We start from the raw sequence: 71,237 nt of genomic DNA, 5'->3' as shown, positions 1-71,237 counted from the left end.
AACCAGAGAAAAAGCAGACACCCAGGAGACCAAAAAAATGGGGCTCTGCATAAAGTCAGAGAGAAGTTTAAGAGAGAGGCAGTGCAGAGGTGGGGGTACATAGCTGATCTCCATGATGGTAAACCTGGAGAATAAATCTTAAAAAAAAATCTTAAATGAAACCTAAACATGTACGTGTGTCTCTTATTTGAAAGCCTAAGTGGCCTTGTGCTGGGGCAGTGAAGTGGGTAGAGGCAAAGGGAAAGCTGCGTGGAGGACACTTTTCATTATCGAACTCTCAGCCAGAAAGAATTTGGAGTTATTATATTTCTACAATTAAACAGACACCCAGCAAAGAGTAAATGGTTCCTCTTTCATCATAAAGTAGACTGGGAACAGCTCTAATCAACAGTATGGCCTCTGAGGAGAGGGAAGAGTCTTTCCAGATCGCAACTGTGTGAGTGTGAGAGAGCCCAAGTGTACACTTGTATACATACACGTGAGCATGCACACACACACACACACACACACACACACATGCATGCACGCACACACACATGGACACCACCTCTTCTTTTCCTTCAAACCCCAATCTCCAGCAGTTACCTGACTCAAGGTCCACTAGTTCCAAGGATAGAACAAATGGTCTGGCTATGGCAACTGCTGATGCATTTTTCCTATGACCATGACCTTGGATCTGAGCCAAGCTTCACAACCCAAGAGGAGAAGAAAGAAGAGAATGAGTTTCTGGGAAGCTTTCCTTTCACCTCCAAGCCTACCCAAGCTTTGACGAGAAACTGCCTTACCAAACTTTTTAAACTTGCAAGGTTTTAGAAATAAAGCATGAAGAAATACATGTGTATGGCTCTGGAACTGCCAGGAACTTGAAGGTAGAGCAGCAGGATCTCCTCCAACCCTACTATGATGACTTCTACCAGCATTTAGTGATTTAACAAGAAAAAAAAATTGCTGGGAAGGGATGTGAAGGGCAAACAAAGGAGGAGGCTGCAATGCTTGGTAAGAAATGTATGCATTATCCTGCCCACGTAATTGTAACTCCTCTGTACAGTATGTTCACAAATAAAATAAAATTAAATTTAAAAAAAAAGAAAAAAGAAAAAAAAATTTACAGCCAGGAGCTAATGGCTCATGCCTGTTTACAGCCATTCAGAATCTGAGGATCACAGTTCAAAGCCAGCCTGGGCAAAAAAATCCATGAGATTTTTTATCTCCAATAAACTACCAATAAGCCAGAAATGGAGTTGTAGCTCAGTGGTAGAGCTATCAGAGCTGTCCTTGAAAATAAAGAAAAAGCTCATGGACAGGACCCAGACCCTGAGTTCAAGCCCCAGGACTGACACACATAGAAAATATTTTCCCCTCAATGGGAATGGAAGTTATGGTGCCAACTTTTACCATTTAAAGCTATCTAGACTAACTATAAGTTAATTAAGGTCAGACCCTGAGGCTATTTAATCTCAGGGCTCCCATTTTAACCATGGGTACTCTTGTCCAAACTCTATAGTTTCTGGAGCTTGTTTCATTTGTAAAGACAGATAATAAGAGCTATGCTCTCCAAATGTTATTAGGAAGACTACAGAAGATAACATATGTAAAGAAGTACTTGGGAAACCAGGTGCCAGTAGCTCACACCTGTAATCCCAGCTACTGAGGAGGCTGGGATCTGAGGATCATGGTTAAAAGCCAGCCCTGGCAGGAAAATCCAAGAGACTCTTATCTTCAATAAGCTACTCAAAAAAGCTGGAAGTGGCATTGTGGCTCAAGTGGTAGAACATTTGCTTTAAGTAAAAAGATGCTCAGAGATAGCACCCAAGCCCAGAGTTCAAGCCCCAGGCCCAGAAAAAAAAATACATAAGTAGTTAAGTGCTAGGTAATGCTGGTAATTAGTAAGAAAACAATCATAATTATTAAAGCTATTTGTCCAAGCAGGTACTTGTGGCTCACACCTGTAATTCTAACTACTCAGGAGGTAGAGACTAGAGGATCATGATTCAAAGCCAGGTCCAAGAGAAATGTCTGTAAGACTCTCCTCTCCAATTAATCAGCCAACAAAAAGTCTCAAAGGTCTCAAAGGATTTCATCCTTCCCACTGTCAAAGCACCTTAGCCACCTGAACAGAGTGGAAGGCCATATGACTGGTATCACTCACATGCACACACATCCTCAGAACACAGATCAGGGCAGTAGAACAATGAGGCCCAAGGTCCAAACAGAGCAGTGATAGAAACTTGACAATGAAAGGAAAATAAAAAATCAAGATTATAGAGGAGTAAAATGGTTGAGATGGAAGATAAAAGGTAGCATTTGCCAGGTCCTGGTGGCTCATGCCTGTAATACTACCTATTCAGGAGCTGATATCTGAGGACCAAGGTTCAAAGCCAGCCCAGGCAGAAAAATCCATGAGACTCTTATCTCCAATAAACTACTCAGAAAAAGGCAGAAGTAGCACTGTAGCTCAAGTGGTAGAGAGCACAAAGAGGCTCAGGGATGGCACCCAGACCCTCAGTTTAAGCCCCAGGACCAACAAAAAATAAAAATAAAAAAATAGAAAGGCAGTATTTAAGTCTAGAAACATCTTCTGCTAGAGGCAAATATAACCTCTATGAAAGCAATGGAAATTTAAAAAAAAAAAAAAACCTTCCTAAATGATATTATTGCAGACAACATTGACATTCAGGAGAAAATGAACCTTAGGAAAGCTCTGTGGTCCCATAATAATTCTCTCCAACTGCCCACCACTTCCCAAGCCTAGTCCTGCCCACTGCAGCCCAACAGTGCTCTTCCTCCCAAATATGATCATACTGGTTCCTATGTTTCCACAGTCCAAGGGATCATGCCAGAAAGTGCCAGAACTAAAAAAGGATCAGGTTTTACTACTGAGACCCTGAATATTACCTGTCAAGTTATTGTCCACTTTGCATTTTGATGGTAGCTGCAAACCCCAGCATGGCCAATGATATTATTGAACACACACACACACACAAAGATTTTAACAGTATTGTTTAGCTTAGGACCATTCAAGATTTATCCATGCTATAGAATTATGATGACAATTCACAAACAGTTCATCTTTGCAAATTCTATCTTTGCCACCTATACCTCTTCCTCTCAAAGATTATTGATGGGAGCTCTATTATCTCCTCCACCCAGTGTTGCTCTGTCCCACAGATGACTAGGACATTTAGCATGTGGAAATCAGTACAGACAAGACACATGGCTGCAAAGATGCTATTTAATGACTCACAACCAACAGAATATGACCTATTCTCTTGACAATCTGGGTAGGAAATTCTGTGTCTTGTTCTACCTGAGTGAAATATAAAACAGTGGATATTCTTGGCTGGCAGAGATTCAGAATACAAAATACAGGGACAGTTGGAAAACTTAATGTATTTGTATTCATTAGGCTGGGCTAGGTTATGCTGAATTAACAAATAATACCAATGTTTTACAACATAGATTTCTCACTCAAACTCTGTGTCCAAAATAGGTCAGCAGTAGGTTCTGCTCAATTACAGTTAAAAATCCAAGACTGATGCTGATGATAATGGAAGAGGAAGTAGCAAACTACTGCCCAGTGGTTATCCCAAATGATACAGAGATATACAAACAAAACATGTGCTAAAGAAGAGGAGATTTACCAGAGAGCAAAGTGGGTCAAGCCTGGACTCTGAGCCTTGCTTACACCATGTTCTAAGTATTGAGAATAGACATACCTATTGAAGACCTTTTGTATCCCAGGAAGGTTAGTGGGCAAAATACATACAGCACTTACCATTTCAGCAATTATACCAAGGCCAGTAAAATACTCAGCAAGATTTCAAGCCTTGGTTCTTTCTTTACACTACACATTTTCCCAACCGATGTGCAATTTACCAGGTTCAATTACACCAAGCCGTTCACAACATGAACAAAGAAAGTATGATGTGTCTGTCCTTGAAGAAGGTGACATCAGTATGCCAGGTGACCTCTGGCAGCTGTGAGGAGAGGCTGTTAAATGCACAAACTCTTCAGTTCTATCTCTGTATCCTGGCCAAAGCCAGGAAAACCACAAACAAGCTCCCACCTAGAGAAATTTTCTTCTAAGCAATTCCTCATCCAGTGCATTTATCAAAGTGAAACTAAATAAGATGAGACTGCAAATAATTTAATTTTTAAAATGTAAGCTTTCTGTTGCCATAGATCAATTAAACTCTCTTGCTTTTATTGCCAGATTGACATAGGCATATTTATCACTGTTTGCCACAGGAGTTCTGTGCTGCCCACTGTATTCAACAAGCTAAGTAGGCAATCCACTCAAAACCATTCAGAGCCCTGAGTAAAGGGAATCGGGCCAGGGAGGACAGGGCCCTGCCCTAGTCAGAGATGGGGTATCAATGCTGGAATAATTCATTAAAAAGCTTTCTCTGTCTTGAGCACAGAAACCAACACTGGCTAAGGCACAAGATTCTCTTTACTAATCTGCAAGGTAAAATATGAAGAAGTTTGAAGAAGAATTTGGGCCAATGGACATCTGTGCACTCTTGGTAGCAGAAATAGGTATAACCTTTCTAGAGGGCTAATGCCCTCCCACCCCACCCCCCATTTTGTCTCTATGTGTTTGTTCAAAGCAAGTAGAGACATACTCATTAGTAATTATTACAAGGATATTTATATTAAGAGTTCTTTATAAGAGTAAAAAATCTGAAAAAAACCTAAATGTTCAACACCAAGACATTTCTTCTTAAATATTGAAGATTGTGATATAAGCCTGCCACCAATGCCTCACTCCTGTAATCCCAGCTATTCACAAGATCTGAGGCTCCTTGTCTGAAGTGGAGACTTCCCTGTACCGGCAGGAAAGTCAATGAAACTCTTATTTCCAATTAACTTCCAAAAGCCAAAAGTGGAGCAGTGGCTCAAGTAATATTCCCAACACAGTATGAACAACAGCATTTTTAAATAGCACTAAAAGGAGGCAAGAAGGAGGTGTAGAAATGGAGGAAGAGTGAATAAATACAGTCATGATATGCAGTATATGCTATGAAGAAAATGAACTATGCAACTTGTAAGCAGGGACAGGAGGAAGAAAGTGGTAGAAAGCAAAGGAAGGAGTGACATTGTCCAAAAAGAATTATACTCATTACCTTACTTATGAAATAACCTCTATGTAAAACATCTTAACTATAAAAGTACATTTTTAAAAAGAAGCCTGTAAAAAATAAATAAAAAATAAAAATAGCACAAAAAGAGTAGGAAGACCAAATGTTTACAAACAAGACCACACTAAAGCTACCAGCACAACTATGTTTATTGCAGCATTATTTACCATAGCTAAGATATGGAACCAACCCAGATGCCCCTCAGTAGATGAATGGATCAAGAAAATGTGGTATATATACACAATGGAATTCTATGCCTCCATCAGAAAGAATGACATTGCCCCATTTGTTAGGAAATGGAAAAACTTGGAAAAAATTATATTAAGTGAAGTAAGCCAGGCCCAAAGAAACATAGGTCCCATGGTTTCCCTTATTTGTAATATCTAGTATATGTATGAGTCAAGTGGAAAAGGTCAGATAATGTGAGGTCAGGAAAATGAACCCTTAGATATGTATTTTAATGTTTTGTTCTTTCATGCATGTGTTTCTAACACATTTATAAGATTATCTCTTTGTTGCTTTGTATGTCCCTCCCCCACAGTATAACCCCGCTTTCACTATATTTGATGTCAGTATAACTTGTGGAGGAGATGGGGAAAAACCAGTTGTTTAAGGATACAGGTGGACCTGTTGCAACAATGAGATGTACAAGTTGTTATGTCAAAAACGAACTTTACAACATCGGTGCGGGGGGGGGGTGGGGGAAGGGGGTGGAAGGAGAAGGATTGGGATTGGGGGGGGAGGGGGGAGGCTGGGAAGGGATGTGAAGGGTAAACAAAGGAGGAGGCTGCAATGCTTGGTAAGAAATGTACGCATTATCCTGCCCATGTAATTGTAACTCCTCTGTACAGTAGGTTCACAAATAAAATTAAATTAAATTAAAAAAAAAAAGAGTAGGAAGACAATATGCTTTTGTTTTTGTTTTTTTATTGTGAAAATACTGTAAAGAAGGGTTACAATTACATGGGCAAGATAATGAGTACATTTCTTTTCAAGCATTGTAGCCTCCTCCTTTATTTCCTCTTCCCATCCCATCCTCCTCGCCCCCCCAACCAATTCTCCCTTCCCCCCCACGCCCCCCCCCCCCGCACCGAAGTTGTAAAGTTCGTTTTTGACATAACAACTTGTACATCTCATTGTTGCAATGGGTCCACCTGTATCCCTATTTAAACTATTTGTTTTTCCCCTTCCCTTCCACAAAACAATATAATGTTAACAATGGTGATTTGTAGTTGGCAAGACTACCCATGATTTGAGAGGAAGAACATTTCCTTCATATTTTTCTGAGTGCTCCAATATTTCAACATTGTTGATTTTATTGTTAAAAAATGATCCTCAAAAAGAAAGATATTAAGTATAATTTTGCACCAATATGGATCATTAATGAATACAAATGCAAGGAGCAAAATGTCAATCTTCCTGATTATTACATGATTAACTTCCTAAATCCTCTATCCTCATTCCAATGTGTATGGCAGGAACCTGACCCTGGAAAAGTCACTCAAAAAGCTGGCTCCACTTCAGTCACTATAGCTGACCTGGTTCCCAGCCCCAGACTCAGACCCAAGGCTGAAAGGGCAAAAAAGAGGGCCATTTGGACCTTTTAAGGGAGACAGAATTTCATTTGAGCTTGTTTTCTTGTTTGGCTTTGTAACTTCCATCCTGACAGGGCACACACTAGCTCCTATGACTTTAATTTCTGCCAAGGCAAAGTCATTGAAACAATACAGCCTGAAATCCATGACCTTCTGTGTGAAGAGGTGAGCAGTTTATTACTGGACAACCCACTGAACAGAGATAGAATCACTATACTGGACATTCATACAGAAAACCCTGAGGTATAATAGGAAGGAAAAAAACACATAGAATTACTTCAAGCAAAAGTTCAAAGCTAATAAATCCATAAGCCCTCTTCCCACCCACATAAACAGGTGGCCAAAGGGGAATAAATAGAGCCCTTTTATGAACAAGATTAACAGGGATGATGGTAGATGGCTACATATGGTTGGTAAGACAGCAAAGAAGGATGTTCCTGGTGTGATTGGTAGAAACCTAGTGCCTTTTACTTCCTCAACAAGAAGTAAACACAAATCTGGTCACATAAGAAATTCACCAGAACAGATCCATCCATAATAAGCAGAGAAATTAAATAAGTCATCAAGGAAGCTATAATGCTTGATAAGAAATGTACTCATTATCTTGCCCATGTAATTGTAACCCCTCTGTACAGTATTTTCACAATATAAATAAATAAATAAATCATTAAAATTTTCCCAACATGCTGAGTGCCAGTGGCTTATGCTTGTAATCCTAGCTACTCAGGTGGCTGAGATCTGAGGATTACAGTTCAAAGCCAGCCCATGCAGGAAAGTCCATGAGATTCATTATGGCTTAAATGGTAGAGCACTAGCTTTGTGCAGAAAAGCTCAGGGACAGCACACACACACACACACACACACACACACACACACACACACACACACACACACACACACACACACACACACACACACACACACACACACACACACACACACACACACACACACACACACACACACACACACACACACACACACACACACACACACACACACACACACTCCCCCCCCACTCAAAAACCCAAGATCAAATGACTTCCCTAGTAAACATTCCCTAGTAAACTTCCCTGCCAAACATTTAAAGAATTAATGTCAGTCCTTGTTGGATCTTCTCAAACAAAAGAAAAGAAGGCATCACTTACATGCACATTTTATAATGCCAGAATTACCTCTGATACCAAAACTAGATAAGGACATCACAAGGAAGAATACAGCAGGCCAATATTCCTGCTAAACATAGGTGTAAAAGTCCTCAACAATTCTAACAAACTGAATTCAGCAGCACATTAAGGCTCAAATAAATAAATCAATAAATAATGTACCACATTAACAGAATAAGAGATTAAAGTTACATACTCATCTCCATAGAGGAAAAGCATTCAACAAAATTCAACATCCTTTCATGATAACTGTCCAACAATTTAGATACAGAAGAAATATAGTTCAATGTAATAAAGACCACAGATGACAAGCCCACAAAAAACATCACACTGACTTATAACAAACCAAAGGTGTTTCCTTTAATGTCAGGAGTAGAACAAAGGTTCCCACTCTCAATACTTCTGTTTAGTATAGTACTTAAGGCCCAACCAGAACAATCAGGCAAGAAAAAAAAAAGAAAGAAAGAAATCAAAAGCATCCAAATTGAAAAGAAGTGAAACTGTCAGTTTGTAGATGACATGATATGATAGAAAAACATGAAGATTCTACAGAAAAAAATGAGAATAAATTCAGAACCACTGCAGAGCATAAAAATCAACATAAAAATCAGTTGCATTCCTGCACACTAATAAACAACTACCCAAAAAGAAACTGAAAAAACAATCCCATTTAAAATAAAATCTAAAACAAAAGCTACTTGGGAATAAATTTAATCAAGGATGTGAAACATTTATGTACTGATATATAAATATAAAATATATTTATATAAAAATATAAAACTGAAATACAAATATAAAACACTGATATAAGAAATTAAGGAAAATACAAATAAATGGACAACCTGTATTTGTGACTCCAAACAATACTGCCAAAAGAGCCTTACTACCTAAGTGATCAACATACTTGATGCAACTCCTATCAAAATTCCATTAGCATCTGAATTAGGGAAGGGAAGGGGAACAACAAATTGGTGAGACAAAGGACAAGGGAGGAACCAATGCAACAGCGATACTCACAAGACAGTATGTTAGAAATGATCTGTACAACTTGCAGGGGACAAAGGGAGAGAAAAAGTAGGAGAAAAATGAGGGGTAACAAGTTAGACAAGAAATGTACTTATTACCTTACTTATGTAAATGTAACCCCTCTGTACATCACCTTGACAATTAAAAAAGAAAGAAAACAGAAACAATCAACAACAACAAAAAAAAATACCATTGGCATTTTTCACACAATTCATGTGACTACTTAAGACCTCAAATAGTCAAATCCATCTTGAGCTAAAAGAACAAAGTTGGAGACAGCATATAACCTAATTTCAAAATGTACTAAAAAGCTATAGTTTTATTTTTAAAAAAACACATAGTACTGGCATAGAACAGTCACATAGACCAATGAAACATAACAGAGGACCCAGGTATAAATCTACGCATTTACAATCAACTGGTCTGACCAAAAACAAGACAAAAGGAAAAGTCTCTTCAATAAATGGTCTTAGGAAAACTGGATATCCACATGTAGATAAATGAAATTAGACTATTATATACAAAAATTAAATCAAAATTGATTAAAGCTGAAATATAAGCTCTGAAGCTATGAAAGTACTAGGAAAACATACAAGGAAATAGTTTCTTGACACTGGGTTAGGCAATGATATTTTGGATATGACTTTAAAGTACAAGCAATTAAAGCAAAAATACACAAATAAGGTTTAATCAAACTAAAAAGCTTTTTTGTTTAGCAAGGACACATCATTAGAATGAAAGGCAATCTATATAGTGGGGGAAAATATTTGCAACCAAATGTGTTAGTCAGGATTGCATTGTTGTAATGAAATACATAAGACAACCAACTTATAAAGAAGAAATGTTCATTCTGGCTCACACTTTTGGGGCTTTCACTCCATTGGCAGTTGGCCTGGCTGCACTGGATCTTATGGCAAGGCAGCACATCTTGTAGTAGTGTGTGACAAAAGAGGCCCATTCACCTCATGGCCAATGAGAGAAAAAGAGGGAAGAGAAGAAAGGGAGGGAGAGAAATAAGTTGGAATGGAACACACTAGAGGGCACACCCCTAATGACCAAAGAACTCTCATTGAGTCCCTCCTCTTAAATGTCCTACCACTTACAAACACCATCACAGGGCTGGGAACATAGTATCTGGCTGGGAATGTGGCTTAGTGGTAGAGTGCTTGCCTAGCATGCATAAAGCCCTGGGTTCAATTTCTCAGTACCACATAAACAGAAAAAGCCAGAGGTGGCACTGTGGCTCAAGTGGCAGAGTGCAAACCTTGAGCAAAAAAATAAAAGACAGTGACCCAGGACTGCCAAAAACAACAAACAAACCTAGCACCATCCATTCTACTAAGGTTAATACCCAAAATGCAAAAGAAACTCAATAGCAAAAAAGCAAGTAACTTATTTTAAAATGGGCAAAAGACCTAAACAAGCACTTCTCTGAAGAAGTCAAACAAGTAGCTTGCAGATTTATGAAAAAACTGCTTAATATCACAACTATCAGGGAAACAACAACCTAAGCCACAGTGAGATACCATCTCTCACCTATGAGAATGGCTATTGTCAAAAAGATAAAGACTAACCAATGGTGACAAGGGTTTGAAGACAAAGGAATCTGCACACTATTGATGTGAATGTAAGTTGATATAGCCCTGGTAGAAAATAGTATGGAAGTTCCAAAAAAAAAAAAAAAAAGCATCACCATATAACGGCATTTACAGTTCTGGGTGCGCATCCAAAGGAAATGAAGTCAATATGAGAAACATTTGCATTCCTGTGTTCATTGCACTATTCACAATAGCCAAGATATGGTCTCAACCTAAGTCTCCACTGAAAGATTTATGTATTAACAACAAAAGTGATACTTATACTTACACACACTGGAATACTATTCACCTGAAAAGGAAACCTTGACGTTATGACAATATGGATGATCCTGGAAGACACTATGCTAAGCGAAATAAGACAGGCCCAGGAAGACAAATACTACTCCATACACACATGGGATTGAAGAAGTCCAATTACAGAGGCTAGGAATGGAAAAATGATTACAGAGGTTGGAGATGGATAGATGTGGTCAGTTATTGGAGATGAGTAAGTTCTGAATAACTTACTTACAAAACAACTCAAGAGAGAGTAAAGACTTAAACTTAATGCACCAAATTGTATCTTTGCTACTTCAAAAAAGGTTAACCATATGAGGTGAGAGGTATGTAAATTAGCTTGAGCATATTGGCCTTTTCACAATATATATGGAATCATCACATTGTACAACACAAATATAGAAAATTCTTAGTTGTTAATTATAATCAGTAATGCTGGGAAAAGGCATGAAATTCATGTGCTTGTAGTTGCATGGGACTTCTTTGGAAAACTCCACCAAAACTGAGTGACAGTAATTAAGAGTTCAGAGCAGAAGTAGAGGGGGATAAAGGGTACAGGTATAAGGGAGAATCTTGTCTCACTGTTTGCAACTTCGATCCTTCTAAAAGTATGCTGTTTGCACTGTTTAATGATTCCAAGATGAATATGTTGAACCTCTTGTGCAGGCTGGCCACAACTTACCTTGCCAGTAAGAGGAGCAAAAAATGTTTATTGCTCTGTTTAAGGCAGTATCTTTTTTGCAGTTTTTCTTTTATCTTTATTAGCATCCATTAGTTGTACAACAGAGGTTCATTTTGACATGTCCATATATGCACATAATGTACCATGATCAGTCACCCACTCCTCCATTACTCTCCCTCATCCCTTTTCTTCCCCCACCTCTCCTCCTTCACAAACCAATCCCCACAACCTTCACTGTTCAATTTTCACACATGTTCTGAAAGATTTTGACCATATTCACCTCCTTCACCCTTTTCCATTCTACCTCCTGGCTCCTACAGTACCCACAGAAGGAATCTCTTTTATAGTTCTGTCCTTCATTTTTATAGGGTATGCTAATTGTTCAAAGGGGTTTCACCATGTTATTTCACATGCATACATAGTACTTTAATCAGATTGGCTGATTAACGTACTTTCTCTAGCCTCATTTTTCTAGCCCCTTTTTCTAGCCCTTTCTTTAGCCCCATTTTCCTCTATTATTCAACAGCTCTTAGTGAGTTACTTTTTTGCTATCATCATTCACAAATGTCATGTCTTCAGTATTGTTCACCCTCTAGTAATATCTTCATAATGGCTTTGGATGTGAAAAGGAAGGCTGCAGAGGAAAGGAGGGTAGAGGGTTAATGTTTCCCTATACAATAAAGTGAGAACTTTGTGTTTCTGACGATAATTATGGAAGCAGAGAAAGGAACTAAGAGAGTGAGGGGAAAATATACAAAAGGTCTGGCCCTACATAATGAGGCCTGTCAAGAAGAAATTATGGCACCAAAATATTTCCAGAAAAAGAGAGGTTCTAAACATGCCTCCTGCTGTGTGCTATCTCTGTGTCTCTCTCTGTCTCTGTCTCTGTCTCTCTCTCTCACACACACACACACACCTGAACTAAGGTCAATCTATGCCACACAATGACACATAGAGCTTCAAAGAAAATGGGGTGTGCCAAGTGGGGTCACATCAATTGCCAGGAAGAGAACCACAGATGAGAGGTAAGTGTCAGAGCAGAGAGCTGTGATGAATTGGGGTACAGTGCAGATTTGCCTGGGAAATATACTCTCTGCAATCCTATGAAATTGTGGGTGGAGACACTTCTACAGAATACTGGACAGAGACTCAATATTTCACTTGGATATCTTGATCTCTGAAGCCTAGCAAACTTGGATCATGTATCACACACCCAAAGTAAGTTACTGACTCCTATCTCTTTCCTTCTCCATGTTTTCTCTCCTTCAATAGTAGCTAAACATCTAAACCATCTCAAGATTTTGATCTGGCTGATCTTCTGATACCCAAGAGAAACAGTGCTGCCTGCCCTGGCTCCACAATTAGGCAAATAAAGAAAGTCAAAGATGATTCAACCCAATGTACCCTTGTCAGGTGAGACATGCTTTCCTCCACTCTGCTCTTTTAATACCCTTCAGCTTAATCTTAAACTTCTTCATGTATCCCTGCCCCAATGTAGCTACAGACCAACATGAGATCAGTCACATGGTGACCACATCACAGACAGAAACAGATTCAGGAGCAAATGCCTCCAACCCAACACTACCAAAACTTCTCTCCTCTCAAAAATAAAAAATGTCATACTTTCTTGCTCTCCCTCTGAATCCATATAACACAGATCCCTCTCACTGAATTGTCCTGCATTCAGGGCTCATCTTTTCCTGGAGTAAGTCTTTCCGACATCCAGCCCCTCAGAGTCAAGAGCCCCTTTTCTTCCAGGATGTGACAAAGAAAGGTCTGTTTCCTCAGTCCTGACAGCCCTATCCCAAGACTTATACCCACTGACACATTTCCATACAGCGCCCAGCCTCACCAAACCCACATCCTGGCTTCCATCAGCCATTTATAAAGCAGCCACATCCCTAAGCCACAACACCCTGAGCCCTTGAAGGCTAATTCTGTGGCAGAAACTCTTGCCCCAGCAAAAGAGCCTTTTGCCTGAGCCCAGAGAGGGGAGCTATCACAGTGTACTCTGTCCTCAGGCACTGAGAACACAAACCATCCTTCATCTCCTTAGAGGCAGAACCCTTTTCTGCTTCCTCTTATCCTTGTGTATTGACCTTCCATTTCCACATCTTTCCAAAGATACACAAAGCCTTTGGGAGTCAAGCAGAAAACAGACAGTAGCTGTACTGTTCCCATTTCCCTCAGGATGGACCCCACAAAGCTGGGGGAGGGGAGCAGCCATTCATATCTAGACATTAGCCATTAGGCAGAGACACTCTGCCGATTTACCTTAAATTTACATTCTCCTCTTCTAACCAGTGCCTTATATTGCCCTGAGTGGTGGTGTCCATTCTCCTTAAATATTTTTGAGGGGAGGGTGTGTGTGTGTGTATGTGTGTGTGTGTTGTTCCTGGGGCTTTAACCCAGACCCTGGGCACTGTCCATGAGCTTTTGTTCTCAAGACTAGTGCTCTACCACTTGAACCACAGCTCCACTTCTGGCTTTTTTAGTGATTAATTGGAGATAAGAGTCTCAGACTTCCCTGCCCAGGCTGGTTCTGAACCACTTTAGGATTACAGGTGTCAGCCACTGGCATTTTCTTCTTAAATTCTTAATTCCCAAGTATCCTAACTCAAGAGTTTGGAAAAGACTCCAAGGTCTGGAAACAACAAAGTGTCTGATCACTGGAGGAGGATTTAGGCTACTCATCTCTCCAGGAGAGTCTATCACAAGCAGATCATGCAGATATCCAGGAGGGCACTTAGTGGAAAACAGGTTCTGAGTGGAACCACTTTCAGCACCCTGGCCCTCCTTATTTAGTCCACTGATAGCTGCTTTCCAACTGCCTCCTTCTACCCCAGCTCCCAAAGCAGCAAAATTCACAAGGTCTTTAAGAAGAACTGAAACAACTGTGTTCTCTCCACTAGAATAATAGACAAGACCACACTTTCCTTTTGCCAAGATGAGAACCATTGTTAGAGTTTCCTTCCCTCCCACCTATCTGCCCACCTCACCCCACAGTGCACCATCAACAGTGTTTGATTCCTCTAAAATGCCATCTGGGAGAGATTGTCTTCACAAATATTTAAGGCTCTGATTCATTAAAAAGCACACCCTACTTGTGATTTAGAAAATGCTTTGAAAGACAGTTATTCTCCAAAAATGCATTCCTAAACATACTCAGACCACTCTTGCTGGCTCTAGCTAATTCCTTCCCCCAATAAGATCCTAACCCATCTGCACAAGCACCCTGAGAAAGGAAAGGAAGAAAGCAACAGCATAGTGGCCTTATCATGCAAGCCAGCTGATGCTCAAATGCCAGCCATTTCTTCAGCAGTACAAAAAGGCAACCCAAGAAGTTATCAAGTAAAGCTAAACTTTGGGTGGTGATTCCACATGTCTGGGTATGTGTGTTGAATAACAGGACACTCAGTGCAGAGATGGAACCTTTGACTTTTCTCTGCAGGCCCTTATGGCCCCAGGGGAACTGGGGCTCCCAGGCCTGGACTGCATCTTGTGAAGGTTACATACCTCAGAAGGTTGAAGCTCAGATCCAGCCTCTTTGCAAAATGTCCACAGTCCTTGCCAAGGTGTTCTGGAATTTCTCTGCAGTCTTGGCCTATGTAGGACACCTGGAAATTAGATGAAACAGAAACAATGTGGCAAACAGAAATTACCCAGCCACTTACAACCTTAGTCATTGATCTGATGATTGCTTCCGCAAGTTTCCATGCAAGCTTCTAGGCACAAAAAGCTACAAGAGTGATTGTTTCATGATCCCATCCGGTTTAGGAACTCTGCCAACAGCTGCCCCTTCTTGGCACAGATAGCATGATGGGAGACCAATCCTGGCACAATGGAAATTAAGACTGAAATTGGTCAGATTCAGTTGTCCAAAAGAACCTCAGTGTTAGAGCTTGTGGAAGTCATTTCACCAATCAGCCTCTCTGGCTTGCACTGGGGCCTTTCCAACAGCTGCTTCTCTGTGATCCCTCTCCCAACTATCCAATAAGACATAGGTCCCCACAGACACAGCACAGAAATGTATTAAGGAGGGCTTGGCAAGAAAATATCCCCAGACCACTACTCCTGTCACCATTGTGTATAAAATGTCCTCCACACTCACAGTAGAGTTGATTCAAAGGCAACAGGACAATACTATGTGACCACAATTTCTTCTGTGGCTGGATGACATCATTGTCTCCTTAGGCATTCTTTTGATTTTTTATTTTATTTTACCTGTTTATTTAAGTACTTCCCAGGTCCTCTGACTGCAAGATGATTCCTTGGGTTTCTCATTTCTCAACTATCCAGTTTTTTTCTTTTTTTTTTTTTCTTTTTTTTTTTTTTTGTCTGTCATGGGGCTTGAACTCTGGGCCTGCGCGCTGTCCCTCAGCTCTTCAGCTCAAGGCGAGCACTCTACTGCTTGAGCCACAGTACCACTTCCGGTTTTCTAGTGGTTTATTGGAGATAAGAGTCTCATGGACTTTCCTGCCCAGGCTGGCTTTGAACCATGATCCTCAGATCTCAGCCTCCTGAGTAGCTAGGATTACAGGCGTGAGCCACCAGTGCCCAGCAACTATCCAGTTTTTGCAATTCATTTTTTTTAGTCCAATGCTGGGGCTTGAACTTGGGGCTTCATGCTCTCACTTCATTTTTGCTCAAGACTGGTACTCTACTACTTGAGCTATGCCTCCATTTCTGGAGTTTTTTGGTAATTAATTGGTGATAAAGAGTTTCACAGCTGGGAGCCAGTGGCTCATTACCTATAATCCTAGCTACTCAGGAGGCTAAGATCTGAGGATCACAGTTCATTTGTTGTTGGTTTGTTTTTTTTTTTGGGTCCAGTCGTGGGGCCTGAACTCTGGGCCTGGGCGCTGTCCCTCAGCTCTTCAGCTCAAGGCTAGCACTCTACCACTTGAGCCACAGTGCCACTTCCGGCTTTTTTCTTTTTGCTTATGTGGTGCTGAGGAATCGAACCCAGGGCCTCAGGCATGCAAGGCAAGAACTCTACCACTGAGCCACCTTCCCAGCCCCTGAGGATCACAGTTCAAAGCCAGCCTGGTCTGGCTGATAAGAGTCTATAAGACTCTTATTTCTAATTAACCACCAGAAAACCAGAAGTGGCACTATGTTTCTAAGTGGTAAAGCACTGACTTTGAGTAGAACTCAGGGACAATGCCCAGGTTCAGAGTTCAAGCCCCACAACCAATCAAAAAATAAAGTTTCACTGGTTTGTCTGCCTCTGCTGGCTTTGAACGAGGATCCTCTTCCAAAATTGGAAAAAACAAACCCATGTGTCAGAGAGAACCAATGCACCACAATCCATGATATATTCCTAAAGTATGCTACCTTTAACCCCCAGGTGAAAATTCAGAGCTGGTTACCTTTGTGCAGCCTTGATCCTGTCTCCTACAAATCTGCATTCTTCTCCACAGATAAATGACATGAGAATGAGCAAGAGCTGCTCCAGGGCGTTATGTTTCCAAATAAGGAACAAAAATATAGCAACCATTTCATGCTTGGGTATCAGACAGAACCACAACGATTCAATTGAACCATGACTCTGACCAATACTCAACCATTGTAGAACTACAAAACATAACATCATGTGGTTCAACCTAATATAAGCCATAGTGCACCCCAACACCCTTCATTTAATGATTACCTACCTTTCTCCCATGCAATGGGGAAAAACTGTATTCACTGTCTTTCCATTCATACACAAAGTGCACAAAGTATGGTACTAAACACCTGCAACTCCAGCACTCAGAAGTCTAAGACAGGAGAATAATGACTTTAGGGCCAATCTAGGCTACATAACAAGTTGAAGGCTAGCCTGGATTATAGAAAGGCCCCAGAAAAGGGGAGGGGAAAAAATGAGGGAGAAAATGGGTAGAAGAGGGCAGAGAGGAAGAAAGAAAATGGGAATTTTTTTATTTTTATTTATTTATTTTTGGGTCCGGTTGTGGGACCTGAACTCTGGGCCTTGGTTCTGTCCCTCAGCTCTTCAGCTCAAGGCTAGCGCTCTACCACTTGAGCCACAGCACCACTTCCGCCTTTTTTCTTTTTGCTTATGTGGTGCTGAGGAATCAAACCCAGGGCCTCATGCATGCAAGGCAAGCACTCTACCACTGAGCCACCTTCCTAGCTCCGAAAACAGGAATTTTTTTAAAAGCTGAGTTTAATAAAAAAATAATAATAATTTCTGCTTGGGAAAATGAAGTCTAAAAAGGGCTCTACATTCAATCTATCCGTCTCTCCCCTTTAAACATGGGTCATTTAGTGGACTGTGGCTCTAGCCTTGAGTGAAAAAGTTCAGGGACTGAACTTTTATAGGTCCTGAATCAAGCCCTATGACCAACAAAAAAAAAAACAACACAAAAAAGCATGGGTTCCGTCTTTCTTTAGAGTTGTTTAGGTAGTACATTAAGTTCTATGTCTAAGATGAGCTAGAAAAACCAAAAACCGCTAGGCACCGGTGGCTCACACCTGCAATCCTAGCTACTCAGGAGGCTGAGCTCTAAGAATCACAGTTCAAAACCATCCTGGGCAAGAAAGTCCATGAGACTTTTATCTCCAGTTAACCTCCAGAAAACAAAGTGGCGCTGTGGCTCAAGTGGTAGAGCTCTTGCCTTGAGTTGAAGTGCTCAGGAACAGCACCCAGGCCCAGAGTTCAAGCCCTATGACCAACATAAAAAGAAAAACCAAACACCATGAGAAGATGGTAGCTTTAAAGCTCCAATCAATCTCTGAGGAGATTTTCTCAATCAGCAGCTTTATCTAAGTTCACACTGACCCAGGACCTATGGGGCTCACTGGAAAACCCATCCATTCATCCCAACATGTACCCCTATTTTATACGTATTATTGTTTCTCAAGAGCTCTGTGATAGCATAGCAGAAAAGGAAGAAAGAGTCTTGGACAGAATGGTCAATGACTAAATCTATTAGGAATCTGGGTTGTCAAAACTTTTATCTTTTATAAAAGAAAATTAAGACTCCAGAGCCCAGCTCTATGTAACGTAATTTCTTAGTGATAGAACTCAGTCCAAGTTCTGTACCAGGAACAAGGGCTTCTTATTTGGGACCACAAATTCAGGAGAATATGATTGGATCAACAAAAGTCAACAATGCATATATTATGATGCTTTGGCTTCAAAAGGTATCTTTCTGGCTGAGATGAAACTGCCTCTCAGCCCCACACAGAAGGCCCAAGAAGGATGCCAAAGCCAAGGAAAGACAAGAATATTTTCTCCCTTTTTTCTTCTGAGGTTTTCCAAATTTTCTCCCTTTTTTTCCTCTGTGGTTTCCCAAATTTTCTCCTTTTTCTTCTGTGGCTTCTCAAACAGCACTACTGAGGATAGCATTCAAATAGATTATTTCTGACAAAAGTTTCATCAGCTTTATTATGTGATCTTAGCATAATATCCTAAAAACATAACCTGCTCCCATTCCAGACATGAAGACTCACCTCCAAAATTCTGCATGAGAAAGAACTTGGGAAGCCATGCTTGGACAACTCTATAGCAAGCCGCAGATTTTAGATGTCAGTTAAGTCCACCAAACTAAGGGCTCAAATCAACTGGAAAGGCTTAAAATCAGAAAGCCTCCACTGCTAGGCATTGAGGAAGAACTAGAAGACAAACTTGCATAAGATGTACTTCTGAAATATGAAGAGGAAGGGTAGATGAATACAGTCATTATATTCAATGTACATATGTGAAAATGAAACTACATAACTTGAAAGGATGGGTGGAGTTGAGAAAGATAGAGAAAAATGATGGAAGGGATAACATTGATCAAGATGCAGTTGATCAAGATCAGTTTATAAACTGATTTGTTGAATTGAAACCTCTTTGTACATCTACTTAAGGAGGAATTTTTTTAATGTTAAAGAGCTGAGCATTAGTGGCTCATACCTGTAATCCTACTCAGATGGCTGAGATCTAAGAATCATGGTTCAAAGCTAGCCTTGACCAAAAAGTCCATGAAACTCTTATCTCCAATAAACTACTCAAAGAAGGCAGAAGTTGATCTATGGCTTGAATGGTATAGTGCTAGCAAAAAGTAGCTCAGGGATAGCATACAAGCTCTGAATTCAAGCCCCAGGATAAGCAAAACAAGAGTTAAAGAAAAAATGTGCTTCCTCAGCCAGTCACCAGTGGCTCATGCCTGTAATCCTAGCTACTTAGGAGGCTGAGATCTGAGGATCACAGCTTGAAGCCAGCCTGGGCAGAAAACTCCATGAGACTCTTATCTCGAATAAACCACCAGAAAACCAGAAGTGGCACTATGGCTCAGCTGATAGAGTGCTTGCCTTGAGCAAAAGAAACTTAGGGACAATGCCCAGGCCCAGAGCTCAAGCCTCAGGACCAGTAAAAAAAAGAAAGAACCAAAAGACAGATCTTTCAGGACATCAGGAAGCTTCTTGGCACAAAGACCAACTGATGCAAGAGAAAAATCAGACCAAAAGTATTTTTTTTTTAGCAAAAAGAACAAGGAAGACAGAGATAACAGATCTTAAATGGCATAGAAACAAAGGCATATCCAAGTCAAGAAGTCACTGCCTTTAGTCAATCCTAGATTGAGACTGAATTAAAAATCAAACGTTTCATATAATTTGTACCCCAAGATTTTTCACCTTGAGTGGAAAAATGGGAAGGAGCAACCATATCAGACAAATGAAAATCTATCAAGTTAAAAAGATCCCTAAAGAGGGCTGGGAAGGTAGCTCAGTGGTAGAGCACTTGCCTTGCATGCCTGAGGCCCTGGGTTCGATTCCTCAGCACCACATAAGCAAAAAGAAAAAAAAAGCCGGAAGTAGCACTGTGGCTCAAATGGTAGAGCACTAGCCTTGAGATGAAGAGCTGAGGGACAGCGCCCAGGCCCAGAGTTCAGGCCCCACAACCAGACCCCCCCTACCCCCCCCCAAAAAAAAAGATCCCTAAAGAAAGGAACACCAGACAGGGAAATAAGAATGTCTATCTGTAAAGATCACACCTAGCCCCTTAGAGCAGAAACTAGAAGAATCAGACTGCAAATGATTGCAAGTTTCTCCTTGCTATTAGGACAGTCACTTTGCAGGGCGACTACAGACATGACAGGGTTTTCAGTAGTAAGCGATTATGTTACATTGCTCACTTTTTGCCAGGGTGGGAAGTACCTCAAGCTCAGTCATAGCAAGAAATAAATAAATAAAACAGCCAAAGGCCTACACCTTTGAGTTCCTGTGCTGTTTCTTACTAGCTGTGTTATCTCAGATGAGTCAGAACCTCCTGAAGTCTGTTTCCTCTTTTGTTAACTAACACTAACTGCTCCCTGACTTAAGTATAATGTGATTAAGTATAATGTGCTAACATTAAATATCCACCATGTGCCCTTCATCTATTCAATCCCCATGAAACAACCTTGTGAGTCACATATCTCCATTTTACTAGAAAAGTGATGACTTCTTAGAAGCATATAACATTTTTCCTTGTGAGTATCAGTTACTAGATAGTTGAGTCAGGCCAATATGGGAGATATTGGTTGTTAACCATGTCTCTTAAGCACAAGGCTTCAGGTCCCAACTTTCAAGTTTGCATGTGTGTCTACAATTGTAGAGACCACAACTGTAATTGTCTTATGTTCATGGGAAAGTAGACAGAGGATGTTATGATTGAATATAAATTATATATTCCAGTACTAGTGGTTCACTAGTTACAGAGGAGGCTGAGATCTGACAATCATAGTTCAAATCAAGCCCAGGCAGAAAGGTCCATGAGACTCTTTAACCTCCAATTAACCACAAATTAGCTAGAAGTGGCAGTGTGGCTCAAGTGGTAAAAGTCCCAGTCTTGAGTGACAAAGTCGAGTGAGTTCAAGCCCCAATACCAGCATTAAAAAAAAATCAATAAAACAAAATATGTATTCCAATCAAGAGAATCCAAATGAAATCAGATGCATGATAAAAAGATTTTACAGAGAAAATGGGAGAAATGTGACATCCCAAGCATGCAACACTGCCAGCCTGTGAGCTCTGAAAAGCCAGCTCAGTGGCAATTGCCCACAGTAGCATGGAAAGTTGTGATGTAGCTTCAGCCAAACATCACCATCCATCTCATTAAACTGTTTTGTTTATATTTATAGCATTTCTTTTCTTTGTACTTAAATCATCCCTTTATTGGAGACTCACGGGACTCTAAAAATTGGGAAAGTTACATCTGGTTTTATGTTTGGTTTTCAGTCACTTTGCAATAAAAACTATAGCAATACTATGGGCTCATGGGAAGTTCCCCCCCCACCCCCCAAGAAATATCCAGAGTGCACAGAATTGTAAAAATGAGGGGCTGGGGAGGTGGCTCAGTGGTAGAGCGCTTGCCTTGTATACATGAGGCCCTGGGTTCGATTCCTCAGCACCACATACACAGAAAAAGCTGAAGTGGTGCTCTGGCCCAAGTGGTAGAGTGTTAGCCTTGAGCTGAAGAGCTGAGGGACAGCGCCCAGGCCCAGAGTTCAGGCCCCACAATAGGCAAAAAAAAAAAAAGAAAGAAAGAAAGAAAAGAAAAACAAAATGTAAAAATGAAATCGCCCTTGTATAACTAATGTAAACAAATTTTAAAAAGGGGTATCTAGAGCTGAGAATGTAGGTCAGTAGCAGAATTCTTGCCCAGCATGTGTAAGACCCTGGGTTCAATCTCCAGCACTAAAAAAAAAAAAAAAAAAAAAAAAGGTAAAAAAAAGCATCTGCCTGAAAATATGAGTGATCACTAGTGTGAGAGAAATAAGACAGAAGGGATGATCAGACAAAAGGGTTCTCAGAGGACTGAGGACTGACTTCTTTACTCTATAGCACAGTAATAGTTGATACTGTTTTCTATTTCAAAATAACAGAAAAGATTTTGGAATTCCCTAACACAAAGAACTAATGAATGAATGTTTGAGGTAATGGATATCCCAGTTTCCCTCATTACACACTGTATCCATGTATTATTAAAATATTACTCTGTGACCCTAATTAAATTTTTAAAAAGGATCTACCAAAGTGTAAAATGTGCTCTCAATTCTACTGGCCTAGACAATTTAGGAAATGGGGGGACACTAGCACCCAGTCTGCCTTCTTAGCTCGTGTGTGTGTGTGTGTGTGTGTGTGTGTGTGTGTGTGTGTGTTTGTGTCTGTGCCTGTACTGGGGCTTGAACTCAGGACCTAAGTGCTGTCCCTTAGCTAAAAAGCCCAAGGCTGGCATTCTACCTCTTGAGCGATACCTCCACTTGCAGCTCTTTTTCCTCCTCTTTTTAAAAACAGTCCTTGAGGGCCCCTAACTCTCACAGTCCTTGAATTGTATGAAGCAGGATACAGACAGGAAATGAGGGACAAGAAAAGAAAAAGCAGACAGAGGGAACTGTTGAGCCCCACTATCAAGTTCACTATCCATGAACTTGGAAGAAATGAACACTAAAAATGTAGCAAGATCTAATCAGAAGGAGTGGGAGAAGACCCTCCTTTTTAGGCAAAAACCACAGGGAAGGAAAAGGCCTTCTCTCCCAGTTCTTTTTTTTTTTTTTTTTTTGGGGGGGAGGGTGGTCCGGTCGTGGGGCCTGAACTCTGGGCCTGGGTGCTGTCCCTCAGCTCTTCAGCTCAAGGCTAGCACTCTACCACTTGGGCCACAGCCACTTCTGGCTTTTTGCTTATGTGGTGCTGAGGAATCGAACCCAGGGCCTCAGGCATGCAAGGCAAGCGCTCTACCACTGAGCCACCTTCCCAGCCCTCTCCCAGTTCTTGTAGGCAGTCAAATTCACTTCCAGAAGCCCATTTTCTTGGCCAGTAGAATTAAGACTATCATTTTTTTTCAGCATTCCCACAGGCTAGTATCTCCCTGGCCTACTTGGGACTCTGGGCCTTCATCTTTCCACTCAAAGGCTTGAAGTATAGGGACAGAGCCGGATATCCTAGGCAACCAAACTCCAGAGGAGAGGGGGTTGGGGGAGGTGCAGAGGGACAATGGAAAGGTAATTTCCAATAATACCTGGGCTCCTGAAGAGGAATCACTCAATAAACTAAACATGTGGAACTGAGGGAATGACAGGACTCCTTCCAGGAAAAAAAAAAAAAAAACAGCAGCCAGTTTGGTGGAACATTAACTGGCCCTCACTGCATCATTCCAAGGTGTCAAACTCTTAGCCCTCTAAGCAAGAAATCATTTCTTTTAAGTCAAAGTAATCTCAAGATCCAATTATGCCCTACCTGCCTTAGGCAGCGGAGAATTGTGAAGGAAATTCAGAACTCTTTCTCCCTGGTATGCAGAGAAAATAAGTGGGAAGAAGGTGAGAAGTTGAAAAGACTTAGCAAGAGATCTGGCTTTTTCCTAGTTGATACAAGATAGCTGATCCCAACCTGGCTGAGTTTATCCCTTCCGCATTGAATGAAACCCTTGAGGCCTTTACTACAGGGCTGAAAGCAGGTGAGACTGGGTCTCTTATCTGGAGTTGAAACTGGAGTTTTCATTCTCCGCATCAGAGGCCCAAAGAAAACAGCAGACGAACTCGGACTTCCATCAACCTTGGATTCGAAGCCTGCCTTGTAGGCAGAACCTAGCCAGCCTCTTCCCCTAAAATGCATGGCTGGTCCTTGTGATTTTGGTGGTCCTACAACATTAGGCCTCCTGGGGGGGGGGGGGGGGGCCCTTTCGTCCACTTACTTCAACTTCTACTGTCTCTACCAAGAGTGGATTGTTACAGTAAAACATCTGCACTGATCAAACCTTCTTTGTAAATTCGGATTGCTATGGAGCCGGGTAACAGTGGCTCACGCCTGTCATTCCTAGCTGACTCAGGAGGCTGAGGTCTGAGGATCAAGGTTCAAAGCCAGCCCAGGCAAGAAAGTCAGTGAGACTCTTGAATAAACCACCAAAAAAGAAAACCGGAAGTGGCCCTGTGGCTCCAAGTGGTAGACGGAGGGGGGGGCGCCTTGGGCTGGAGAGGGGGGGGGGGGCGGCGGAGGGGGGCAGCGCCCAGGCCCAGAGTTCCAGCCCCAGGACCAAAAACAAAACAAAACAAGTTATGGGACCGGGGAAAGTAGGCTGACAGGGAGGTTGGTCCGGTGGGCTGCTGCGTGAGACGTTAGAGGATGGAGGGGGCTGGAGGGAGGGGGCGTCGGGCTTCTCGCACCGTAGGAAGTGAGGGCAGAAACGTGGGTCTGTCCGCACCACGCTGGGTCAGGCTGCTCAGGGGAGAGAGGGGGGGTGTCCCGCGGCCCCCCCACCCCACCCCAGCGGCGGTGCCCCGGGCCGGGGGCGGGGCGGCTGAGGAGAACTTACTTGAGTTCCACAGACCACCAGTCCAGCCATGGCGGCCAGAACCCGGCGGGCGTGGGGAATGTGCGGCGGGGCGCGCGCGGCGGGAAGGGGCACGCGGCTGCTGGAGCGCAGTTTCGTCCGGCTCCGGGCAGTCAGCTGACCCGGCGGAAGCTGGGCGCGGGCCGGACGCTCCACACAGCACAGCGGCGCCCCGCCGCCCCTCACCGTTCCCTCGCCCACCTGAGGGGCTCGCACGGGTGAGCTTCGGCCGCTGCCGCCACACGCGTACGCGCATGCGCACACGCACCGCAACAGGTGCCGCTGCTCACGCCCCCTCGGCCGGCCCGCCCGCCCGCGCGTGGCTCCGCTCTTCTCTCGCCCTCCACCCCGACTCCCCACCTAGCGTCCCAGAGGCTCTTGCTTCTTTCAGGTGACCTCCAGAATTCCATGCCCAGAACTTTGTAGTGTTAATCAGGGCAGAAAGGGGAGAAGGGAGGCCATAATGGGCGACCCCCGCCTCCCCCAGCTTAGAGTCCGGGCCTTGCCGAAATGTCACAATCTTGGTTACATAACTGCTCTCAACGGCTTGGTGGAGAGGCCTCTGCGCCCGGAGTCCCCTGCCAGCCTGGGTAGGGAGGAGGGAAGTGGGAAGGGTGAAAGGAATCCCAGTGAGGTGGAGAGAGAGAAAGTTTAATAGATTTAAGTGCAGGCTGGGCTGGAACCATCCTCGCTCTCTCCACACAGCAACATGGCCAGGGCAACTGCATGATGCTTTCAAATGGTAGGCTGCTGCTCTTACCTTCCTCGCAGGGAGGCTCAGTCCTTAGTGGGGTTGGTTGTTACCCCAGCACACACCCACACTTTCTCCACCACACCTTCCCTGTAAAGAAGTAAGAGGTGGCCATGGCTGACTCCTGTCTGAATGAAATGCAGTTCTGTGGACTGATAACTCCTAAACTCAGGCCTATCTCCTTCTGCAAGGCTCAGAATTTTCTCCCTGACTCTTCCACACTCGGGATGAACAAAACTACTACCAGATACAATTGTTGGCAACTGTAGCTGAGAGCCAGCCCATCTTACCCTATGTGGGGAATGAAGGATGTGACACCTTTCTTCCCTCCACAAGAGTCACCCATATAAAGCTAACTGTCCTCAGGCAGATGACAACGAGAAAAAAAATGTATTTTACTGAAAGAGTTCATGACATGGAAGCCTTCAGAAATATAGATGTACTGAGCTTGTAATACAGTACTGTGGAGGCAGAAATAGGATTTTCAGTTCACAGCCAGCCTGGGCTGCATAGCAAGACAATATTTTTTTTGCGGGGGGGGGGGGGGGGGGTCCAGTTGTGGGGCCTGAACTCTGGGCCTGGGCGCTGTCCCTTAGCTCTTCAGCTAAAGGCCAGTGCTCTACCAATTGAGCCACAGCACCACTTCCAGCTTTTTTTCTTTTTGCTTATGTGGTGCTGAGGAATCAAACCCAGGGCCTCATGCATGCAAGGCAAGCACTCTACCACTGAGCCACCTTCCCAGCTCAGCAAGACAATATTTGAAAGGAGAAAAAAAGGATAAGGGAGGGGAGGGAAGGAAAAGAAAAAAGAGGGAAGGGAAGCAGGGTAGAAAAGGAAAGAGGGAAGGGAAAGATCCATGTGATTGTACAGAAGTGTGTGATGTAATGGTGACCAGCTAAAGGGAAGAAACCTGAAAAGCTGTCCACATTCTTCCTGGCCCCTCTGCACAGCATTCCTTCCTCTGCGCTGTGGGGTAAGACCCCACTGGAATGAGGGTTTTATGGCCTATTATCAGATAAGGCATGTCAGAGAATTTCTTTATGACCAACTTGTACCCAGGAAGAGCAATTAGAAGAATATTTTGAGGATTTATGGCTTGCTTTGGGGGGGGGGGCCTCTGGTTTCCTTGACCTGCCTTGGGGAAGATGAATTCTGGTTTCTGTTACTCCATTGTGAGGAGGAAGAAGATGAGAGACTAGAAGGCAAGCAAAAGAGAGCAGCTGCTCCTGATTCCTGGCAGCATCCTTTTTTTTTTTTTTTTGATTTACTTATTTTTTATTGTGAAAATACTGTACAGAGGGGTTACAATTACATGGGCAAGATAATGAGTACATTTCTTATCAAGCATAGTAACCTCCTCCTTTGTTTCCCCTTCCCATCCCTTCCCATCCTCCTCCTCACCCCCCCCACCCCAATCCTCCTCCCCCCCCACCAAAGTGGTAATGTTCGTTTTTCCACATAACAACTTGTACATCTCATTGTTGCGATGTATCCCTATTTAAATGATTTGTTTTTTTCCCTTCTCCTCCACAAATTATACCAACCTCAAATATAGTGAAAGCAGGGGTTATACCATGGGGGAGGGACATACAAAGCAACAAAGAAATAATCTTATAAATGTGTTAGAAACAATCACCTGAAAGAAAAAAACATTTGAATACATAGGCTTCATTTCCCTAACATCAACTTATCTGACCTTTTCTGCTTGACTCAGACATATACTAGATATTGCAAATAAGGGAAACCATGGGACCTAAGTTTCTTTGGGCCTGGCTTACTTCACTTATTATAATTTTTTCCAAGTCTTTCCATTTCCGAACAAATGGGGCAATGTCATTCTTTCTGATGGAGGCATAGAATTCCATTGTGTATATATACCACATTTTCTTGATCCATTCATCTACTGAGGGGCATCTGGGTTGGTTCCATATCTTAGCTATGGTAAATAATGCTGCAATAAACACAGTCATAGCTTTAGTGTGGCTTTGTTTGTGATCATTTACTTTTGGGTAAATGCCCAAAAGTGGGATTGCTGGGTCATAGGGGACTCTACGTGGAGTCTTTTGAGGAACCTCCATACTGCTTTCCAAAGTGGTTGAACAAGTTTACACTCCCACCAACAATGCAGTAAGGATCCCTTCTGTCCACATGCCCTCCAGCAACTGTTGTTATTAGAGTTCTTGATTATAGCCATTCTAACTGGTGTGAGGTGGTATCTCAATGTTGTTTTGATTTGCATTTCTTTTATGCCTGCCAGCATCCTTTAGCTGCAAATGCTCAGCATGGCAAAGGGCCATAGCCTACATTTCTCTCCTGGTGCCTTCCTTCATACCAATGGGTTCAGGCATCCTTCAGCTAGAGAAGGCAAAATTAAGTCCTGGTCTCACAGGCATGGCAGGAACTTCACCTTCATAGGCCTATTACTAATTATGGGTGCACCTCTACAGGGAAGGGGTCATATGGCTTTTGTTTTATTGTTGTCTGTGTCTAAATAGCACTTAGAAGCCCCCAGTTGTGCAGCTGACAACAAGAGTTATGTTTGTGGTCAAGCATTTTGTCCTTGTTGTCTCTCAGATGATCCTGGTCCTGTCACAAGGCTAGATGGGCCCTGGGTGGCAGCAGCATCAATCCTCAGAGCTGACTTGCCTGGACAAGTGGATGTAGCCAAGTACAGCTGTGAAAATGTAGGCTGGTCTATGTTTATTTTGGGGGTTCCAGGAAATGCTGAAAACAGGCAAAAAAGAAAGCTTACCCTCTAGAGATCAAAGGGAGCCTTTCCAAGGCCTGCAATCCTGCTCCTCACTCCCCTCCTTTGGCCTTCTCTGCTAGATGAACTGTGTCTGCCTTTCCTGCCTGAAAGGAGGAAGTGGAGCCTGTGGCCTGACCTTCCTGACTCTCTGTCCTCTCAGGCACCTCTCACAAGGCCTTTCTCAAAGGGCTCTGCCCAGAAGGGGACTGGTGGAAAGCAGAGAAACTGTAAAGATGAAATCAGAGAACTCACCCCTGGGAGGGATAGCTGGAGACTGTCTCTCCTGCCCCTGTTCCACATGGAAGAGAGACTGTTCAAAGAGAGACTGTCGTGTAGACATTATCTAACAAGGTCTCCAAGGTGGACAGAGATCTCCTCACCCCCACACATATCCTTCTAGAATGTCTCACTGTTCCCTCCTCTACTTAGCCCTAGGTGACCATTCCAAAATCTTAGTTTGACTCTACCTAAAATTTCCCACTTAATTAATAAACAACAGCTCAGAATCTCCAGGGTGTACCTCAAGATAATCCCATGAGTCCTCCACCCTCCAGCCTTCTCTCCCATTTCTTTTAGTTTTGCCTGGAACTGCCTCCCCAGCCCATCCTATCTCTGCTGAATATATCAAGGAGGCCAGGTAACTGTATGAGCAAGGAACATGTGGGAAATCACAAAAAATAAAGCTCAGGGTAGCTCAGACTGAGGTGGGCTCTAGCACCTGCAAGGTAGATATAAACAGTAGCCACTAGAAGTTCTTGAGCAGAATAGTTGTCTTAGATAGTTCTGACTTCTATAACAAAATACCATTAACTTAGTAGTTTATAAGTAACCAAAATTTTATTTCTCACAGTTCACGATGTTGAGACATCCAAGATCAAGATGATAACAGATTCTCTGGGTGGTAAGAGTTCATTTTCTGATTGATAGTCAGCTGCTTTCTCAATGTGCCGTCACATGGAGAAAGGTACAAGGTGGGCCACAAATCCCATTTATGAGGGCTCCACTACTCTGACCTAATCACCTCTCAAAAAAGTTCAGCCATAGGGCCTGAACTCCACCTGGGCGCTGTCCCTCAGCTCTTCAGCCCAGAGCTCTACCACTTGAGACAGCGTTACTTCCAGCCTTTTCTGCTTATGTGGTGCTGAGGAATCGCACCCAGGGCTTCATGCATGCAAAGCAAGCACTCTACCACTGAGCCACCTTCCCAGTCCAAGAGTCTGGAATTTTAACAGATGAATTTGGGGGGACACAAACACTCCAACTCAGGCATAATAGTTTTCAGAATAAAGTTGGAAGAGGATATCAGCTGAAACAAACTGGATTTGCTTCTGTCTGCTCCTGTCAGCTGGTGGAGGTTGAGCTGCAAAACAGAAGGAAAAAAGAGGAAGTGAGAAGTTATCCTTCTACTTCCTCCATCATCTTGTACAAAAAGGAAAATTAAATAGAAATAATAAAACCAGTATTCTTTGAGTAATATGGCCCTCCTTTCTTGGGGAAAAGCCCAAGGGAACAATGAGATAGGAGGTGGTCAGCCTGGAAGATGGGCAAACAATCCCTTTAAATTCAAGATGAGTCTAACCCATCCCAGGAGTACTGAGGACAAGGAGGGTTCCTGATTCTTCCTGTGTCCCCTACCCCATTTCCACATCCAACTGGACAAGAGCTGCAAGCTTTCCCTATCCTGTACCATTTTATTCTACTGTTCCAATGCGCAGGCATATGTACTAGAGAGACAGCAAACTTTCCCTCGGACATTTGCAATCCAGTATGGACAAGAAGTGCTGTGACTGTGGCCTCGTTTCTGAACCCATGGAGGCGCATGGCCTAAGTTGTACAAACACAGTCATGCGGCTCACTGAGCAGGAAGTTGAACCTGGGCTGGATATCCTAGGTCTTTGGGCTCTAGAGTTGTAGCAGTCAACAAGAGAGAAAGGTCAATACCCTTATCACCCTGCATGAAGAGGGCAGCATTGTACTCCAACTGTCATCCTTCTTGTTGTTATTCTTTGGCAAAAGAGACCTTTTCCCTTAGAGTCCTTCCTCCATCACATTCCTGGGGACAAAAAGGAAGATCCTGTTTATTTCCAATCAAGAGAGTTGATGACAGGGTCAGCCAGAACCAGCCAAACAGGAACTGATTCCTTAAATCTTCTACTGTGCTTTATCAGCTGAGACAAGGAAAAGGGCTGGTTCTCTAAGGATTCTTTGAAATTCCTACCTATTCTTGGCCAAGTGTCTCTTCAGTCTGGCCTTATTTCTTTCAAGTCCAGCTCCTGAACAGGTGAGGATGGCTGCTGAAATTAATCATTCCCCAGCCCTAAGCTCAGACCACCAGATTTGGACTTCAATTAAAAAGAAAAAACTAAGTATCTGCAAATAAAATGTTCTTTGTTGCAGTAGCTAATTCCTCTGAGCCTAAAGGAGGGAGTTTAGGAAATGCAGGAAAAGAAGAGGTTTCAGGCCCCCTTCCCAAGTGTTTGCATCTATGAGAGAGGCTCAAGATGATCTGTGCTCCAAATTACTCCCAATAGCTCCCATTCAAAACAAACTGGAGGGCTGGGAAGGTGGCTCAGTGGTAGAGCGCTTGCCTTGCATGCTTGAGGCCCTGGGTTTGATTCCTCAGCACCACATAAGCAGAAAAAAAAAAAAAAAAGCCGAAAGTGGCGCTATGGCTCAAGTGGTAGAGTGCTAGCCTTGAGCTGAAGAGCTGAGGGACAGCGCCCAAGCCCAGAGTTCAGACCCCCACGACTGGACCCAAAAGAAACACACAAACCTGGATTTTTTATGTATATTTGAAGCCAGGCATGGGATACAGGCATGCCTGTAACCCTAGATACTTAGGAGACTGAAATCTGAAAATTGTAGTTCAAAGCCAGCCTGGAGAGGAAATTCCATGAAACTCTTAGCTCCAAGTGGTAGAGTCCTTACCTTGAGAAAAAAAAAATATAAGGGACAACACCTGGGTTCAAGCCCCAATACCAGCACAAAAAAGAAAATAAGTATACTGAATACCATTAGAATTTATTCCCAAATGCTGGTTTATTATTATTTACTATTCTAATTATTATTATTACTAATTCTCGGTGTCTCTAGTTTTCCCTCTCTTTATGTCTCTTTTTTAATTTAATTTAATGTTATTGTCAAGGTGACATACAGAGGGGTTACAGTTACATAAGTAAGATAATGAGTACTTGTTGAACAGTGTTACCCCCTCCCTTGTTTTCTCCCACTTCCTCCTTGTCGACTTCCCTACCTCCCAAGTTGTTAAGTTCATTTCCAACATAGTGTCCTGTGAGTATCGCTGTTGTATTGGTTCACCCTTTGTCCTTTGTCTCACCATTTTGTTATTCCCCTTCACTTCCTCAAATCAGATAAACATACATATATGTGTGTGCACATATATATATATATAATGTATATACAAGACACAGGTTACCAAAATCAAAAACAGCGACAACAGAAGATAAACCAAAGGGAAAAAATAAAAAGAAACAGTTTCACAGTACATTTTTAAAAACCTCTTATTTCCATATCTTGGAATTCATTTTGATTAGCATCATTTTATATGGTCCTATCCTCTGCTAGAACTATCCTAGAAATACACTAATTTTTACAAACGAGGGAAACCATGAAGCCTATGTTTCTTTGGGTCTGGCTTACTTCACTTAATATGATTTTTCACAAGAGGTTTTGTTGGGCTTTGTGGTACATGCCTGTCATCCCAACTATAGGAAACCATAGGTAGGAAGACTGAAGACTGTGTTCAAGGCTGTCTTGGGCTAAAAATAAGGCCGTATCTGAAAAATACCAGTGTATGAGGTTGAGGCCCAGATGAAGGGCCTGACAGCCTTGTAGTCACTAGTACCCTGGCCCAGGAGTCCTGGGTTCAATACTTAGCCTTGTCATTAACTAGTTGATGTCCATGATGAACTTCTAACTAAACTTTCTTCAAATGCAAAATAGCAGACCTAAGGTCTTCCTTTTTTAATATATATTTTTATTGTAAAGATACTGTACAAAGGGGTCACAGTTACATGAGTAAGGTAATGAGTACATTTCCCATCAAGCATTTTACCCCCTCCTTTGTTTTTCCCCTACCATCCCTTCCCTCCCCACCTCCCCAACTTCTCTCCCCACCCTGAAGCTGTAAAGTTCATTTTCAACATAGTGTCTTGTACATCTCATTGTTACAATGGGTCAACCTGTATCCTTATTCAGCATATTGTTATTTCCCTTCCCCTCCCCAAATTAGAAAAATATATATATACAAGATGCAGGGCACTGGAACCAAATACAGTGACAACAGGGGTTATACCATAGGGGAAGAACATACAAAAGAAACAATAAAAAACACACAGTACATTATAAGTACATTTAAAAACAACAGCAACAAAGATAAAACCTCTTGTGTCCCTATCCTGGAGTTCATTTCACTTAGCATCATCTTATATGGTCATATGTACATAGCTTTTGAAGACCTAAGGTCTTTCTGATTTTGTAATACTAGAGTTTGGATCTGGAGTGTTCCACAATGACCCATATATTAAAGATCATGAGCTTACACTTAGCACCTGCAAGGAGAGACAACTTGATTGACACTATGGGCTGATGGAATTCAATGAAAGTAACCCTCCCATCACCCCCTCTGCATACTATTTTTGCCTGAACATGTTTAACTAGAATCTACTTGGGAAGAAACAGACAAATCCAGAAAGTAGAATGTTTTATAAGACATCTTGGCTAGATTGCTCAAAAGGTCAGTATCATGAGGGAAAGGTCTGGAAAGACCTAGATAAAATGGGCTAAAAAAAACAAGACAACCAAGGCTAGACATGAGCCTTTATTGGCACTGGAAGTGGGAGAGAAATTAGCTTAAAGGACTGTATAGAGACAACTGGGAACATTTAGATGTGAACTATTTGATATTATTGCTAATACTGAATTAATAGTTCTGTTTTTAGTTGTGTTGACTGTATTGTGATTTCGTAAGAGAAATACAGCTCAGGGACAGAACCTTTGGCTGGTATGCACAGGCCCTGGGTTCAATTCCTAGTACTACAAAACTAAGCAAATAAAATAGGCGAATAAAGGGCTTTCAAAGGAATTGAAGTACATTATATGCAAGTATGAGGTATAATTAAACTCATTTTAAAATTGCTGGAAAGATTAAAAGAGGAGGGGGAAGGGAGATAAGAAAGTAATGGAGGTAATGAATATGATGGAAGTATAATAAATGCATGTATGGAAATATCATAATGAAACCTCTCATAGTGTACTATTAGTATATGCTTGTAAAAAAGATTAAGTGAGAAAAATGATATAATTGATTCAACCAATGCAGAAAAAGTCTTATTAAGTTCAGTGTTCATGCAAAATAGACTCTTAGTAACTGGAAAGAGATGATAGGAGAAAAAAAAAAAAAGAATACCCTTTGCCTTTGGAGATACAAGCCGGAAAAAATAGGGGTAACATGTACAGCTAAAGATGTGTACAGATTTAAAATAGTTCAAAGACAAAAAAATGAGAGAAAAAGAAAAAAGAGGGGCAGAGAGCCAATATATCAAAGTTGTTAAGAGTTGGTAAGTCTGGGTAAAGGGTGGGGTGTTCATTGTCTTATTCTTTCCATTTTTTCATAAGTTGACATTTTATGAGTAAAATGTTAAGAACTAAAAGGAAAAAAGAGTAGCCAACTCTGTCCAGTGCTACTTAAGGCCAAGTCAGGACTATACATGGGCTTGGGGATAACTTTAACAAGACAGACAGCAAAAAGAAGTAGGCAGGGGACAGACGGTAAGAGCTGTGTAAAGTGACTGCACTTATGTTTCCGAGAAAGACTAGGCTGTGTGGGGAAGATGTGCGGAGGATCTAGGAAATGTCCTTCTGGGCCCTAGCAGCATGTCCCATCCTATGACCCCCATGGCAAATACTGAGGCTTGGGGGAAGAAGCAGCAGTGGAGATATAAAAGATTGACTTCAAAGACATGGAAGCCCAGTTGCCTTGACATAATGACTGTTTGGGGGCAGAGGAAAGAAGAGCCAAGATGGCACCATTCTCCAAAATAGAAGTAGGGTGATAATCTGCTTGGGACAGATTTAAGTCTCTCACATTGTGATCTCCCTTAGGGGACGCAGCAGATGGGACACCCAGGGGCAATAGCAGCACATTAGAGAACACTGAGTCATTCCCACACTACACTCTGCTTCTCTGACAGTTAAGTGGGCCTCAGGGTACTAGGGTCAAATCTCTAGATCCAGTGTCTTTGTTCATGTTTTCTCCATATCCTAGAACTCCCTCCTCTCCAAAGAACACTTCCCAAGTCCTGCTTTCCAAGTGGACACGTCTTCATAATGGCCCAGCTACCAGTGACTGCTCCAGAGTCCGTAACCCCACGCTAATGCTGCCTCCATGTGCCCAGCATTGTTGTCTTCTACTTAGTGGCACTATGTACACTAATATCTGTTCCTTACTTCCCAACAAGCTAGCCAGCTCTTGAATGTAGGGAACCTAGTTTATATTCCAAAGTCTTCCCAGCTTTATCCAGCATAGAAGATCAATAGGCTGGGAAAGAAGCAGAGATAAAGAGCCATAGCTTACCACAATCCTTCCTAAAGCTCACTATGCTGATTTCCCCAAATAATGAGGACCAGTTCCCACTTCTATGGATAGGGTGGAATTACTCAGAAACCTTTGCTACCAAGTACCCCAAAATTCCTTTATTTAAAAAATAATAATAGCCAAGCGCTGGTAGCTCATGCTTGTAATCCTAGGTACTCGGGAGGCTGAGATCTGAGGATCATGGTTCAAAGCCAGCCCAGGCAGGAAAGTCCGTGAGACTCTTATCTCGAAACCATCCAGAAAACCAGAAATGGAACTGTGGCTCAAGTAGTAGAGCACTAGCCTTGATCTGAAGAGTTGAGGGACAGCACCCAGGCCCAAAGCTCAAGCCCCATGACTGACAAAATAATAATAATAACAATAATAATAACAACAACAATAATAGAACCAGAGGCTGGTATCTCACAGCTGTTATCCTAGCTACTCAAGAGGCTGAGATCAGACCAGACCACTACCTTTCAATGTCATCCCCGCCAGAAGCATGCAATAGCTTTGATCAAAAAGCTCTGGGATAGCACCTAAGCTCTGAGTTCAAGCTCTAGGGACCGACACATGCAAAAAAACAAAAAAACAAACAAACAAAAAAAGAGTGTGTGTGATACATATATATCAGCATAAATTGACAAAAGGGGCTCACTGGTATCATTACAGACTTGAATATGATGTACTTTAACCAAATGCACCTGCTTTGTATTACCCTTTCTTAACATTCCTCCCTGAGTTAGAGTCCTTGGTTAGGAAAACTCTCAGAAGCACAGCCAGTGTGCTCTTTCCTGGCTGTTTGCAGTGATTCACCCAATTAAGAGCATCTACATAACAAAGCCTCACCGGGCTGCAGAGGTCACAGAGACTGTGAAGTGTGTCTTTAGTGTGTGCCTCAGAGAAGGTTCTCTAATTACCAGTCATTTCCACCCCTCAAGAGCCTGTCAGCCTTTGAGATGCAGGGGATAAAAGAAGCCCCAAATTCCCACCTCACACCCATCACTTCTCCCTCACCACCCCACCCCTGCATTTCAAACCTGTGACTCATAAGTGCCAGGGATGGCTCTCTTCCTACCTGGAGAGGGAGGCAAGGGAGAGAGGCAAGAGGTTGTCTTGATTCAGGAACATTTCTTCAGCAAAAGACAACTGGGAGGGCTATGCCATCCTCTCTGTAAGAAAGCAAGCAAACCAAACTTGTATTCTTTGCTTCCTAGTTATTAAAAAGAAAAGAAAACAATAAATGTTTGTAGTAGAAACTGAATGAGCAAAATGAAAGTTAAAGCTACAAAGCCCTGCCCACTGAGGGGACAAGTGGTCCTACAGATGCACTAGCAGCCAGTTTGGGAGGTGGCAGGTACTCCTTGTGACTGTGTGCATGCCCCTGCTCTTTCATAATCAGCTTTGTAAATTTAATGTTATATCTCCAGCATCCCTTTCCATGAGCACATGGAAAGAACGTTAGAGATGACAGAATTGCTGAACTGGCTCAGCCAGGAACATGCATCTTGGGCATTGAAGCACAGGAAGCAGCATTGCAGGAATTGTGTGTGGGTGTGGGTGTGTGCAAACATACACACATATGCACATCAGTCCTGGGTCTTGAACTCAAGGCCTGGGAGCTGTCCCTGGGCTCTTTTGTTTCTTTCCTCAAGACTAGCACTCTACCACTTAAGCCAGAGCCCCACTTCTGGCTTTTTAGTGGTTAATTAGAGATCAGAATCTCACTGACTTTCCTGTCCAGTCTGGCTTCAAACCATGAACCTCAGATTTCAGCCTCCTGAGTATAGGAATAAGCCACCAACACGTGGCTTAGAATTTCTGAAAGATAAAGGAGGTTTGAATTTTGGTACGTTGGCAGATTCCTTTCTGGGAACTTGTTTTCGTCATCTGTAAAATGGGCCTAACTGTAGACCTTAAAGAACTGTTTTGAGCATTAAAGTAGATCCTGGTTGAAACAGGACTGTGCAGATGGTGGGTATTTTATTACTCATTTTATTAAGTGCTCATTAATTAGCACCTAGTTTTACCTAGCTAGTCTATGTTGAGAATATAAAGAAAGCATCTGGTTCAGGCCTGGAGGAGCTTAAGATCTAATTGGGAAGTTAACACATACACTCACACACATGCAAAGTTAAACAGTAAGAATTTAAATAGTGAATAAAAGATACCATCAATTAGTAGACAATTAAGTGCCAGATGACTAGCACCCAATAGGATTTAGAGATTTAAAACAAAAGAGCACAGAATAATAATAATAATAATAATAGCCATTATGAGCACTGTCTTTTTCTATATATGGAACTAAAATTATTCTTAAAACATTATTATTATTCTTAAAACATAAAGAAAGCTTTCTACATCTTTTTATAAAATGAAAATTCAAGACAGAATTGAGCAACAAGTCTTCAACATCATAAAGCTGTTTATAACAGGAGTTAAAGTAGTGGTAACATTTTACCCTTGTAAAAATGTCACAGAATTCAAATCACAACTTGGATCCTCAAGGGGTCCAAGCTCTTTGTCTTACACAGTAAAGGTTTGGTCAGTTTAATGACAAAATTCCTCCCGACATGCTGACTTTTAAATCCTCTCCATCAGCTCACCCCTTGGGAGGGCCGGCTGTGGTGGCAATTCCACAGTGGTTGTTTCTGTCCCTGGTCATTTTGACAAAGCCTTGTGAGCCCCAGGTGCTCTTCACAAGCCAGAATTTATTGTTTGAATCTATCCCTTTGGAACTACAACCAGCCACCAGAACATCATGATCTAGGTCAGTCCTGGCTGCTATACTCTGGACAATAGGATCTGATATTATAGACTGGGAGGAGTGTGGCCTGCTTCACCAGGAGCAGTAGTGAAGGGCCCCACAATTGCCACAGCCTTCATCAGGGCCTTCTCCTGATGAGGACTGTCCCCAAACCCAGGATCACTAACCACTGCATACTCAGACTTAGATTTACAGGCTTCATTCTTTGCTTCATATAAATAAGATTCCTCTTAGGGCCTGCATTGTCTCTAATATTCTGAAGACATGTTCCATTATGCCCAAGGCTGAGAACAGTCCACAGTGTTTGGTCACTTGGTGAGACCAGGTGGCCAGTCTATGTAATATCTCATTCCAAGGACACAGTATACTAAAAGTTGAACAAGAACCACATGAACCCTGATTCTTCCCAAGAGTCACATTGTTTTTCTTTCTCCCAAGACACAGATCCGGGGAGCTGAAGAAGTTGAGGTCCCTGAAATACTTGTCCTTATTGTCCTTCTAGGGGTTGTTGTTTTGATGCCAGTATTGGGACTTGAACCCAGGACTTTACACTCTTACTTGACTTTTTCACTCAAGGCTGGCACTCTACCATTTGAGCCACACTTCCACTTCCAACTTTGTGTGTGTACACACGCCAGTCCTGGGGTTTAAACTTAGAGCCTAAGCACTGAGCTCTAGTGCTCAAAGCTAGCACTCTTACTACTTGAGTTCCACTTCTGGCTTTTTGTTGGCTAATTGGAGATAAGAATCTCATAGGCTTTCCTGCCCAGGCTGGCTTCAAACTGCAATCCTCAGGTCTCAGACTCCTGAGTACCTAGGATTACAGGGGTGAATCACAGTGCTCTTCACTTCTAGCTTTTTGATGGTTAAGTGGAGATAAAAAGAGTCTCTTAGATTTGTCTGCCTAGGCTTGCTTCAAACCTTGATCTTAACATCTTAGCCTCCTGAGTAGCTAGGACTTCCATTGTGAACCAGCTTTGTGTTCATCTAGTTTTGAAAGCCACTCATCACCTGCCTGAATTCTTCATTGTTCAGATCACCAAAGCCATGTTTTCCCCTTGGATGTATTTCCCATTGTTCAATAATTTCCATCTCCTTCTCCAATACTACTCTCCTCCATCCTTCCTCATTCAACTATGTCATGTACTGTCTTTTGTGCCTCACCTTCCACTGGAACCACTGTATGTCTAAGATCTGATCCAGTTTTAGAGCGGCCAGGGCTATTTCAAAGCAGCCAGGAAGAATTAAAAGATTCACAATTCAAAACCCTAGGGTGGCAGCACTGTACAGGGGAACTTTGCAGACCCAGCTCCTCAGAGTTCACCCAGGCCTAAGAATCTCACTCTATGAGCATTGCCTATGTGCAAGACACAAACACTGTCTCATTCCATTTCCCCAAGGACCACATTATTACATACATTTTGCAAAGGATGAAATAGAAACTTCAGGGAAGTTAAGTCCCTTTCTCTAGCCCATACTCCTCGTAAATGAAGTAGTCAAGAGCTGTTTTTTGGAACCAAGCAGTTGGACCCCAGAACCCACCATGCTGAAGTACCATGTTCTACTCTGATGGAGGAAAGGGATTTTGAGTCCTGAAGGGGATGGCTCAGAAGGGATTCCTATATGCAAAGACTGGAGTGAGGTGGGTATGGTAGTGTCAGAAGAGAGATCAGGCAATGGAAAGCAAGCTTTGGTGGTAGGAAGATTGAAGGAGGGAAGTTATGGCATCGGAAATGCATTAGGATCAAAAAGGAGTCGTTCCTGAAGGTTTGGAACAATGCAGGGTCCAACCACAGCAGTGTCTGGGAAGGTGGTTCCAGGGGGGACACCTTCACTTTAGGAAGCTTTTTTTAGGGAAGGGAGAGGGTCTGGGGTAGAAACATGCTGGAAAGGGTGGAATGGTACCATCCTTCCTAGCTTCTCCCTACTTCTTTACCCTGGTGACATTTGGGGCTAATCTACATTTGGTCCCCGTGGCTTCATTTTGGGGTGTTTGATAATTCCTTGCACACTACATTTCACGAGAAGTAGGTCACCTATTCATTCTGAACGTACTTATGAAGCTTATTTCAAAGGGAGAATTCATTGACAGTGCCTAGAGATTAATTGGCATTAAGAGGTAAGGGGGAGGAACATACTGCTAATTCTGTGGCAAGGCTGGTCTCCACCAGAACCCACCCCCATCGCAGCTTGGAATCCCCTTCCCAGCCTGATAGCCCTACCCTCCGCACCTCAGCCAACTCCTCAGGTGACAGCTGTCACTTCTTATTCCTCCCTCCCTCCCATCCCCTTTTACTTCTGTTGGAGGTTTCTGGTCACCCACCAATGGGTAGCAAAAGCTCCCCTTGTCTTCTGAAGAAGCAGGCAGGGAGTTTGAGAATATGGCAAGGCCTTTGACTCTTCAAGTGAAACTTGATGAACACATCCAAAGAAACTGTGGTAGAAGAAAATCTCTGAAGGCTGAAGACAGGGGGTTCAGTTGAGAAAGAGAACATCTTTAAATACATGTCCACACAGTATTTATTTATTTATTTATTTTTGGGTCCGGTCATGGGGCCTGAACTCTGGGCCTGGACGCTGTCCCTCAGCTCTTTAGCTCAAGGCTAGCGCTCTACCACTTGAGCCACAGCACCACTTCTGGCTTTTTTTCTTTTTGCTTATGTGGTGCTGAGGAATCGAACCAGGGCCTCATGCATGCAAGGCAAGCGCTCTACCACTGAGCCACCTTCCCAGCCCTATCCACACAGGATTTATTGAATATTGCTGATGTTCATAGAAGAACATCTTGGGGAATAGGAAATGACATCATTTGTACCCTTAACTAATGCCTTGGGAAAAGTAAGGAAGACACTGTATGAAAGGAAATGTATCCATTACCTAACTCATGTAATTGTAATCCCTCTGTTTATCACCTTTATAATAACAATAAAGTAAGTATTTTTTTTAAAAAAAAGGAAATAAAAATAGTGATAGAGGCAGGAAAAAGAAAAAGCATTGCACCCACAGGCATGAAACATCTTGGCCAAGGTCAGAGGTTGGTACAGGTGCAATCCAGTGCAGAGGGAAAGCTTGGTATCTCTTCCCTGATGACACCACCCTGCTCATTTAAGACTTCAAGTGCTCCAGGTTTCCACCTTCCCAGGGATCTGCTACTGATTGCATTCCACAAACATTTAATGGAGATTCCAAGGTACCAGTTATTTAAGCTCTTAAGCTCTCCTGGGAAGAATCTGAATTGATTGTCACCTAAGATGGTCAATCTTGACAATGCTCATTGATGCCTTAGAAACCTTAATCAGACATATTGAGTGCTATTGAGGTTGTAGGTGGGAGAACTAGAAAGTAGAAGCAGAAATTCTGTACACTCTCAAAGCGCAGATGGGGCTACTAATTCTTGCCTCCCTGGTGAATGTGGCAATGTCGTAAAGCTAACCTAACTGTGTCCAGGACACAGTGGACATTCAGTAAAACTGTGCAGGGTGATTCTCTCACTCAATGTTGCCAAGACTGGTCCTGTGTGCTGAATTTAACTTTTTTTTCCCCTTGAAATCATTACCTGGCTGAGTTGGAGGCACTCCGCTATGCCGTCTGATTTTGGAGCTTCACACTGGTGCCAACATTGGAGGCCACAGGCACACACTTAGAAATAATCACCATCAGGCCTGTTTAGAAGCCACTCAATGAGCCAAACAGACTATGAAAATCAGTTGATACTGTTGGTGATGAGTGACAGAAACTAGTTCTGGACAACTTAAGCAGAAAAGGAATCTATCAGAAGGCTATCAAGAAGTTCCCAGAGTCAGAAGACTGGAGACCCACACTTGGAAACAGATAGGAAGTAACTATTGGTTCCAGAAATGGAGACCAATCTAATCTTACTATATCACAGTTTGCTATAGCGCTAAGAGTTAAAGGAAGTACTACAACTAACTCTGAATAACTTGGCTATTCAAAAATACCAAAATCATAAGAATGTTTCCCTGTTTCTGAGCCTATTTCAAAAACTACCCTTGACGGAAAGTCTGAACAGGATTTGGCCCACAGTAGGTAGTATTCCCATGGTGTGACACCACTAGAAATATTTGCTAAAGGGCTGGGAAGGTGGCTCAGTGGCAGAGCGCTTGCCTTGCATGCATGAGGCCCTGAGTTCGATTCCTCAGCACCACATAAGCAGAAAAAAAAAGCCGGAAGTGGTGCTGTGGCTCACAAGTGGTAGAGCGCTAGCCTTGAGCTGAATAGCTGAGGGACAGCGCCCAGGCCCAGAGTTCAGGCCCCACCACCGGACCAAAAAAAAAAAAAAAAAAGAAAGAAATATTTGTTAAAGAGAAAAGAAGGTTAAAGTTTACCAATTCCCAACTTAAATAGGGACTGATTTTTGGATGACAGTGGTCAATGAAGGTTCCATATCTCAATGGACATCAGGATTAAGTTCTGTCATTTGTTCTCTTGGACTTGTCCTCATGCTGTAAAATGGCTTCCACAGTTCTAGAAGTTAGATCCAAGTTTATGGAAGAAGGAAGAAAGAGAGGACAGGAGGGGTCCAGCCATCTGCATCAACATGCTGACCATAAAAACAAGAGTATTTCTAAATGCTCCTTTTGCTTTGCTACTTGTAGTTATTTGACACGTTTGGGTTGCATGGCCAAATGAAGCATAGTTGGGAAAGAAGAAAACTGACACTACTTATTGAACCTGGTACCACAGTTCAGTTAAGGAATGGGAATATTAGACACCATATCTAAATTCTAATATCAGATTTGGTCATTGCAAGATTAGAAGCTGGAAAAGCATGGACGGTCTTGAAGGTTTTTCCATAGAGGAGACAGGAACAGGAAAACAGAATGTGAGGGAAAACAAATTCAATTTGCACCTACTGAAGTGGCTCACACCTGTAATCTTAGCTTCTTAGGAGATGGAAGTCTGGAGGATCACAGTTTGTGGCCAGCCTAAAGGGGAAAATGTTCAAAATATCTCAACTAATACAAGCTGAATATGGTGGTATGCAACTGTCTTCCCAGCTATACAGGAAATATGAATAAAAGGATGACAATAGCTGCCATAGATATGCGTGTTGTTTATATGAGAAGGATGAGAATGGCATAAAGGAGAGTGATGGAAATTAGCCAACTTCCTGCACATAGTGAGGCATACCTGTAATTCCAGCGTTTGGAAGCCTAGTTCCATATCCACATTCTGCAATTTGAAATCCTGATTAAATGACTCTAAATCAATAGATCATTCTCTTTCTCCAATCTCCCTTGGGCTCAATTTATTTGATATTTACAATAGAGAGACTCAAAATAACCATTATTTTCACCTGAGATTTGTGTTCTCTCTCTCTGAATTTAAAGCAACTGGGGATGGGCTGGATAGGTGGCTCAGTGGTAGAGTGCTTGTCTTGCATGCATGAGGCCCTGGGTTCCATTCCTCAGCACCACAAAAGCAGAAAAAGCTAGAAGTGGCACTGTGGCTCAAGTGGTAGAGTGCTAGCCTTGAGTTGAAGAGCTGAGGGACAGTGCCCAAGCCCAGAATTCAGGCTCTACAAATGACAAAAAAAAAATGGGGATATGAGACCATACAGAATATTTTTGGGCAGCCCACCCATGTACAGGTACAGTGAACCCCTCCCCATGTAATATTCCATTCATGTCGCACAGTTGATTAAATATGTGTGAATGTGTTTCATTCCTTTCAAGGAACAGCACCCTTTCCTGCCTCCTAAGTGTTGACCATCCAGTGGAGGATAGACTCAGCAGAAAATGGAGTTACAGGAGATGGGAGGGGACATGGAAGAGATGTAGAAGCTAAGTCCTGAAAAAATAACCAAGATTTGATGGATGAAAAGAATAGAAGGCCATTCCATTTTACCTCTGTGCGTGTGCATGCACATGGGTGCACACATACACATATGCAAACCAGTACTGGAGCCTGAACTCAGGACCTCAAGATTTTGCTTGGCTTTTTTACTCAAGGCTGGTATTCTACCATTTAAACTACACATTACGGCTGGTTATTCCCCCATAGAAGGAAAAAGACATTAGCAAAGCTCTTGAAATGAGAAGGAACAAGATATACCTGAGAAAGCCATAGACAGCAGGAGCTCAGAATGAGGGGGAGTAGAAGACCAAGGCAGACAAGCAAGTCAAGACCTGCTGGCCATGGGGTGCAGGCCTATCTAAGGCCTAAGAACAGTGGGAAAGAACCCTAACACTTTTGAGCAGAAGAGAATCAGGATCTGGAGCCCTTTGGCTTTCACTGGGGTGACAGAGGAACAACCAGTATGTTAAATGATGTACTTTTCATGGTAGGTTGGTAGCTGGCCAGCGGCTAAATGGAGCCCATGCTATTTATACATCTTGCTTTCTTTGTAAGTGACCTCCTTCCTCTCAGAACTGGCCTCCGTTTCAAGTGATTTGGTTAACAGGCCTATCTTATCCTCAACAGAGAAGACCTTGCAAGACTCCCCTAGGAATGTTGGAGATCAAAAGGAGAGAAGAGATGAGGAAATAGACAGGATGTAAATAAGCAAGGTGGATTTCTTCTCTCCTTGTCTTGATTTCTTTATCTATAAAACAGGGCATTCTTTGTAGCTGTATCAGACAGCTATTGCTTTTTTTGTTGTTTCTTTCTGGTAGAAGAGCTTGAACTCAGGGCCTGGGCTTTTTGTCCCTTAGCTTTTCTGCTCAAGGCTGATGCTCTACTACTTGAGCCACACCTCCACTTCTGGCTTTTTGTGTTTAATTGGAGATAAGTGTCTCTTGGATTTGTGTGTCCCAGCTGGCTTGGAACCTCGATCTTCAGATCTCAACCTTCTGAGTAGTTAAGACTATTATGTCTCAGCTGCTGGCCCCCTGCTCAGAGTTGCTTTGAGGACATAATTAATACAAAGATCTTGATGGGACCTGGCACAAAACAATCAGAGTACTAGCTTTGTGTTTTGCTACTCCTGAAAGACAAGTTCAGGATCCTGTACAGAGGGATTTTATTCCTGTCTGCCAAATAGGACACAGAGAAAGTTTGAGAGCCTCTAAATCAGGCAAGTCTCAGACACCAAATGACCAAAGTTTGAACAAATCTTCCTTGCGAGTTTGGGCCTGGGTTGCCAGCGTGTAGGTTCTGCTGTGCTTATTATTTCAAGAAATAATAAGGCTCTCCTACTCCTGCGAATCAATCCGGGCTAACTCAGGGCCTGGAGCAGAGGCTTTCAGACCCTGTCGCCTGGGCGCCGGGGCGGAGCCTGGAAAACAGAGGCGGGGCGGGTATTGCGGGGGGGCGGGACCTTCGCGTCAGCCCCGCAGTCCCACCCCCAGCGGAAGTACTGCTGTGCCCGCCCTTCTTAGAGAAGGCTGGTTCCCCGGTCCCCGCCTGAGCGCTCTGTCCGTACAATTCAGTTCCCGGAGCTGGTTGGGCCGGGGCCCCAGTACCGGGTCCGTAGAGAAGGCCCCAGGGTCTGTGCATCTTGCTGATCTCCCGCCCTCCTCCCCCTTTCTGGGTTATCCGTGCGGCGGCCGGCGTCACTGGGGACCGCACAGGTAAAGTCTCAGCAAGTAAGGCGCAGGTGTGGGCGCCTCCCGGGCAACACTGCTTGCGGTGAGGCGGACGGCACGTGTCCCGGCTTTTTTACAGAGCGACCGTATTGACAGGATCGGAGAGGGCTGGTACGGACCCTGGAAGTCCTGCGAAGCACCTTAGAGAAAGAAGGGGCGGGACTGAGGCCCTGGAGCTGGCGGCCGCGTCAGTTGTGTCCCCGCGTCTTGCGCAGTCTCGGTTATGCCTGGGAGGTGGCGAGCTGGTTGGATGCGGGACGCAGATGTGGGCGAGATCCCCAAGGCTTGTCCCCCACCCACTGCGCGCGGTGACTGGGTTCTGACAGCCGCCCCGCCTGCGTGCGCACAATTCCAGGGTTTGCAGAATGAAAATCAATAAAAAATCGATGTAGTGGCGAAGAACACAAAACACTTTGGATTGTTATTGCGTTTGTTAAATTCTTTTTTTTTTTTAATTCTTACTTCTTCCTTAGAAAAAAAAAATGCTTCAGCTTGGATTCGGGCCTTGGAGAGAGACACAAAATATCTCCTGGTCCCGGCTTAGGAGACGTACGCGCGCCTTCGTTCCAACACAGCGCAAACTTCCCCCGGCGGCCGAGCGCCGACCGGCGGAAAGAGAAGCCCCAGGGCGCGCTCGGCTTCCAGATACGGCTTTTCCGCGAGCCCAACCATCTGCCCTTTGGGGAGATGGCCTCCCCCCTCCACCTATATTTCCCCGGTTCACCACCCACCCCCGCGCCCCAGGGGCCGCGCCTCCTCCCCTCCCCCGCGCTCTCCCCGGCGCTTTAAATAATGATATTTGCATGCAGGGAGCGATTCATAAATATGTCAGGGCCGGTGAAATATAGGCAACATTTCAAACTTTCTATTTAAAAAACATGAATTATGGCCGCGGAAAATGTGTTCCCATTTAAAGGCGATACGAAGTATTTGGTGTCTCGTCCCCGGGCCCATCCATCACGCAGACAATAAAGAGAGTTTTTCGCCCTGACACCCGCGATTTATGGGCGCCCTTCTCTGCCCTCATCACTCACCCGCCTCGGCCGGCCCAGCGACAGGCCCTGCGGAGAGACCGCCAGTCGCCCTGCGCGAATCCGCGCGCGTACTTTGCGGCCTTATTGAGCGACCCCCCCCCCGAAAAAATCCGCAGCTCCGGGGGAGGCGCCCACTGCCGAGAGTTGGGGATCAGCCTTGGGACCCTGAACAGCCAAGTGGTAGTGCAAACCGCACAGGTCCACCTCAGGAGCAAGCAAGTTGGGCTGTGGCCCAGCGGGCCCAGGGATGGCCTAGAGGGCCATCTCTGCATCCAGGCCTCGGATCAGATCGCCACACAGTGCCGGGAAGTTTTCGGCTCTGGCCGCCTGAGGTTATTTAATCGCTAAGTCGGGGTGAGAACGGAGAATTAATTGAGCCAGAGAGCTCTGCCTGATTCCTTGATCATTCCTCCCCAAGGAAGGCAAACTGGTCCCAAACTTTATGAAGCCCCACAGAGTGGACGCTTCTGGCCCAAGCTTTCTACAATTGTTTCAAAGCCGGCCTCTACTTTAGCCACTAGTGGGGTGTGTACAAACCCAGGCCGGGTGTGTTTGCAGCAGTTAGAAAATTGCTTACGCTCAGGGACCAAAGAGTTGGAGAGAAATAAGAAAAGGAAGGTACCTTCCCTAGTGTTTTGCCTCAGTCCTGACTAGGCCACCAATGCCCTTCTGGTCCCCGCCTGACCCTACAATGATTTGTTCTCCCAGATTTTGGTGGCCACGAAATCTGATGTATATTTGTGTCTAAGAAAGTTTGGGCTATGTCTGCTGCGGAATTTGCTTTCAGTTTTCGCTGAGGGCGGACTTGGGCCAGCAAGTTCAATAAGAAGATAGCAGAAACAGGGTGCTGCTGGACACCGCTGGGCAGCGGGAAGGTGGTCCACTTAGGATGCTGCTTATCTAGCCCATCTGGAGGTTGGACCCACCACCACCCATGAACGGAGGCAACTTGTTCCCCCTCCCCATGGGCAGATGACTCTAAAGTATATTCCAGCCAGGAGCCATTTCCTACTAGATGCACTCGAGTTGGATTTACTCGGATAAATGCCCAAACGACAGCCAGAGAAATCCTGCCTATCCTAAAAATGACAAGGTTGAATTTACTATATCGAGATTCGTGTGTAAGTGCAAGGAAGACAGAAATTATACAAACAGCTCAATTGTCCAGTGTGTACCACTGAATGGCTCTGGCTTCAAGGGCATGTAACAACACATCTGAATATCTAGATCTGTACAAGGATATAATTTTTTTTAATTTCTAGATGCATATGCATATAATTAGGTTGGATATTTTCTAGAGCAAGTGTCTTTTTAGAGCCCTTATTTAGTTCTCATGCTGGGCCCAACATGTTCAAGCAACCACACCATGGTTATTTCTTATAGCTGGAGTTGGGGGAGGCGGTGCCTACTTCTCTTGAAATGTCTTCAGCTTGACACCCATGGAAAAAGACATTTAAGAAAAGCAGGCAGGCAGATAACTGAGCATCAATGCAATATTTGTGGGTTTGGAAATAAATACTCTTACTCAGAATGTAAGAAAAAACAGAGGTGTTGGGGTGGGGAGTCTGCCGGGGCACCTCCTCAGAATCTCAATGCATGTAGCAAGCTGAGGTATACTCTACACGGAATGGGATATTCCAGGACCCTGTAGTCGCTGCGGCAAGGTGAGGCCTGAATGTTCAATGCAGTAGCCAATACCTTTGGTGTTCTCTCAGATGTTTGTTCGGTGACAGAGCTGTGGAGCACTGAACCTGGCGTTTAAGGTGGCAGGACCTGGGGTCCCAAGAGCACTCCTTTCTTCTCAGACACTTTACTCGTCAATCCTGGCTCCATCTGGCCTTGGGCCTATGCATTTGAAAGAAGAGCTCAAAAAAAGGGCGGGTCTCACTTGATTTCTAACACTTACCAAAGCGCCAAGCCTGAGGCCACCGGGAAGAAGCCATGATTTTTGCTCTAGTCCAGAAGCCAGACTCCACCCAGCTGTCAGGGCACCAAATAAAGCCTTGGAAGCAGTTGTCTGGATATATTTACTTTGAAATACTAGGCACCCCTTCACATACTAAGTGCTGAAATCGCAGTGCCTTTTGGGTCTCCTCCATATATTTGCAAAGCCTAGGCAACACGGATGATGATGCTGGCAACATTCAAACTGTGAAATTCCAAGACCAAATATTAATTCCAGAGCAGGGCGCTTGCCACTATCCACTCATCTAACTGACTTGAACTCCATCTCCCCCTTCCTATCCCCAAAGGCACTTAACCCTTACACTGGCACAGTGCTTCTAAGCACCCTGCTTGGGGGTAGAAGTTAAAGAGTCCTTGGTCATTAAATCCTGGGACTCTTACTCACTCCTGAGGCTAGTATGCACCGGCAGCAACAACCCGGACCCAGAGAATGCCCTGATGCTAACAGTGTGTCTCCACATGAAGTGGTTCAGATGGTTATACCAAGAGGAGGGAGAGAAAATAGGAAATGATTTCGAACAAGTAGGAAAAGGGGAAGGGAAAATGAAAACAGGGTTACAGAATCCAGAAAGATGCTGCAGTGGAAATAAAGGGAAGAAATGGTGAAGAGGTGAAATGGAGAGTTCCAAGAGGGGAGCCAAGAAGGACATAGGCCATAGGGAGGCCCCAAGGCCCCAAGGCAGGTCTTGGGTCCTGCAAGATCCCGAGAAGCCACGAAGCCCTCACAGGAGGCTGTCCTAGAGTCTGGGCCCTATTTCTCAGTGGGTCGTGTGGGCCTGGGTCCTGCGGCCTCACCACACTTTCTCTCACCCCTCCACGGAGACAACAAGGAGGAATAGGATAAAGGATGGGGAGGCCCCTAGGGGCGGGCGCCACTCCGGGACTGTTTGGGTGCTCTGGGCCAGGCTTTCCAGCTCGCCGGGCTTGACCTGTCAGGCGGATTATCTTCGAGGGAGATTAATAGGGGAGGCGGGCTGCAATAATAATCGTTTTGTTTGATGTGACAACTCTGATAGGCGTTGATTTACTTACAAACTGATAGGCTTTTAATTGAGCGCCTCCACCGAGCCCAAGATGAAAGGGAAGCGGCGGTGAAAGGCGGCCCGCCTGCCCTCCGGCCTCAATACTGATTAGCCATCTCGACAGTGAATAGTTCAAGGCATTTTCAAACTTTTTTCCTTGGCTCTCTCTCGCTCTCCCCTTTCCTTCTCCTGCCCCCCATCCCCTCCTCGAATGTCTGCAGTGCCTACTCCTTTTTTTTAGAGAAAACAAATCATTTCCATTGTGTGCAAATAAAATCCGCAGGACATCCACACTGACCGCTGTTGGAGGTTGAAGGCATTAGGCCTAGTGCGGAGTAATTAATAACCCCCCCCACCTCCGGGGCCCCCTCGGCCTTGGGGGAGATTTGGCCTCCCGCCTGAGGTGCGCAGGCTCGACCGCTGTCACCTCCCAAACGCTCGGGGCACGCAGGTCCCCAGGCGCCCCCGTGCGCTCGGACCTTCGGGAGTTGGGTTTTGAGCGTAGCGATCGCGTGCAGCCCAGGACCTGCGCCTAGTTAGCACAGCATAGACCGGCGAGTGTGTGCAGCCACTTTTAGAGGTGCAGGACTTACTCCCTGGCTCCCTCAAGCTTTGGACCCTTTGGGAGGGGGCATCCTCTGAACTGCCAGGCCTAAGGAGAAAGCCACTGCCATTAGAGGACCGGGGGAGGGGGGGAACAGCACCAAAAGACCTGTCTAGAAGGTTGGAAAGGATACCAGAGCCGGCAGCCTCGCGCCCCCCCCCGTCCCCTCTCCCAGCTCTGGTCCCAACCCCAGGCCTATCCTAGAGATACGCTGCCCAAAGGCCAGCTCGCCAAGCTGGGAGCGCTGCAGCCGGTCCAAATGGACACCTAGACAGCCATGCGTTGTGTGACACAAGCAGACACCAACATCCGAAGGATAAAAGCGGCTTCAAAAACGCTGCCCTACAGAGACAATTTAGGATTGCCATCCACAGAAATTGGCATCCGGGACCCACTCTCCCAAGATCACTCAGAAAAACTTCATAACCTTACCTGTTATCTGACCACGCTCTGTCTCACCGACTTACCTTTCTCTGTGTCGCACAAAGACACTACACACCCTCTTGAATGTAGGTGTATTCTTACACACACAAACAGCGGCCCCAAACACACACCAACCACCTCACTTGCCCCTCTTCTCGGCTGTCCAAAATAGCTTTAATCAAATTACCATCTCATAAAGTTTACAAACCTAAAAGGGGGGAGAGAATAAAATTAAAACGCAGAAAAATAATGCCTACGAGAAAATTCTAAAACTCACCCCACAAAGTTCTTGGTACCCATGCGGAGTGGGGAGACAGAGAGACCAAAAGGAGGCGAGTGGGCTGGTTAGAGGAAAAGAGTGAGCACTCGCAGAACCGGTCCCAAACCGGACCCGTAGACACACCGCGCAGTTTAGCTCCCAGGTGCGGGTAGGAACCCGGCCTCCAAGGCTTGCCCCCCTCCCTGCACCCCAGAGCGGGCACAGACGGGCTCCGGGCTTCCAGCCCCACCATTTATCAAAAAGACTTGACAACAAAAGAAGAGCCGGGCGGAAAAGTGGGGGGAGGGGAGATCCAAAGTCTTCCAAGTCCTTCCAAGGAGGGGGTGTGTCCTCCGCTAACCCCCCTTCTCTCCCCCTGCTAGTTTCTACCAGTTTCTGGAGGTGACCCTCAGTCCGGTTCCCGGGAAGTCACACCGCGGCGCAAACGTAGGCATATACTGTGTGCGCCCCGACCCCGTACCCGGTCGCACACACAGCGCCTCCCCTCTCGGAACAGCCCCGGTGACGGTGCGGACCCAGCGGAACGCGGCCGTCCCGCTCCGCTTCCCGACGAGAACCCGCGTTCCCACCGGCAGGCGCCCCTCCCTCCCTCGCGCCTTCGCTCTCCTCTCCCGGCGCAGCCTAGTCCTAGCTTGGCGCTCCGTTAAAATCCGAGCGAGCAGCCCCAAGTAACCCGGACTCCTCAGGCTTTGGGTGAGCGCTTCAGAGGGCAGTGAAGGGCTAGGGAGGAGGAGGGAGAGCCTGAAAACGTTACTCCCGCACACCCACCTTCAGGCCTCTTCTCCGCAGCCTTTCAGCCCTGTGATGGGGTGGGGTGAGAAGAAAAGCATCGAAGGGAGTTATCCCATCAGGACTCAGTTTACTTTAGAGGTAGGGGCTCTTAGGAAGAAGTCTTGGGGGTCGGGGCACTAAAGAGGACGGCAGGCTCCTGACATCTGCTGGCTACCGGACCCTAAGGGGATTGTTGTCAGGAAGTGGGAATTCTCCATTAGACGTCGCTGCCACCACCACCACCACCACCTCCGGTCTCGGGGTACCCCGATGGCCCCAAACTCTGAGGTCCCAGCCGACCAAATCCCCAGTTTAGAGGGTGTAGCTGTCTCTCCAGTACCAAGAAAGGAGGCGCGGATGCCAGGCCTGGCCCCGGTCAGCGCCCCGGGCGCACCTGCGCACTTCACTCTCGCGGTTCCTTTTCCCGACGCCGAGCGTCTCCCCCACCCCCTTTTCATTCTTTTTTTTTTTTTTTCCTTAGTGCCCCTCTCCATCCCAAGAGGCTGCTCCTCGTTCCCCCTTCTCTGGTTCCTTCCTCGGTCTCTCTCTCCCTCTCTCTCTCTCTTTCCCTACAAGTCGCACCCGCCTTGTAATCAGCAACAAAAGCTGACATAAATCATGGGTGGATTGACAAGAGCTGACAAATAACTGATTGATTGCGGTCGAGGCACATTGACAATTGATGGAGGGGTGGAGATGCCCAAAGAACGAGGGGGAGAGAAAAAGAGAAGGCGGCTGGGGAGAGTAAGAATGGGAGGGGGGCAGGAGTGTGAAACAGAGGAAACATGTGACCCCCGCTGGAGCCCCAATCTGCGCATCCCGGAGCGTCACGTGGCTAGGAAGGGCGGAGAGCCCGGCACACGTCGCCGAGTCGAGCCGCGCCACCCGCGGCCCTCCTAGCTTCTAGCTTCTGGTTTCTCCACCGTGGAAATCTCAGGAAATCAGAGCGGGCGGGCGTGCGTGCGGGTGGACTTCCTCGAATACCCGCACTCCACCTTTCCCTAACGCCGGTGGCCGCGCCGGGGCGGGATCTCAATCACTGAAAAGAACACTTGATATGCGAGCGACCCTTGGGCAACCCCTGAAGTTGACAGCCCTGCTGGTATCCTCGCTCCCGCCCCTTCCTTCTGGATACCCCGGAAATCTGTCCCGAACACACCCCCTCCCCACCCCATTCACCCCCCCACCCGCCAAAGGTTTCAGTTTTCAAGCTAGGAGAAGGAGGAACAACGAGGAGAGGGGGGAAAAAAAGAGGAAGGCGGTAGATGGCAAACGTAGAATAAATGTCCATCTTGTCCACCGAGCGAAATCGAGGGGAGGGGACCCGTCAGGGGTGCGGGGGGCGGCGGCGAAGAGGGATCTGGCCCATTAAAACCAGCTCTGAGAGTCCTGGCGGCGGCGGCGGCGGCGGCGGCGGCGGCGGCGGCGGCGCGGGACGCGTCACATCCCCTTGACCCTCCAATCACCTCGGGCTCCCATTTGATTGGAAGGCGGCAAAGGCTTTAATCTCCCCCTCGGTGCAGCTGCTTTTGAAGTGAGTTTCCTCGCCAGAGCCCCGGCTGGACAGGCAGAGGCTCACATCGTAGAGCGCAGCGCCGGCTCGGGGGCGGCCGGAGCGCAACGCAGGGGCGCAGCCCCAGGCGGACACCGCGAGCCGCCGCCCGGCACCCCTGCAGTCCATCCGGCTCCTTCGGCCCGGCCACGGCTCCAACTGCGGGCCATCCAGGATTACTCGCTTCTGGCTCCCGGCGCCAAGAAGGCGCGCTGGACACCCGTGGCCGCCGCGCCAGCTCCTCCTCCTCTTCCTTCTCCTCCTCCTCTTCCTCCTCCTCCTCCCGCTGCGGCTCCAACTCCCCGGGCGAGCGCGCAGCCCCGAGCCCGCCCCGCGCCTCCCGGAGCCCGCCCCCCGCTGCTCCCATGCGCGCGGGTGGGTCATGAGCACAGCGCCCTCGCTTTCTGCCCTAAGAAGCAGTAAGCACAGCAGCGGCGGCGGCGGCGGCGCAGACCCTGCCTGGACCAGCGCGATCTCTGGAAATAGCTCCGGTCCCGGCCCAGGCTCGTCCCCGGCCGGCAGCACCAAGCCTTTTGTGCACGCCGTGCCCCCCTCTGACCCTCTACGCCAGGCCAACCGCCTGCCCATCAAGGTGCTGAAGATGCTGACGGCACGGACTGGCCACATTTTGCACCCCGAGTACCTGCAACCCCTGCCTTCCACGCCCGTCAGTCCCATTGAGGTAAGGACTCTCTCCCAGGGTCAAGCTGGGACCACTTTGGCTGCCTCCTTCAGGGGTTTCTTTCTCTTGGGATCCGGGGCTGGTGGGGGGGTGGGGAGGCGGGGAGGAGATCGGAGTGATTCAGCTCCGGGATGGGGGTAGAGAATAATAGTGCTTCCGCATCTCAAAACTAGGGTGGAAAGGGGGAACGAAGGAGATGGAACAGAGTGCAAATGCTAGGGAGCAAGGCGGCCCAAAGTAGTTTCTCATTTTAGTATTAAAGCCCCTACCCAACCCAAGCCCTCCCCCATTTGGTCCCGCCGGCGGACCGGAGCCTGTAACGCGGCCCCAAAGTCGCGCTCCTCTACCTCCTCTGAAGCCCCAGTGTGTACAGAGCCTCCAAGGCGCCAACCGCCCAAGCCCTACTCTGAAGAATTAAGGGGTGTTTTCGGGGGAGGGGGTACAGTTCTACTTGTAGGATCTGAAAACCAAAATAGGTTCTTTTCTTTCTCCTTTTTTTCTTTTTTCTCTTTCCTTCCTTCCTTTCTTTTCCTTTCTTTTCCTTCCTTTCTTTTCCTTCCTTCCTTCCTTCCTTCCTTCCTTCCTTCCTTCCTTCCTTCCTTCCTTCTCTTTCTTTTCTTTCTTCCTCTTCTCAAATCCAGTTAGAGATAAGAGAACATTAGGAAAGACCCGAAGAAGTGCCGAGTGGGGTTCTTATTCCTCTTTGCCAAGGACGAAAATCTTTAAAGGGTGAGGTGCGGTACAGAGGGGGTGCCGCCTAAAGATTGCGCCCCACGGTGGAGATGCGCTTCTGGGGTGTCGCGGAGGGAAGGTAGAACCCCGGAAGCCAGGATGCTAAAGGATTTCTTTCCCCTCCCCCCTTTTTTTCCCTCTGTGTGACCCCCCCTCCCTCCTCTGACTCCACAGCTCGATGCCAAGAAGAGCCCACTGGCGCTGCTGGCGCAGACATGCTCGCAGATAGGGAAGCCCGACCCCTCGCCCTCTTCCAAACTCTCCTCGGTCGCCAACAACGGGGGCGGCGCGGGTGGTGCTGGCGGCGGCGCTGGGGGCGACAAGGACGCCAAGTCGGGCCCCCTGAAGCTGAGCGACATCGGCGTGGAGGACAAGTCGAGTTTCAAGCCGTACTCCAAACCTGGCTCGGATAAGAAGGAGCCGGGAGGCGGCGGTGGAGGTGGAGGCGGCGGGGGCGGCGGCGGGGGTGTTTCGGCCGAGAAGTCGGGATTCCGGGTACCGAGCGCCACCTGCCAGCCATTCACGCCCAGGACAGGCAGCCCCAGCTCTAGCGCCTCGGCCTGTTCTCCAGGAGGCATGCTGCCCTCGGCCGGGGGCGGCCCCGAGGGCAAGGATGACAAGAAAGACCCAGACGCGGGCGGTGGCGGCGGCAGCAAGGGCGCCGGGGGCGCCTCGGCCGAAGGGGGACCCGCGGGGCTGGCGCACGGCCGGATTAGCTGCGGTGGCGGAATTAACGTGGACGTGAACCAGCACCCAGATGGGGGGCCCGGGGGCAAAACTCTAGGCTCGGATTGTGGTAGCTCCTCCGGCTCCAGCTCCGGTTCGGGCCCCAGTGCGCCCACCTCGTCCTCGGTGCTGGGCTCTGGGCTGGTGGCTCCGGTGTCTCCCTACAAGCCCGGCCAGACAGTGTTCCCGCTGCCTCCCGCGGGCATGACCTACCCTGGCAGCCTGGCCGGGGCCTACGCCGGCTACCCGCCCCAGTTCCTGCCCCACGGCGTGGCGCTCGACCCCACCAAGCCCGGCAGCCTGGTCGGGGCCCAGCTGGCGGCAGCCGCAGCCGGCTCCCTGGGCTGCAGCAAGCCGGCCGGCTCGAGCCCCTTGGCCGGAGCGTCGCCGCCGTCGGTGATGACCGCCAGTTTGTGCCGGGACCCGTACTGCCTCAGCTACCACTGCGCCAGCCACCTGGCCGGGGCGGCGGCCGCCAGCGCGTCGTGCGCCCACGATCCGGCCGCCGCGGCCGCCGCGCTCAAGTCCGGATACCCGCTGGTGTACCCCACGCACCCGCTGCACGGAGTGCACTCCTCGCTGACGGCAGCCGCCGCGGCGGGGGCCACTCCGCCCTCGCTGGCCGGCCACCCCCTCTATCCCTACGGCTTCATGCTCCCCAACGACCCGCTCCCGCACATCTGCAACTGGGTGTCGGCCAACGGGCCGTGCGACAAGCGCTTCGCCACGTCCGAAGAGCTGCTGAGCCACTTGCGGACCCATACGGCCTTCCCTGGAACAGACAAACTGCTCTCGGGCTACCCCAGCTCGTCGTCTCTGGCTAGCGCGGCCGCCGCAGCCATGGCTTGCCACATGCACATCCCCACGTCCGGCGCACCCGGCAGCCCAGGGACGCTGGCGCTGCGCAGCCCCCACCACGCGCTGGGACTCAGCAGCCGCTACCACCCCTACTCCAAGAGCCCGCTCCCCACGCCCGGCGCCCCCGTGCCGGTGCCCGCCGCCACCGGACCCTACTACTCCCCCTACGCCCTCTACGGACAGAGACTGACCACCGCCTCGGCGCTGGGTTATCAGTGAGGGTGGTGGGGAGGGCTAGCCGGGGAGAGAAAGGAGCTGGGGGGAGGGGAGGAGCCGAGGGAAGGGCGGGAGCCACGGCCAAGGCCGCTGACACCCTTGCGCGTGGGGGAAGACCCGGGCCACCGAAGGAAACAAGTATATCCTCTTAGCTATCTACCCCACAACAGTGGTGATCGAGACCCGGTGGGAAATTTCCCTTTCCTCATCTCTCACCTCCCCACCCAAACTTTATAAAAGTTGGAAAAAAATATCATTTGACTTTTTATAGAAAAAGAAGGAAAAAAATAATTGAGAAAGTGTACATCTGAGAACTTCATTGGTGGACACTGGTAATTTATTTATGTTAGCTCCAAGCGGACCCGTGGTTCAAAAGTGCATTATTTAGTTTGAGCTCCGTAGGTTAAAAAGGAGGAGGGAAAAAGGAAACACACACACACACACACACACACACACACACACAAATTTAAACTTGAGGGTGATAATGTGGAAAGCAAACCCTCCCATCCCTTGTAGATTATAAATAAAAACAAAACCGCCACAGAACTAGAGGTCTTCTCTTTAATGTTACTTTAAAATTGCTATGATTGTATCGTACGTTCTTATTTAATGTCTGATTGAAACACCAATTTACATGCATGTTTGTTACAAAAAAATGAAAAAGTGAAACAAAACAAGTCACAATTTGTCAGCTCTGATTTCAAATTGCAATTATTTTTAAGGTGTATACCATCAAAAGAGAATGGGTATTTTTTTGTATGTATTCTGGAAGAAAACAACAAAAAAAGGAAAAACAATTCTATTCCAAACCTCATTTGCCTTATTTTGTTCTTTAAAAGGAACACTTAACTATTTTTAATTTTTAAGCCCACCCGCCGAGAAGGGGGCAAGGTTTACGTCATGTACTAAAATAATAGACAATGTATCTCTTTAAAGATTAAAATTCCGTATATTTGATGTATTAAAAGGTTTTACTTCTTATTCATCCTTTTTTATTTATTTTTTATTTTTTTCTTTTAATTAAAGACGAGCAGGGCTGTTTGTGGCCGCTGTGGGTTCCGGCCTCCACTGCTTCGCTTCTTTCCAGGACGGTGGCCGATTTCCCCTTTGCTTTGTTGTGATTTTCTGGGAGAGGCGCCGGCTTCGGAAGAGCCCGCCCAACCTCGGGGTTGGCGTGGAGGGAAAATATTTTTCAAGAGGGAATTTCACAATTTGGGAAGATAGTGTCCTTAGCTGTGGCTCATTTCGTTTCCATCTCGATCTTCCCCCGGCAGCTGCTTCGTCAAAAGTGAAAGGAGTGGGGCGGGGGAGGCTTTTTTGTTTTGTTTTGTTTTTGCTTTTTGTTCAATTCCCTACTTGAGATTTTGGGGGGGAGTTTGGGTTTCGTTTTGTGCCGAGAGCGCAGCAGGCCGGGACTCGCCGGGCCGGGCCAAGGCCCGCGGGGACGTGCGGTCGCCCGCCGTCCCTCGGCCGGGGGCGGCCATCCGGAGACAGTGGGGGGGACAAGGGGGTGCGGGGGCAACCTGTTTCCCCGGCGTGGAAGAGTGCGAGGAATCCCCTAGTCCCTTGAGAGCAAAGTGAGTTCGCTCTGCTTTTCTTAGGGCAGCCCAGCACTAGCCAAACACCACCCCCACCCCGCACCCGCACCCGCACCCGGCTCCTTCTCCCGCTCCCGCCCGCGTGGAGACCCGCGTGGCAGGGCGGCGCCGCGGCTGGTTTTCCCCCCCTCCGGGCCCGATGGCCGCGCAGCAGGCGCTCTACCCCAGTATGCGCAGGAGGGTGCGCTGGGGCGAAGGAACCCGCGCCCCCTTCAAAGCCGGCCCCGCGAAGCTCCCGGCGCCTCTGCGCCCCCCCCCCCCCGGCCCCAGGCTGGGGCGATCCGGTGGACTTTGGACATCGACGGCCGGTTCTGATTTCCAAGCTCCGCTCGGCTACGGCGCGGCGGGAGCCTGGGTCCCCGCGCGGGTCCCCGCGGCGCGCGCCGATCCCTTTCCCCGAACTTGGGAGGAAATGTTCTGATCGCTTTCGGGAGGGGACGGGGGTCGGCGATCCAGCCGCTCTCGGGCACTGCAGGCCTGGACCCGGGCTGGTTGGGGAGCTACGGGCCCACGGGCGCCCTTTCGTGGGACCTCGGGGTGACGCCGCGCGGCGCTGAGGCTCAGCCCCAGACGTCCCTCCTGCAATCAGACCGTTCTGGGTTCCCGGAGTCTCAGGCTGCCCTCGGTCCGCGGTTCCCCTAGTTGCTTCTAGAATCCCTCTGGGCCTCGGCCATAGACAGCCGCCCGGCCTCCTCCGCCATTTGCACCGGGGTGGGTGACTTTGGAGATTTCCCCACCCTCCTCCCAGCGGCGGCCTCCCGGCGGCGGGGCCTTTTCCCGGCTTGCACGCACAGCAACCCCCAGCGACCTCCGGGACGCTGCGGGGAGCTCCCAGGCCGCACCCCCCGCAGCTGTCTTGGTGAAGATGAGCCGGGCCTTGTCCCTGCTCCCCGAGAAGGGACAGCCCCCCCCCCCCGCGCGACCCGCGAGCGGGAGCTGAGGACCCTGATCCTGTCCGGGAGGCCGCAACTCGGCGCCCACACTGATGGAGAGGAGAGGCAGTCCTGGGGAGTCTGGGGAGACCTCCGAACCACCGGGCGGCGGTCCAGACTCCCCGACCAACCCCCACCCCCACCACACCACCCCTGTGCGAAGGTGACCGGAGATTCCCCTACGCCATTGCCCAGGCCGCAGCGCACCCAGTGCCCAGCACGGGCCACCTGAGCCTGACCTCTGAGCCCCACAAACGTCGCCTGCCTTTGCCTTGAGTCCTTCCCTGGACTGGGGGGGGGGGGGTCCTGGGCCGCCACGTCGGTGGGGCCTGCCAGGTTCTGCTTCAGCAGGGAAGAACCTAGACGTTCTCTCACGCGAAGATCCAGGCCTGGGACCTCCAGAGACAACGGGGGACATTCGTGCCCTCACGCCCCTTCGCTATTAGTAAAACCTGAAGCTCAAAAGCTCTTCTCGGATTTTGTTTTTTAACGGGGAGCCGCTCTTGCCGAGGAAACAGAATTCCAGAGCCTCGGGGGCCAGGGGTTGAGACGGAAAAGCTTTCCCGACGTGCTGCACGGAGCCAAGTTACCCTGGGCACGGAATGAGTGGAAAGGGAGTGCTAGTGTGTGCTTCGTTAGAACCTTCGGGATGGGGGGCAAGGGCACTCCCCGCAGCCTGCCCCAGCACCCCCTCTCTTCCAGCTCGCTCTCCCTGGCATTCTCCCGAAAGCTCCGCGAGCCCCAGCACCGCCGCGGGCGGAGGAAGCCGGAGCCCAGTGCGTGTCCGCCAGGCGGCGCTGTGGAGCCCGGCGAAGCGGGGGACGGAGAGCGGGAATCCTGTGGCTGGAGCGCGGGCCTGCAGGCTAGGTGGTCACCCTAAAACCCTGGAGCCACCTCCAGCTTTGGGTGGCTTTGGAGGCGGTGTCTAGGAGTCCCCGTTCTGTCGCTTGTGACTCCTTTCCTGCTGCTGGCCACCTCCTCTGCTTCTCCACCTATTCAGCTCTGCCCTGGCTTTCCCTGGCTCTCTTTCCTTACCGCAAAAGAATGGTCCCAGGAATCACAGAGCCCACCACCATCCGAAGGCTCCCCACGCACTCGTGTATTCCGTTCACTGATGACTTCCAGCACTTCTGTACTTCCCTCTACTGTCACCCTGATGGAGAAACTGAGGCCACCGTCCTGGAAGTCAAATGTCAGGGCCAGCGGGGGAAAGCCCCAGGCGTTCTTCTCCATTCATCCCTACTCTCTCCCACCCCCACCCCGTCCCTCCGTTGGTGACCCCCGTGTCCTTGTGCTAAGTAACTCAAAGTAAATGCCAATAAGGAATGTGTGCCTCGTCTTTAGCCACAGACAGATGCAGTAATGAAATCCGTCCCAGGCCTGCAACCCTCCGGATGAGCACAACCAACACAGATGCAGATGCTTATGACGGCACTATGCACTTGTGGCTGCATCCGAGCAGGCATCTGCCTGCTCAGACTCTAGCAGGCCCCCTGTGTGTGGTGCACACTGAACTCGCATGCAGTAAGAGAATGAGAGGTGGTGGATATGGGAAAGGCCTTGAGGAAAGGCAGGTGAAAACACTCCTCTAAGTGATGAGATCCCCCCACCCCTCCAGTGCTTTGCAGATCTCATTAAAGGTGTCCAGAAGGTGGGGACTGTTTCCTGCCAGGCCATGCTGGGACTCTGCAGCACATATTGGCTCCTCCACCATATGGGCCAATGGCCAGGTTGGGCTCAGAATGACTGCAAAGCCCTGGATGTCCTGCTTATATCATCTCTTATGGACCATGTTCAGCCCATATTATCCTGTGTCATCCCATTAAATTTCCATCCGATCCATGCAGTTATTTGTGTCTCTGCCCTATTTTTTAAGATAAGAAATCCAAGGGTTAATGGGGGAAAGACACCAGCTCGAGGTCCCATAACAAGTGAGTGGCAGACAATAAGCAGGATTCTTACCTTGGCTGTCCCACACTGAGATTTGTGTGTGTGTGTGTGTGTGTGTGTGTGTGTGTGTGTGTGTGTGTGTGTGTGTGTGTGTGTGTGTGTGTGTGTGTGTGTGTGTGTACACTAGAGCTTCAACACAGGGCCTGGGTTCTGTCCCTTAGCTTTTTCCTTCAAGGTTAGTGTTTTACTACTTCTGGCATTTAGGTAGTTAATTGACGATAAGAGTCTCATAGAGTTTCCTGCCTGAACTGGCTTCAAACCAGAATCCTCAGATCTCAGCCAGTCTGTCCTAGCTAGTATTACAGGTATGAGCCACCAGCATCCAGCTTGAGGGGATTTTAAAGTAGACCAATGCCTAGGAAGCAGACGTTTTGACCTGGCTGGAGAGAGGGCAGTGCAGATAGTCAGATTTCATCCAACTATGGAGAAAGCTCTTCTGTGTTATTATCTATTTCTTACTGTGGACATTTTTAGACACCTAGAGGTAGAAGGATAAACCCATCACCTGTCCTCGGCAATTATTAACTCCTGGGCAATCTTACTTTCTGTCTAATCCTTCCCCTGCACCCACCTAAAAAAATGACTTGCTAGCACTCTGTTGAAATAAAAACAGGCACCCTGTCATTTCACCTCGTCTGGTGTCTGTTGCTTCCAGCTGGGCTTTCATCCTCTGCCTCCAGTCCAGAGCTCATGCTCTCTCACCCTGCCCGCCTACCTCAGCTGAGGTTCAGTGAGATTAAGGTTGTTGCTCAATGTCTCCAGCCAAGCCAGCTTTCATGAACCCATTTCTGTCAGACCAGAAGCCAAGCATGCAATCCTACCATGTGGCTGGTGGACCCCCCCCCCCCGAGAGTCCCAGGGGTGTTGAGCCCAGGATGTGCCTCAGGTATACTGGACTCTGAAAGACTTTTGAGTCCTGGCTGGACAGCAGTGCCTGGTGGGGTCACTCAGAGTGCAAGGGACAGCCAGAACTGCTTGCAGCCACATGGTAAACAGAGTCAGCTGATGTGCAACTCCACCTCTGGCTGTCTCTCTGACTCAGTTTTCTTATCAATAAAATGGTTACATTGATCCCAAGCTACTTTGGGCTGTTATGAAGCTCAAGGAAAATAAGACATTCAAGGGGCAGGGGGGAGGTGTTCTGTGCTAGAATATGCGAAACCCTGGGTTTGATCCCCAATCATCATAATAAATTGGAAATGCCCAACCTACCACCCAGATCTTAGTGGCTCTCAAACACAGGTATCTTTCTGTTGTTGTTCTTGGAGACAGGGTCTTGCTATGTTGTCCAGGCTGGCCTCAAACTTGCAGGCCTCTTGCCTCTGCCTCAGGGAGCCACCACACCCAGCTAAAATGAGTATCTTTCTTTTCACTCCCACGTCTGATTCTATTGGAAACAACCTTTTTGGTTAATCCTTTTGCTCCTTGTGGTCCCACAACACTCCATCAATGTGCTTATAACATGGTCCATCTGCCTGTCCTTCCTGTCCTACCTCTCATTAGCTCTCACTGTTCAAACCTTCTGCCACCAGCTAGCTACTCCCCCTCCCCCAAATCCATTCCTGAATACCAGCTCAACTGTACCCATCAGTTGCTCCTGGAACACTAGATTCCATTACCCCCCCCCCACAAGAAGTCCATCAGTACTGACCTCTTGTAGAGTTTCTCCCTCCACACACTGCTCTTCCTTTCCTTCTACATTCCCTCAGAATTTAATGCAAAGCCAGAAAATGCAGGTGTAAAGGCCAATGGATGGGAGATGAGGCCACTTGGATTCAAGTGGTGTCTTCATTACTGTGTGACCACTTAATAGTGAAGATTGTCTCCAAAACTGACGCTTTACTGTGCACACAGGGGTGAGTAGAACATTGCCAACAATGCTCGTTCTGTTCACACTTAACATTTCACGCACAGATTTATTACCAGCTCCATTACTATCTCTTCACAAGTGAGGAAGAAGAGGGCAACAGTTAAGTGATGTGTCTGTGTAACACCACGCTGAGTCCTGGGCCTGGCCTGTCACCCACCACCCTCTTTTTCATGTTCCAGCAACTCAAAACTCCTGAATTCTTCCTTGGGTCAAATGTTGCCTCCTCCTGGAAGCCTCCCAGGCCTTTTTCATTGGAGTTGATACTCTTTTCTTTGGTCCTGTATCCCTGTCCACCTCACCACCATATTCCCTCCCTCCCTCCCACCCCCTCCCCCTCTCTCTCTGTGATAGTACTGGGGCTTGAACTCAGAGCCTTGAGCTCTCCCTTAGCTTTTTCACTCAAGGCTCTACCACTTGAGTCACAGCTCCACTTATAGCTTTTTGGTGTTTAATTGGAGATTCCTATCTCCAATTATCTCATGTAGTTTCCTGCCCCAGCTGCCTTTAAACACCAATACTCAGATTTTGGCATCTTGGATTGCTAGGATTACAGGTGTGAACCACCAGCATCAGGCTCACTATAATCTTTATATTGTCCAGAAAGTCTGGACTCTCAGGTCCTAGGGAGAAGGGACTGTTGCCTCCATCAAATACCAACAAATACCTGAATAAATGTGAGGAGGAGGGAGAAAAAGGATACAGTTGTTTAAGGATAAGGACCTGTTGCAACAATGAGAAGTACAAGTTGTCATGTCCAAAACGAGCTTTACAACGTCGGTGCTGGGGGGGGGGGAAGGGGGGGGAAGGAGAAGGATTGGAATTGGGGGGGAGGGGGGAGGCTGGGAAGGGATGTGAAGGGTAAACAAAGGAGGAGGCTGTAATGCTTGGTAAGAAATGTATGCATTATCCTGCCCATGTAATTGTAACTCCTCTGTACAGTATGTTCACAAATAAAATTAAATTAAATTTAAAAAAAAGGAGAAGACAATTGGAAAAGATGAAAGTCAGTACAGAGGCCAGATTTGAAGGCATTTGAAGGCTCAGGAGGCATTTGAAGGAGGAGGAGAAAAAACTTTCAATAGCTGTGACGGAACTTAGAATGCCTTGATTAGAAACTTGATTCAGAAAAGCCAGGTAAATTGACCTCATTAGTTAGAAATTGCATTTGCTGAGGATGGGGTGGTGCATGCCTGTAATCCTAAGACTTGGGAACCTGAGACAGAAGAATCACAAATTTGAGTTCAACTTGAACTACATAGTGAAACCCAACACAAAGAGAGAAAGAGACAGACAGACAGACACAAACACAGAGAAAGAAGGAGACAGAGGGGAAGCTGATTTCCAGTCACCCATGGCTCACATTTATAATCCTTCCTACTCAGGAGGCCTGGAGGATCATACTTTGAGGCCAGCCTAGGCAGAAAATTTTGCTAGACTACATCTCCATAATAATTAGCAAAAAGCAGAGGGGAGGCATGATTCAAGTGTTTAAGTACCAGTAGAATAAGCAAACTTACTAAGCTTACACCCTGAGTTCAAACCCTCTCAATAAATAATAATAATACTAACAACAACAACAGAGTGAGAGCAGCATTGTGAAACTGTCTGCCACCCTCTTCCATGGTATTGATAAAAATGAACGGCAGCCTCCCACTTGGAACAGAGGCAGACTAAGTTCAGTCAGCTTTGGGCTGACTTGCTTTAAGTAAATAATTATAGAACAACTACAAAAAAAAAAAAACTAAGAGAAACAAAAGCACAACTCAGAAGAAGACAAATACCATGGATCACAGAAATCTGGGTTGTAATTGTGCCTAGCAGTGATCCACTGGAGAAGAACAGATTTGTGGGAACTAGAAAACTGAGGAGAAAGTAGGAATGAGGCCATAGGTCCCTAGAGAGGGGACTGAGGGGAATGTGTGCCTTTGGGTAGCCCAGTTACTGGAAGAATCCTCCAGCCTTGGAGGTCAAGAAGAGGGAGACATCTCTCCGGTTCTCAGCTGGTCTCTATGAGTCATGGTCATTTGTTGCTCATGCTTGACAGTCCTGCAGTTTTCTCCAGGATACCTCAGGGGCAAGGAAGGGATGGGAATTCCACACGCTCTGTGTCAGTAGTTCTTAAGCCTTAGGGTGGGAAGGGTGCAAAAACCCGCAGCCTTCCTGAGAGATTCCAGTCAAAGCTATGACCCCCTCTTCCCAGAGATAAGGATACACACACAACAAAGGGAAGAAGATGTTCATGTAATATGGGCCTAAAGTCCTCCATCTTGGGCCAGGCTCAAGATATGTATATCCTAGCTAGGCACCAGTGGCTCGTGTCTGTAATCCTACTACTCAGGAGGCTGAACTATGAGGATCATGGTTCAAAGCTAGCCTGGGCAGAGAAGTCCATGAGATTTATATTTCAAATTAACCACAAAAAACGTCTTAAGTAGAGCTATGGCTCAAGTGGAAGAGTGCTAGCTTTGAGCAAAAAAGCTCAAAGATAGGGGCTGGGAAGGTGGCTCAGAGGTAGAGCGCTTGCCTTGCATGCATGAGGCCCTGGGTTCAATTCCTCAGCACCACATAAGCAAAAAGAAAAAAAGCTGGAAGTGGCACTGTGGCTCAAGTGGTAGAGCGCTAGCCTTGAGCTGAAGAGCTGAGGGACAGCGCCCAGGCCCAGAGTTCAGGCCCCACGACCGGACCTGAGGAAAAAAAAAAAAAAAAAGCTCAAAGAAATAAAAAATAAGTAAGTAAATAAATAAGTGAATAAATAAAGTACTCAATCTTGAGGCAAATGCAAATTCTGAATATAAAAAGTCTGTCCTGACTGGTGTTGGATTTTCCTCTTTAAGTTATTATGACCTAGGGGACATTATGACTGCTCAGCATAAGTAACTGTAATAAATAGTATTTCCATGGTCCCACTATAGGCCAGCACTAATTTGGGTCTTATTTTTTGGATAGAAAACTGAGGCATAGGAGGTCACACAGCTCAGAAGTGGCCAACCTGGGATTTGCTAGAAGATATTAGACTCCAGAACTAATTATATTGTGTTTCTCCATCCTGCATAGCACCTTTACTCCTCTGTACCTGGGACCCATACACATCTACCTTCCCCCCACCAACACAGATGTTGCTTACTCCCCCAGCAGTGTGCTGCGATCTGTCTTGCTGGCTGTCATGTGCCAGTTCTACATCTCTCTTCCCAGTGCTTCATCTGGTGATGTTTTGTTGGCAGCTTGATCAAGCTAAGAGTATTTACACAACAGCAATGGGGAAATGCTGCAAAATGAGCTCTTCCCCTTCCCCCAAAGACTCCAAAGAGTAATTTGTTCAACATCTACCAACTCACCACTAGAGCCAGCCATTCTAGCTCAAACTGCCACCCAAATCTGAGTTAATGAGAACACACATAGATGCCCACCCTGCCCAACAGAGCATCCTGGCTACTAATGGTCAGCCTGACTGATATGCAGAGATCTTGGCTGCACAGAAGCCCTCTACCTGCCTGCTCCGTAGTCTTAGCACTGGACCCTTGTCCACTGACAACAGCTGGCTAGATCTGATTGAACCCAACTCCCTGCTCCCAATCACCAGAACCCAGCTCTGCTCCCTCTCCTGCACCATCTGGAAATGTCCTACAAGATGTCCATCTGAGGCCAAGTAAGGGTAACAGACACATTCTGATCTTTGTACATTAAGATATGCCATTTACACCGGGCTGTGATGGCTCACGCCTGTCATCCTAGCTACTAAGGAGGCTAAGATCTGAGGATCATGGTTCAAAGCCAGCCCAGGCAGGAAAGTCTGTGAGACTCTTATCTCCAATTAATCACCAGAAAACCAGAAATGGCACTGTGGCTCAAGTGCTAGAACACTAGCCTTGAGCTGAAGAGCTGAGGGACAGTGTCCAGGCCCAGACTTCAAGCCCCATAACCAACAAAAAAGAAAGAAAGAAAGAAAAAAGATATGCCATTTAAAGCCCGGCACCAGTGGCTTGCCTGTGATCCTAGCTATTCAGGAGGCTGAGATCTGAGGATCACAATTCAAAGCAGCCTGAGTGGGAAAGTCCATGAGACTCTTATCTCCAATAAACCACCAGAAAACCGGAAGTGGCACTGTCGCTCAGGTAGTACAACACTAGCCTTGAGCTGAAGAGCACAGGTACAACACCAAAGGCCAGAGTTTAAGCTCCATGATAGACAAAAAAAAAAAAAATGCCATTCAATAAGAAGAACTCCAATACACTAGGCCAAGCGTAGCACCTGCCCTGGTATCCCCTCACCATACTCTCTGGATATAGAGAAGTTGGATTGAGTTGATTATTGCCCCTTTGTACTAGATGCATGTCATGCATTATCTTATCCCACAAGATCTCCATAAGGCAAACATGATAAAAGAAAGGCTCAGGGGCTGGGAAGGTGGCTCAGTGGTAAAGCACTTGCCTTGCATGCCTGAGGCCCTGGGTTTGATTCCTCAGCACCACAAAAGCAAAAAGAAAAAGAAAACCGGAAGTGGTGCTGTGGCTCAAGTGGTAGAGCGCTAGCCTTGAGCTGAAGAGCTGAGGGACAGCACCCAGGCCCAGAGTTCAGGCCCCACGACCGGACCCCCCAAAAAGAAAGAGGCTCAGGGAGGCTAAGTAACAGGGTGGAAGCCACACAGCTAGTAACTGGTAGGGCTGGGGTGTGAAGACAGATCAGCCTCACTCCCAAGCTCTTCCCAGAAAACCTGGGCACTATAGCTCTACAATTTCTGTACACAGATCCAACAGACTGTCCTTGGCTGTGCTGTCCCGGACCCAGGAAAACTCGGGGGAGGAAACCTCTAAGACAGGAGGGAAGACAACTTGCTCAGCCGTGGCAAGTCCACAGCCCTGGTGGAGCTGTGAGTCTTGGATGAATTCTAGTGAAAAATCATCAAGATGGCTTGGGTGATGAGTTGCTATTTGACAGGTAGAAAGTGGAGAACTAGGGAATCCAGGAGAAGCAACCAGCAAGATCAAACTTGTGGAGGTAGGAAAGATGCTATTCTGCCCTTTGAAAGGCAATAAAGATCGATCAGAGGTCTTGGGAGAACAAAGAAGAAGACCTGGAGGTGAAGACCGATTCAGACATCCAGTGATTGAGGGCGGAGAAGGTGAGAGCGGTCGCAGGGACAGGCGGCAAAGCAAGGTCAGTTCTGGGCTGGCAATGAGGAGGTAGAAAGAACTGGGCTTGGAAGAAAGAACTGGGCTTGGAGACAGAACAGCAGAACCTCAGAGCCTGCAGAGAGGCAGACAAGTAGCCTAGGGCACTGGACTACCTATAACAAAGAGATCCCCAAATACAGTGACTGACATCAGACTCAAGTTTCTCTTGTCTCAGGTAACGGTCTCTTTGGCCCATGCTGGTGAGACATCATTTTGGGACCCAGGCACTTGTCCCGTCCTTCTCGGTGCCCAGTACATTGCATTCATTCAGGTGATCAAATTTGGGCCCACAAGAAGGTAGAGGGAGGAAGCCCAGGATGAGCAGGATTTTTTTCACACAAGTCAGGGAGGAAGTTACTTGTAAGGTCCAACCTGGGAAGGTAGAGCAGACTCATTCCTCTCCTCGGTTGTCTCCGCCCAGTACCTGTGTCACCTAGGTAACCGACACACTTCCCTGAGGGCACATCCACATCCTTCTTCCACCCCTGGCCTTCATAAGTCTGGCCTGGCTGTGGTTCAATCCTTTTATTCCTACTGTGTGGACTTCCAAATTGACCAGAGGCAGCCTACAAATAAACCTTTCCCTTGCCTGAATACCACATGCTGCTCTCTTTACTGTCCCAGGGTCACATCCACATGCAGGAGAGGCTGTGAGACACACTTGCCAGCTGGGTGGCCTTGTGCCAGGGAGAAGGGGAAGCTGGCTGTACTGTTGGGGGGAAGGGAAGTCAGCCACACCTGGATAGCAGGAGGAAATTTTGAACAGAGAGGTGGAGTCTACATGGAATGAGTTTCTGATGCCCGTATCAGGTTAGGGCTGCAGGCATTCCACTGGGGTGTTCCAAATAACAGCCTCAGATGCGGCCCTAACCCAAAGTGGCATCAGCCATGGTGTGAACCAGGCTCAGATGAGTGATTCCTGCCCCAGGAATTTCTGCCTTATCACACTTAAATGAGTAAATGTTGTCATTGTTTCTAGTCACAGAGACCAGAATAGAGGCTAGAATCTCTTTTCCCATCCAGGACAAGGCCCCAATCAGACAGAAAAGGGGTTCCCTGGGTTAATCTAACCACCCAGGCTAGATTCTCTTCCTGTCTCCTGCTTGCCTTTTCTCTAGCGGTAGTAGAACACATTTGCTAGGTTCCTAGCCCCTGGCTCACTTCTTGGACCAGCCTCTGGGACTCCCAAGATGGCTACTTCTCTCTCCTGTCCCTGGCTCAGCCCTGGGCCTGACTGATAGGGCCAACAGGGCCCATCTGGGAGGGTCAAGAGGAGAGCGCAGTCTCAGCACTAAGGATTGGAGGTCTCATGCTCCCGCAAATGTATTGGCTTCCCTTTTGGTCATCTGTGTGAGGACAAACACCAAACTTGGAGGGACAGAGAGGGACCTAGGTGACTGAGAAGAGGGATGTGGCTGGAGTTCCCATGTTCTGTAAGGACAAGAAGCCTCCAAGGAAAGAATCAGCTCAGAGGGATGGCTCCACTGCTGGGACTAAGAGTTCCTCAGACTCTGTGCCACCAATCAGGTGGGACTTGGGGAAGTGACATGACTGCATAGCCAAAGCATTATGGGATGCTGAGCTGTAAGGGCTGTGTCCCTTCTAGAGCCTAGCCTTTGGTCCTCTGGGGTGGGGAGTAGGAATAAGAATGTGACAAGGAGATGTGTCCATGTGGCCCTGTGCCTTTGAGTGAGTGCTACTCAGATATGTGTTAGTATGGCACAGGGAATGTATGGGGTCCTAGATATGGTGAGAGAGTACAAAAGAACCAGAGGGATCCTGAACTGCTTATGCTCAAGGAACCTGCTTTGGAATCTTTAGGATCTCCTAAACCTCTTTGAAGAACTGGCTGGTGACAACAAACCCCAAGAGTTCACAGAAGGATTACTGCCCAGGAGGACATGAGACTACCACCTGTCAAAATAGCTGACAGGCTGATTTACCAGTAGGGCAATTAAGCACCCAATTGACCACCAGTCAGTGACACCTATGGATAGATGGCATGGCTGAGGAGAGGGCTGACACCTTCAAGTCTTTAACACATAATGCAGGGCTGGCTCAGAGTAGATGCTCAATGAATGGCCAATGACTGAACAGAAGGACAGAGGAAATGGCAGAGTGACAGGATGACAGGCTAAGACCTGGCCAAGGGCCCGAATGTGTGAGTCCCTGGTCAATTAATGACTAAGAAGCTGAGTGACCGAGTGTTTGGAAGACGGCAACAGAGGCACAAAGTGACTCTAAGATTGCCTGGGGAAGGGCATGACTGGGTGATCCAAAGCTTCAGAAAATGCTGGGATCTGAGCCCCAGAGACAAAAGGTTTGGCAGATGACCTCTGTCCAGGGGATCATGGAGACTGAAGATTCTAGAAAGAGCAAAAGTGGAGGTTTCTGGGGCAGAGAGGAGGGACATTAGGGGAAGAGGACTAGAGCCATGGCCTACTCTGGGCTGAGGAGCACTTTAGATCAAGGGTTTTTTCCCTTTGTCAGTTGTGGGGCTTGAACTCTGGGCCTGGATGCTGTCCCTCAGCTCTTCAGCTCAAGGCTAGTGCTCTACCACTCGAGCTACAGAGCCAGTTCCAGCTTTTTCTGTTTATGTGGTGCTGAGGAATCGAACCCATGGCCTCATGCATGCAAGGTAAGCACTCTACAACTGAGCCACCTTCCCAGCCCCTACATAGAGTTTTTTGGTAAAGCCTTCTCAGAGAACTCTGGCCTTGGCCCAGCCCCAGGCAGTAGGCACTCTGTAAAGGTGCTACGAGATATATACTGGGCTGGGAAAGAATCTTTTAGAAAGAGACTGCAGGGACACCCATGGGGAAACCAACCTCCTCCTGGGTTGAAAAATAAAAAGGACCATGGGCCCCGGATCTTCCAACCCAACACAGGAAAAACCCTGGATGTCCTGATCTCAAGTGCAAGCTGAGGGCTACAGCCACTGTGGAACCTTCAAACAAGAGGATCTTGAACAGTCTATTGGGTAGTCTGAGAGAAGCAAGTCAGATGTCACTGAGAAGGCACAGGGCTGAACAGGGCTTGGGAGGGATCATGCAGTCATAGACCACAGGGTTGGAGAAGGAAAGGTCACAGGATCAAGATCTAGATGGATTTTTTTTTTTAAAGGATCCTTCACTCTGCTAGGGAGTCAATTCACTACCTGCCACTATTTTGGGTCCACATCTGAATTACACACTTACCTGTTAGAATCAGATTCTATGGTAAGGGATAGACTAAACAAACAAATAAAAAATTTGTCTCTGAAAGTGGAGCTGTGGCTCAAGTGGTAGAACACTAGCACTTGGGCAAAAGACGCCCAGGGAGGCCGGTGGCTCACACCTGTAATCCTAGCTACTCAGGAGGCTGAGATCTGAGGATCACGGTTCAAAGCCAGCCCGGGCAGGAAAGTCTGTGAGACTCTTATCTCCAAAAAACCACTAGAAAACCAGAAGTGTCACTGTGGCTCAAGCGGTAGAGCGCTCACCTTAAGCTGAAGAGCTGAGGGACAGCATCCAAGCCCAGAGTTCAAGCCCCCCGACCGACCAAAAAAAAAAAAATGCTCAGGGACAGTGCCCAGGCCCTGAGTTCAAACCCAGGACTGGCACACACACACACACACAAACCTATCTCTGTCTCTGTCTCTGTCTGTCTCTCTCTCACC

At 46.7% G+C, this 71,237-nt stretch overlaps 2 protein-coding genes and 2 long non-coding RNA genes across 5 annotated transcripts in view; 2 read left to right on the top strand and 2 right to left on the bottom strand.

Moving 5' to 3' along the window:
• Lrmda (leucine rich melanocyte differentiation associated) overlaps positions 1-25,008 on the bottom strand; it is a 1,080,690-nt gene extending 1,055,682 nt beyond the window's left edge. Inside the window, exons 1-2 of the mRNA XM_070020659.1 lie at positions 24,767-25,008; positions 15,001-15,101 (exon numbers count right to left, since the gene is read on the bottom strand). Of these exons, the coding sequence (XP_069876760.1) occupies positions 15,001-15,101; positions 24,767-24,796 (131 nt within the window). The 5' untranslated portion in view covers positions 24,797-25,008. The remainder of the gene's footprint in view (positions 1-15,000; positions 15,102-24,766) is intronic.
• Positions 25,009-29,133: 4,125 nt separating this feature from the next.
• LOC138825925 (uncharacterized) lies at positions 29,134-52,833 on the bottom strand. Of its 2 annotated transcripts, none has more exons than XR_011371532.1 (4): positions 52,759-52,833; positions 35,958-36,051; positions 30,226-30,337; positions 29,134-29,644 (listed from the first exon to the last, which is right to left on the bottom strand). It is a non-coding gene; the product is annotated as an uncharacterized lncRNA (long non-coding RNA). The 2 variants fall into 2 exon arrangements; XR_011371531.1 differs by lacking the exon at positions 52,759-52,833 and adding an exon at positions 50,519-50,760.
• LOC138825689 (uncharacterized) lies at positions 44,981-45,602 on the top strand. Its single transcript, XR_011371491.1, has 2 exons — positions 44,981-45,178; positions 45,273-45,602. It is a non-coding gene; the product is annotated as an uncharacterized lncRNA (long non-coding RNA).
• Positions 52,834-53,116: 283 nt separating the features above from the next.
• Znf503 (zinc finger protein 503) lies at positions 53,117-57,115 on the top strand. Its single transcript, XM_070020657.1, has 2 exons — positions 53,117-53,526; positions 54,433-57,115. Exons 1-2 carry the CDS (start codon positions 53,227-53,229, stop codon positions 56,059-56,061), a joined length of 1,929 nt encoding a protein of 642 aa, XP_069876758.1. The 5' UTR covers positions 53,117-53,226; the 3' UTR covers positions 56,062-57,115.
• Positions 57,116-71,237: the final 14,122 nt, after the last annotated feature.

Source organism: Dipodomys merriami, unplaced genomic scaffold, assembly GCF_024711535.1.
Source record: "Dipodomys merriami isolate MVZ:Mamm:240054 unplaced genomic scaffold, mDipMer1.0.p SCAF_14, whole genome shotgun sequence".
NCBI lineage: Eukaryota > Metazoa > Chordata > Mammalia > Rodentia > Heteromyidae > Dipodomys > Dipodomys merriami.
The sequence above is the reverse complement of the archived record's forward strand: the minus strand, read 5'-3'. Positions and strand labels throughout refer to the sequence as shown.

Coding starts and splice junctions, on each gene's coding strand:
- Znf503 (XM_070020657.1), top strand. CDS start 53,227: ATGAGCACAGCGCCCTCGCTTTCTGCCCTAAGAAGCAGTAAGCACAGC. Junction 53,527..54,432: donor CGCCCGTCAGTCCCATTGAG/GTAAGGACTCTC, acceptor CTGACTCCACAG/CTCGATGCCAAGAAGAGCCC.